We start from the raw sequence: 72,089 nt of genomic DNA, 5'->3' as shown, positions 1-72,089 counted from the left end.
CGTCCTCCGGGGCCGTAGTTTATACCTGTTTTTTTTTATTATTTTTTTTTATTTTGACTTGTATAGAACTTTTCCCAATTGACTCATTTATCAGACATATTTGTATATACATATTATTATTAGCTTATTTATTTAGCATTTATTTTTCATTTTTATGTGCTTATTTGTGTGTGCAAAGAGTTGTGATAATTAATAATTTTGCACAAAAATTATGTCATTTTTATTATTGATGTAGGGTATCTGACTTTCTCCCAAAAAAAAAAAGAAAAAAATTAAAAATAAAAATTGTACTTACAACAAACTTAAAATTAAGTCTGAATAAAATCCAAAAAAATAATTAATATATAAAATCTCCAACCCTTAAAAGTGGGAAGTTGAGGGAGATTAAGGGTTTGACAAAAATTAAGGGTTTTTGAAAAAATTAGTGAAAGTGAATAGTATATTCAAAAGGAATAGTGCATTGACCAAATTTTCTTCTTTTTTGTTGGTAATTTTGGAAATGCCATTAAGAATTGTTGACTTTTCTTGAATTCCTTCACTTTAATTCATATAATTACGGTTTATGTGATTATGAAAGAATTAGCTTTTAGCTTGTTTTAAGGCATGTGTTTTTTGGGTGGGTTAGGTATTTTTTTTTTAAAAAAAGAGAAAAAAAGGCTATAAAAGAACTTCATTTTCTAAATTTTAGTTGCATGCAAAATTTCAAGTGATTGAAGCATTTCCGATCCACAATTTCTTTTGGAAAATATTCAGGTAATTTTCAAGCATCCAATATTTTTTGAAGTTGATTAATGCAAGATTAATGGTTGTATTTTTTTCTAGTTATGTTTTTTTTTTCAAATTTAGTCTGTGGTCATACTTGGACATGTTATTTGTTTGTTTAAATTTGAAAATTTGGTATGGTTTTAATTCAATTCTTGATCTAGATATACTAGGTTTGAATTTCCATGCAAGCATATTTATCTAATTATTATTATGTTATTTTTTCGAATTTATTTAGTGGCTAACTCGGAAATGTTATTTGTTTGTTTGGAATTAAAATTTTGATATGGTTTTAATTCAATGCAAAATTAATGGGTGTATTTTTTTCTAATTATGTTATTTTTTTCAAATTTAGATTGTGGTCTTACTTGGACATGTTATTTGTTTTTTTATAATTTTGAAATTTTGTTATGGTTTTAATTTAATTCTTGATATACTAAGTTTGATTTTGCATGAAAGCATATTTATCTAATTATGTTATTTTTTCGAATTTAGTTTATGGGCTTACTTGGATATATTTTTTGTTTGTTTGATTTTGAAATTTTGTTATGGTTTTAATTTAGTTCTTGATATACTAAGTTTGATTTTGCATGCAAGCATATTTATGAATGAAACCTTTATATATTATGTTATTTGTTCATATTTAGTTTGTGTATAAAATTTATGGGTGTAATTTTTACTAATCTTAATTTTTGTTGCATGCAAAATTTCAAGTGATTGAAACATTTCTGATCCACAATTTCTTTTGGAAAATTTTCAGGTAATTTTCAAGCATTCAATATTTTATGAAGTTGGTTATTGCAAAATTTAAGGGTGTATTTTTAAAAAAATTGTGTTATTTTTTTTAATTTAGTTTGTGGGCTTACTTGGACATGTTATTTTTTTGTTTGATTTTAAATTTTTTTATGGTTTTCATTCAATTCTTGATATACTAAGTTTGATCTTGGATGCAAGCATATTTATGAGTGACATTTTTATATATTATGTTATTTGTTTGTATTTAGTGTGTGTGAAAACTTTATGGGTGTAATTTTTTCTAATTATGTTATTTATTCGATTTTAGTTTGTTGGTTTTCTTGGACATGTTATTTGTTTGTTTGATTTTGAAATTTAGATATGGTGTTATTTTCCGAAAATGTCATCAACAGTTGTTTACTTTTGTTGGCTTCCTTCATTTTCATTCATATAATTGTGGTTTATGTGATGAATAAAGTTGTTCTTAATAAAGTGGTGAAGTGGACATGTATTGCATTGTGTAATACATTATGAAAGAAATAGCTTTTAGCTTGTTTTAAGGCATGTATTTTTTGGGTAGGTTAGGTATTTTTTTTATAAAAAAAATTAAAAAGAAAAAGGCTATAAAAGAACTTCATTTTCTAATTTTTTTTGTTGCATGCAAAATTTTAAGTGATTGAAGCACTTCCAATCCACGATTTTTGTTGGAAAATTTTTAGGTAATTTTCAAGCATTTAGTAATTTATGAATTTGATTAATGCAAAATTAATGGGTGTAATTTCTTCTAATCATGATATTTTTTCGAATTAAGTTTGTGGGATTACTTGTACATGTTATTTGTTTGTTTGATTTTTAAATTTTGATATGGTTTTAGTTTAGTTCTTGATATACTAAATTTGATTTTTCATGTAAGCATATTTATGGGTGAAATTTTTATATATTATGTTATTTGTTTATGTTTATTGTGTGTGCAAAATTTGTGGGTGAAGTTTTTTGTAATTATGTTGTTTTTTCGAATTTAGTTTGTGGGTTTATTTGGACATGTTATTTTTTTGTTTGATTTTGAAATTTTTATATGGTTTTAATTTAGTTCTTGAGATAATATGTTTCCTTTTGCATGCAAGCATATTTATGGTTCTATTTTTTGTTAGTTATGTTGTTTGTTTAATTTTAGTGTGTGAGTCTACTTGCATATATTGTTTGTTTTTTTGAGTTTGACGTTTTTAGATTGTTTTTAGTTTATAATTATTTTTACAATTTTAGTTTTTGGGTTTACTTGGACATTTTATGGTTTTGTTTCATTTGAGATATCAAGTGTATAATTTACTAATTATGTTGTTTGATTTTAGTGTGTAAGTCAACTGTCTTTTCCATGCAAGCATATTTATGGGTTTAATTTTTTCTAATTATGTTATTTGTTTAGTTTTAGAGTGTGAGTCTACTTGCATGTATTGATTGTTTGTTTGATTTTGATGTTTTAAGATGGTTTTATTTTGTAGTTATTTTTACAATTTAAGTTTGCTTGTGTACTTGGACATGATGTGGTTTTATTTTATATATTTTCGAGTAAAAAGATTTTGGATACTAAGTGTTTAATTATTTTTTTTGCATGTAAGAAAATTTGTAGGTGTAGTCTTTATTGAGCTTTTATAGTTGGCATGCATATATGTTGTTGAGGTGTAATTTTTTTTTTTAGCTTTTAAAGTTGTCATGTGTATATGTGGTTGAAAGTTTTTGTTTTATTTTTTAAAAATTGTAGTGTGATAGTGTTTTGAGTATAAGATTCATGTTTTGAGGGTAGCACAAGTGAGAGTTATATGAGTTTTAGATTTGTTATTTTGATTTGTTTATATTGACAAGGGTTTGATATAGTTTACAAATTCTAAATTGTTGCTTGCAGTTTATGTGAAGTTTGTGGGTTGAATTGAGGTTAGCATTATGTATTATAAAGTTTTGGTTAAAAATGCTTATTGGTCAGTTGGTAGCTGGTTTATATGGTTTAGGTGTCAAGTGATTGATCTCTAGTGCCTATAGTTGCATTTAAACTAGGCTGAATTTAGTCTGAACTGATTGATTGTACGTGAATTACAGGTTATGGATGCTCTGCTCACACAAGTAGTGATATCATTTCGTCCTTTGTTGAAGAAAATTACCAAATGTTTGGATTTCCCTGATCCAGAATACCAATATCTTAATCTCTGAAAAAGCATTGCTTGTGTGGCTATAAGGAGCGAAAATAGTGTTGTCCCTACTGTTTATCTTGGTGGAGTTACGGATAATGTAGATGAATCGTGTGAAATTGCAGCTAAAAAGGTTGTGTATGATCTTATAAAAAGATATGACATAGTTTTTGAAGATGTAACTGCTTTACATAAACAAATGTATGAACGTTGTGGACGATTGTATGGTTACAAGAAAGATGAATTGGAGGCGATTGAAAAAGGAAAATAAAAGGTTTATTTCATGGAGATATTTCTACTAAAATTTTTCATAATCAAAGAAAAGTTGTTGTAGATTTCCTTGAGGTGTTAAGGTCTATTTTTAGATGTGTTGATGTAAAATGCACTCAAATTGAAATTATTGAACAATTCTCAAATCAACATGTTTCTTGGTTTACCATCATTCACCATCGGAACAGTTCATGATTTAGGTGTTTGTTCAGTGATTTTTGTTTGAATCAGGCTGCAGCTAAGCAAGACCTAGCTAGAAAAGCTTTCGATTATCTCATTGATGTATGTAATCTTGAAATAGTGGATGCTAATTACAGGGCAACAACATGTAGGTTTGATGCTTTGTTATGTGTTCTGAAGAGGGAAAGTTATTTAAGTGCAAAGGAAAGTGTGTTGGTCGTTAAAGAATAACTGGAACCTACTTCAAGTCTTGTAGAGCAGGATTGCGTGGTTCCTGTTGGAGAGGATTTCCAAGCTCCAATGGCTAATCAACCGGTTATAGCTTTCAATAAGATTGAACTTAAGTCTCAAGTTGCAGAATCATTTGCTATTTCTGTTTCTAGCATTGATGAAATCCCAAAGGGGGCAGAGTTAGAAGCTTTACTTGGACGTTTTAAGCGTGTGAGGCTTTTAAAAGATTAGATGTATTAGGTTTAGCTTGGAGTTGAAAGAGTGTTAACCGCTCACTGTTTGGTCTTTTGTTGTTGAATGCTTCAACTAAGATAGTTTTTTGTTGGAGCAAGAAATTGAAGTTGTTTAGCTTTTGTATGTTGCACATGATAGTTTATTGTGATGCTTGTGCATTGGACTCTCTAAAGTAAACAGTTAGATAGGAGTTTGTATTAAAGAACTTGGCTATGTGATGGTTGTAATAGATTATATATAATTAATGACAATGAATTTTTTGTGTTTTTTGCTCTAATCTCTTGTTTTCAATTACATGCCATTTGTTATCTTGATTTATGCAGTTTTAAAGCTTATGGTATGTCTTGTTATGAAAATACAAATTACTTAGATCACGAGCTTTGTGTAGTAAAAAAATAGTTAACTGATACAACAACACTTGCAAAGACAACGCATCGTGGAATTTGCAAAGAACAACAGGGTATGGGTGAGTTTTTTCATGTATTTAACAAAATTTAGATTTAGGAAAGTTTCATTTATAGTGCAATGATTTGAGGGTAATAGTTTACTAAATTGACGTTGAACACTAATTGTCTAGATCGATTATTAAAAGCATCAACGAATTCAAAAAAATACAGAAGTAAACGTCAAAGAGGGTTAGAAAGTGGATGTGATGAGTTAGAGGCTGGTAATGAGTCCAAGAAAAAATCAAGGAAAAAAAATCAAGTGACAAGTAATTTTAGAACTCTTATTTGTAGTAAACATATTTTATATTCAATTGAATTGATGTGGAGATAATTGCTTATAAATTTGATGTTCATTTTTAATAAGCACCTTCATCGACAAGAAGATACACTAATAGCCGCCTTATGGATTTGGAGAGAGGATGTAGTGATCGAATGTAAAGGTACTTAGAGGTTGAATACTTTGATGTTATAAAAAAGTTTATTATATTTTGCTATGTTTTTGTTATTGATTTATGTTCTTAAACTAAAACTCAATATGTGTTTTTGTAATTTTATTTTAAAGGTTATAGGAGCAATCTAATGAAAATTAAGTAAAAGAAAAAGGGAGCACAATTGAAGTGTCAAGTAAATAAAGTGTCTTTTTTGGAAATTTCTACATGTTTTTACGTAATAAATATATTAATGTTAAGAAAAAAGTATTTGAAATTTCATTGATCACATTTTTTATTGATGGTCTCGTTTCAAAAACTGGTGAAAGAGTTTTATTTCAGGTTTTTGCATTACCTGCAGTTCAACTGACAGGTAATTTTAGTGGCTCATTGTTGATGTTGCAAATTTTATATACATCTGGTTTGGAGATTCTGGCTTTTGAAATTGATATGATGTTTGTTATTATAAACAGCTTCCTTGGCAAAGGATTACAAGAATAAACATTGTACAAATTTGGAGGGTGAATGTAGTATTCAAAAACAAAGTTCTTTAAAGACTCTATGGTATATTATTGATATTTATTTTCATATTTAGAATTTGACTGAATATTTGTTTCAAATACTGTCTTAAAGGTCAAAGGAACAATCTGATGCAAGTTTTTAGAATAAAGAAATCAGTAAAGTCTAATCGATAAATAATGTTTTATTTTACTTTGTTGATATCCCAATTTTACAGTAAATATTTGTATTTTAAAAATCCTGAAATGAACATTGTTCATATTATTCACAGGAGGATGTGTTGCTCTAATTGGAAAAAAAATTCCTACTAAGTCTTATCTGCTTCCTGCACCTACTTACTGTCATAGGTGTATTGCTAAATTTTTTTTCTTTTGAATCACTTCACTTCTGTTGTGATGATGGAGATATAAGGATTGCTGTTAATGAGTACCCTCCACTGCTTGTGTGGTTATTAACTTCTACAGATAAAGAAGCGAAACATTTTAGGAAGTATGTGTGATTGTATAATAATTTGTTCGCTTTCACTTCATTGGGCGGTGATAACAAAGCTGAAACAAAGTATGGAATCTCTGTTTTTAAGTTACATGGACAGATTTTTCATAATATTCCCAGTTTAGTTCCTTGAGAAAAAGGGCCACAATATATGCAATTTTACTTTTATGATGGACAGTAGAAATTAGCTAATCGCTTAAAGTGTTTTTCTACATTAAGGGAAAATATTTTGGCCATGTTGATAGAGATTACAAATCTGAATCCGTATGCCAGGTTCTTTTTGAACTTTGAGGGGGTTTTCAATTAGTGATTCAACACATATTATGTTGAATAAGACTACAGTTCCAGATCAGCGTGTTTATAATGCTCCAACTTCGGATGAGGTTGCTATTATTTTGCCAGAGAATATTTCTTCCAGTGAGTCTAAAAGTCCACACATATTAGTCACTAGTGTACATGATTCTCCTCATATGATCAAACACTATTATGGTTGCTATGATCCTTTACAGTAACCATTTCTATTTCCATATGGTTAATGTGGGCGGACTTAAGTTCTAAAGAAGATGTCTATGGGTGGATTAAAGCAGTTACAGTCTCAGACAGATCCAGTTTCTTCTTGTAGTATACATACTACCGAAGAGTTCTTAGATGAAGAAGCTAGGCGTTTGAGTTCATATCTTTTATTCTTATTAAAGTATATTAGATTTTATATATGTCATATATATGATTTTATTACATTTTTATTTCCTTTTTTTCAAATATTGATTCGTAGGTGCAAATGGAGGTTCATCCAAGGTAGTTTAACATATTTCAGCTCGAGAATATTATGCATATAGACTTCAGTGTCGTCCGGGAAATTACTTGCTCAGAGCTGGAAGATGTTTTCAGCAATATATCCTTGATATGTATGTCAAGGTAGAGAATACACGCTTAGATTTTTTTCGAAGAAACCAACAGACAATAAGGGCTGATCTTTATCAGGGACTTCTTGATACCATGGACTATGGAGAAAAATGTGCAGAAATGTTGGAAAACGACTTATATTACCTGCGACATTTATAGGTGGTCCTCGAGATTTGAAGAAGAGATATCTGAATGCGATATCATTAGTTCAGAGATTTGGCAAGCTTGATTTATTTATAACTATGACACACAATCATAATTGGCCTGAAATTAAACAAGAACCTATTGTTGGAGAAGAAGTACAAAATAGCCAGATATTGTCTCAAGAGTTTTTAGAGCAAAGGTACTTGCTTTAAAACACTTAATCCGGAAGAAAAAAAATTTATTTAGAGAAGTAGCTGCAATGATATATGTTATTGAATTCCAAAAAAGAGGTTTACCTCATGCTCATTTTCTCATTATTTTGAAATAAGAATTCAAAATAAAGACTCCTGATGACTTTAATAAGTTTGTTTGTGCTGAAATTCCATCTTCTCAGAATGGATATTTAAGTGAAATTGTGATCAAGCATATGATGCATGGTCCATGTGGTCATCATAATCTAGAATGCCCTTGTATGAAACATAAAGAACGACATGGACATTCTAAGTATGGTTATCCAAAGCAAAATTGTGAAGAAACTAAAAGTAATAGTGATGGATACCCTATCTATCGAAGGAGAGCTACGTGTGATATTGTTAAAGTTCAGGGTGTTGAAATGGATAATTCATGGGTGATTCCATATAATCCATATCTTTTAGCACATTTTAATTGTCATTTAAATGTTGAAGTTTGTTCAACTATTGAAGTAGTGAAGTATCTGTATAAGTATGTTTATGAAGGACATGACAGGATATCATTCAATATTGTCCAGACCAAAGATGGAGTTCCTGTGCAGGATGAAATTGAACAGTATCAATCAGGTCGATGGGTTTCACCCTGTGAGGCTGCGTGGTGCCGTTTTGGTTTTGATTTATATGAAAAGTATCCTTTGATTTTACCTCTTCCTGTTCACTTTCCTAACTCTCAACTGATACAAATGAGACCTCATGAAAATCTTACGTCAATCGTTTCAGATGATAAGCGAACTAGGACCTGTTTAACAGAGTTCTTCAAAATGAATTGTAAATCAGCTTTGGGAATAGGATGGCTATACAATGAATTTTCAGAACATTATCGGTGGGATTCATTAAATAAGTTGTGTTATAAAAGAAAGAATAAGAAAATTCAGGTGGAAGGTTAGTATTTGTTGGACCTTCTGAAGGTGAAAGATACTATTTGTGGTTGCTGCTTCACAATTTCAGGAGTCCAAAGTCGTTTGAAGATCTATGAACAGTTAATGGTTACGTGTGTCACACTTTTCAGCAGGCATCACTTAAGTTGGGATTAATGGAAGAGGATGATGCAATTGAGTTGTGCTTAACTGAAGGATGTGTCGGATGTGTCATTTATATGCCTCATGTTATTCAAAAATTGTTTGCTACATTACTTATTTTCTGTCAGCCGCAATCCTTTGTCTTTGTGGTTGAAATATTATGATTCATTTTTAGAGAATTTCCGACATAGACATCCTACAGATGCTGCAAGAGTGAAACATCTAACCATAAGATCAATTGAACAGTTTGTTGAGTCAATGGGAAGTACGTTGAAAGCATTTGGTTACATGATTTAGTAGAAAATTATGGTGATTTTATACGTGTAACCAAAGACATAGAAGATGCATTGAATGCACCGATACCACTCGAATGTCTAGAATGTAAAGATAAGTTAAATCAGGCTCAACGAGTTGCATTTGATGTCATTATGGATCATGTTACAAAAGGAAAGCTCGGTGCCTTTTTCATAGATGGTCCTGGTGGAACAGGGAAAACTTTTTTATATAATGCTCTATATGCAGAAATCAGATCAATGAATATGATTGTTTTACTAACAGCCACTTCTGGTATTGCTGCAGCCAATATTCCTTCAGGTAGAACTGCACATTCACGGTTTAATATCCCTTTAGATGCTTTAGGCTCTCTTGCTTGTAATGTTCCTAAGCAGCGAAGTCTAGCTGCACTTCTAAGGGAAACAAAATTAATTATTTGGGATGAATCTTCTATAGCTAAAAAGGAGAATATCAAATCCCTCGACTCACTACTCAGAGATATTTGTAGTTCAAGTGAATTATTTGGAGGCAAAATAGTAGTTTTTGGTGGGGATTTTAGACAAGTTCTTCTTATTATTCCACGGAAAACACAGCGAGAGGCAGTTACTGCGAGTTTAGTCACTTCTACTCTGTGGCCACAGCTGCTGAAGTTCAGGCTTACTGAAAACTTAAGAGATAAAGATGATCCTACATATGCCGCTTTTTTGTTGGCACTGGGAAATGGTGAATTGCAAAACACCGAGGATGCGTTTGTTGAGCTGCCACTGGAAATTGTTAAGCCTTGTTATAAAGGAGAAGCTGATGATGTACATCTAACAGCTGTAGCATTTCTAGAAATGGATATGCTTCCATTCAGCTCAGATATTTTTACTACAAGAGCTATACTAACACCGATGAATGAGGATGTTGATGCTATTAATTCAAGCTTGATTTGCAAATTCCCAGGTGAATCAGTAGTATATAAAAGCTATGACACAATGATTGATGAATATTGTGCAGTGTATCCTACCGAATTTCTAAACAAGCTTTGTCTTGGTGGTATGAGTCCTCATGTGCTAGAGCTGAAAGTAAATAGTCCTGTTATTCTATTAAGAAACATTCAGCCATCATCTGGCTTGTGTAATGGAACAAGACTAATATGCAAATGATTTTTTCGTAATCTCATCGAGTGTGTTATTGCTGTTGGACATAACAAAGGTCAACATATGTTGATTCTGAGAATATCTTGTCGCCCATCAGACTCAGAAGGCTATCCTTTTAAATTTTAGAGGAAAAAATTTCCTTTGAAATGATAATCAATAAAGCTCAGGGACAAACACTTAGTCAAGTTGTGGTTTTTCTACCACGATCATGTTTTTCACATGGACAATTGTATGTTGCGCTCTCTAGAGCTCGAAAATCAGCTAATGTAAGTGTAATAATTGAAGCTAACACTAAGCAACAAGATGCAACAAAGATGAAAAATATAGTATCTTATGATATTCTTCGTTTGGCAGGAATCATCTAGCAGATTCAAAGGGTAAGTTGTCATCATTTTTTCATACATATTAGTTAGGAGATTATGTATATTTTTTTTATAACCATTTAATAGATTATTTTAATTTATATATAACTTCTACTTGTTTTTCTATTTTTTGCAGTAATGGAACAATTTGAATTCAGCCAAATGAGTAATGCCACATATTATAATGTACATGTAAATAGTGGAAAATTAGATATGTCCACATATTATTATAATGTAAAGGTAAATAGTGGAAAATTAGATATGTTAATCTTATCTTCATTATCAAGGAAAAAAAAAAGGAAAAAAAAGGGAATAAAAAGGAGGAGATAAGAACACTATTACATGTTGAGATAGCTATGCATGTTTGCAATTTTCTTTTAGATTAGAAAGGGGATGGAATTTTCTGTAAGAATAATTCCACATATTATAATGTAAATGTAAATAGTAGAAAATTAGATATGTTAATCTTATTTTCATTATCAAGGGGAAAAAAAAGGGTAAAAAAATTTTTTAAAAAAGGAAGAAAAAGGAGGAGATAAGAACACTATTACGTGCTGAGATAGCTATGCATGCATGAAATTTTCTTTTAGGTTAGAAAGTGGATGGAAGTTTCCCACGTCAACTTGTGCATGCATTCTTTTTCCACTTAATTTTCCACTATATAAGCAATGTATAACATCATTTACATTCTCTAAAAAAAAAATCTCTACATTTAAACTTATGCTATACATATCAAAAAATATCAAATATATAAACAATTGGTTAAGCTGTACCAGGTTCAACACACAACAATCAATCATTGGCTACTTCATAGGTATGATCAATCTAACTTTCATGTTTACACAAAAAAATCTGTTTTTACTTCATGAATTTAGATAGATCTGCATGTGTTGTTATTTTTCAGTATATGAACTCTGAATTTTTTTTGTTATAAACATTCTACATGTTGATAATTAGTAATTTAAGTTTGCAAAGCATCTGTTTTAAGCATGCAGTATGAAACTTTTATTTTTAAATCACAACATGCTTCAAAAATTTTACAGATTTTGCATAATAAGTAATATATTCTGAATACCTACAAGTTCATGCACAGTTATCTTACATTTATGCCTTATAAACAATAATTCACGACATGTAAACTGATTTATAAATCATATACATCAGATATTGTACAATAAGAGCAGTGGATTGATGATATTTTCATGTCTAACATTTGGCATGCACAATAATTGTTAATTTAATTTTGCAAAACATATACTTAAAACATACAATGTAATACTCATACATTTAAAATATAAAAAATCCAAAAAAAAAAAACTTAAAAAACCTACAGAATTATAAATGTATTTTGAACCTGTACATATTGCATGCATTATTATCTTTGATTTCTTTTTCTTAAACATCAAGTTAAGGCATGTAGAATGATTTAAAAATCATTTACATTAAATATTTTTCAATAAAAAATAGAAGACTGATTATATTTATATTTTAACGTTTTGCATACATAAAGATTGTTAATTTAAATTCAGATTTCATCCACTTAAGGCATGCAATATGAGACATGTTTGTAATATTTAAATATATTTACTATGATCATGTTATTTCAAAATTGTTACACAGAGAACAGTTTCATGGCGCCACATCGAAAATTCCTAGATGAAATTGATACTACTACAAAAAATTTAAAGGTCAAAGTAAGAGTTGTTGAAAAAGGTCGTCCACAGACATTAGAAAAAAAAAACACGGTATCAGTGTATATTTTTCACTGATGACAAGGTATATCAGTTTGATTCTATAAACATTTTCAAACTCAACACTCATTTTGCACAAGTTAATGAAAACACTGATATTTAGTTTTTTTATTTTTCTGTTTCAGATATTCTCGCGATAGTTCTCTATGCATCAGAAGAACCAAGAAGAATGGTGACAACAGCTAACAAAGAGACATCAATTCGAGATCTTATGGTGATAGCTCACAGGTAATTGTTGTTAAAGACACTAATATCATTGCATTCATTTCAATACATGTTATACTAACACAAAGTGAATATTTATATCTTCTAATTCCAACACTGATCAGCCAATGAAAGTATGCACTTAGAATGACCTTGCTGGAGAACAATCTGAATCTATTGTCTCAAACAGTTACTCTTTCAAAGTAATTGGTATCACAACTCTACGAACTGTTACTTGACAAGGTGATATAACAACTTAGATCATATTTAAATGTTCAAATGACAAACATATCTAAAATATCAGAATCATAACATGAGCTTTGGTATTCTTTAAATGTCAGGATTTTCACTTGAATCAACCATGTCAACTTTCATTCTGAAGGACCCTCAAGGTGAAAAGGCAGAAGCTTTAGCTGAATGGTAAGGTTTTGAATAAATGTCTAATCTGAATATTGAAAGTGTTAGCATAATAATTTCTTGAACATGAATTTAGAAATTTAAGAGAAATCCAAATTACAATTTCTGTGATTTGTATAAAACACACATTAAAATTTCACTTGTTAATTTGATTTACTAATAATAGCTTAAATGTTGAAGTTTCTCTCAATATTGAATATACAATAATTTACAAGACCATAAACTTCTTACAATTTTTTTATTATTCTTGTAAAAAAGGGCAAAAAGACATCGAAGTATGCTGATTAATGAACAACACAGAATTAAGGAAGTTTTCAATCCAACAGCAGATAAAGTTGTGACAACTATTGGCCGCCTGAAAGCCAAGAAGGTATATTTTTGCAGCATATCTTTGAAATGGTAAACAGTATCAGCAAACACAGCAAGCACTATTTCAGAACATGTAACATCTAACATCATAACAACCTTAATTTATATATGTACAATGCAGTCAGCAGGTACACTTCCACAAGAAGTGTTTTGGTTGAATGTTGTAACTACTGATATAGAATTTGAAAGATTAAGAGCATATATAGGATTCTCCCACTGTGGAAAGCGAACAGATCTCGCTCTTGGAACTGTCTACATGTGCAATGCATGCTCAAGGAAAGACATACATGCTTCTCACAGACATAATAATCATTAAAATAGTATATTCAATAAATGTTTTACAAGAATGTTGTTATACATCTAATCATGCTAACACTATTGCTTTCAATGAGCTGGACAACCATAACTTTCAATGTCTCTGATGGAATTGGATCATTGGAACTCACTGCATTCACTGAAGTTTGTGATAAACTTTTCCAAATGTCAATTCAAGACATCTATGAAATGAAAACAGTGGTATACAACATGTTTTTCAATAATTATCACTTCATTATACAACACTAGAGTCACTACATACTACGAATGTGAATCTTACTTTATTCTTGATTTCTATGTGATCAAGAGCTACTTGACAAATTCCAGGAGGTGGTTTACAAGTTAGCAACAGAGCATTTCCTAATTAAAGTTGGACCTACAACTGCACTGTCAAAGAACAAGGTTTTGCAATGGGGACATAAGGGTGTGCATAGGATAGTGGAACCAACAACATCCACTAATGAATAAGTGAGCGCATCAAATATTGTTTCTGGTTCCGAAAACAAGAAAGCAGCAACAGACAACAACACAAAGAATGTAGAGGGTGAAGTGATTCAGAAGACACTACTCTAGTCAGCAAAGCATGCAAGCACAACTGACACAAAAGAAACACCACATGAGGATGATCTTACAAGCTCCAGCCAAGAGGAAGAAGATGCTTGTGTTTTTGCTGAAAGTTTGATTACAGGAAATCTCCATGTCATCAACCCCATGAAAGGAATGGTGTCCTTCGAACAAGTGTATTATTCTGATAGCGGGTTCAGAATTATTAGAAAGCTAATATATTTTATTTTGACAAGTGATCGGAATGCCTGGGTGGAGGCCACTTCCGATCAGTAATATTAATATAATTAATATTACAGCTTAATCTTGACTGAACCCTTCGGGTCACACCAAAGCAAAATATACGAACCGACTCGACGAATTAATTCGAAAGAAATTAATTCGTCGCCCGAATGTTAAGTATTTAGACGTCGGTAATTCGTGCTTGGAGCATCGAAACCGATCGTCGGAAGTCGAGTCAAAAATAATAAAAAGACGAGACGCGCAAAATAATAATAAATCGACCATATTCCCAAAATACCCCTAGCATCGGAATGCCCCGAACATCCGAATGCTACGGACAAAAATGTCTAAGCATAGGAAGCTAGCAAGCGCAGCAAGCCGAGCCTAGCATGGCTGGCTAGGTGCGTGCTAGCAGCCACGCACAGCAGCAGCTAGCAGCTGCGTGCACGTGGTGCGTGCAGCAGCTAGCTGCCGCAAGCTAGGCGTGCTAGAAGCGCACGCACTAGTAGCCCGCATATTGGTGCGGGGCTGGGCTCGGGCTGGGCTCGTGGATTGGCTCATGGCTGAGCCATAGGGCCGGTCACTATGGGGAAGCTTGAGGAATATGGGAGCAAGTGGGTAAGGACATGTGGCACAAGGAGAGTATTGAGTGGGGAGCAAGTATGGTCCCCTAATCTCCATGTGGTCCTCACCTACCCATTTCACATGGTAATGCCACTTGTAGATTTATTATTAGTTTGCAATTTTAATTTAATTTAGTTTTAAATTAATTTGTGGAATTTTATGATCCCACATTGATGGGATAGAAATTCCCACTCATACTTTCCTCTATAAATACCAACCTTGGGAGTTAGAAAGAGCATTCCATATTTTGGAAAAACTCTTAAATTCCATTAACACTTGGGTTTTGGTTGGACCTTGCTAACTCAAAGGTAGCGGACCTAAAAAGTCGTGTTCGTCCTTTGTGGGTGGATACCGTTGGAGGCACGACATTTGCGATGCTCAAGGCTTTCAAGTAAGAGCCCGTTTTGAGAGGGAGAAGCTCGCTTCAAAGGTATGATTCGTTCTTCCTTTTGTTGTGTTTATTTATTTATGCTTTATGGTTTTATTAATTATGACTGGTTCCTTGGGCCAAGGTTGTTTCCGCGGTAAGTCGGACTCACCAAACCCCAACACCTGTATCGGAGCCCCGCTCGTTTATTTTTATAATCATGTTTTTTAAGGTTTATTTTGGCTTATTTTTCTGGTTTAAGTTGCTAATTAGATTAGTAGCTCGGTTTTATTTATTTTAATCCCGTTTTTAATGTCCAATTTGGCCCAGAACCCAAATTTTCGCCCAAAAATAGTGAATTTTGGGTGGAAAAGGTGTTCTGGAAAGGTTTTTACACCTTTAGGACTGTGATTTTAGCCAAATTCTGACCATAAATGCCTTTTTCGAGGGATTTTTTGTTTTTGACGAAATTTTTTAAGTCTTTTCTAACCTTTAAATTAATAGCATCACTTGTTGATTATGTGGTTGATTATTTGCATTATTTTCTGCATTTTTAAGACCCCTTAAAGCAAACTTACTTGGTAGTATTTGATGCTTAAAGGTTGATTTATTTTCACATAATTGCATACTAATTGCTTTTTAGTGTGAAATTTTTTGTTTTGAGGCTTTCTAAGTGTTAAAGATTCAATCTTTATTTGTGATAAGTGATTGAAACTTTAAAAACCACTAAATTCCATGTTATTTTGTGTTAAACTTTGTTGTTTTAATCATTTTGAGTTGATTGGAAACATAAAGTTTCAACTTTTGTGATAGAAATTTGGTTATCTTCATGTTGGAAGATATAATTTTCAAGGATTCACAAAATTTAGATGTTGGAATTTTCATTTGAACATTAAAGTTCATATTTTTCCAACTTTCCCTTACTTTGTCAAATTATCAAGTTTAATTTAAATTGATTAAATTAAAAGTGAGAAATTGCCTCAACTTTGTTATTGCACCAAGCTAAACCAATTTAATTAAGAATGGTTCTTGGAATTATTTTGGTTATTTGCACTTTGAAATTTTATTAAGTTAGACTTGTTTAAAATTTTTATTTTTTGCTCATTAAGTTAGTTCTAAAATTAATTTAGAATTAATTAATTATGTCTCGCGAAATGGGATAAAATCCCGAGGCCATGACACGCAAAACGAGGCAAAGAACCACCCTTGGCTAGCCAGGCTGCACAGCAGCCCGCATGTGGCTGCCAAGGTGGCTGCCCCTCCTTCCGTGCGCCACACGTGCGGCAGCAGCACACGGCCGCAACAGCCACGCACCAGCAGCCATGGCTGTGCGTGCGCGTGCGTGCGGCAGTGGCAGTAGCCCATGGCTGCTTGCCGCGGGCCGTGTGTGCGGGGTTTTTTGTGTGTGAATATGCTTGGTGCGGTGAGGTGAATAGCCGTAGTATGATTGGTTTGCATGAGTCGCGATTATTCGAGTTTCCTAGGCAAAACGCTTAAAGCGAAAGCCACTTGAAATGCGGTTGGCTTAATATTGCTTATTTTGCCGTTTTATTTATTTTAATTAATTTTGTTTTTTTTTTTAATTTTGGGAGGCTAGCAAAATTTTATTTTGACAAGTTTGGGTGCTACTGACTTAATTAATTGGATTAATTAAGGGAAATGCGGAATTTAGTGGGAGCTTCAATTATTAATGACGTCAAATACATAATCGGTTAAACAACTTTGACTAGTTTTAATTAGGCGTGTTAATCGGATTAACCACCTAGATTAGTTACTAGTGCGCGCGTTGTTTAAATGCATTTTACTTGTTTGATATTGTAAATTGCATGGGCCATTCACAAATAGTGAATGGATGAATGGAATATATATTCTCTCTCACAGATTTTATGAAATGACAACTAGTGAGACCCGATTAGGGTAGAAAATACGGACTACGTGCCGTTATGTATTTTTGTAAATCTAAATACGGTCTACGCACCGTTAAGTATTTTTGTACCTTAATATTTAGATTATTCCTAGTTGTAGACACTAGTATTTGCATAGTTTGGTTAAGTCTTGAAGGCAGCGTATCTTGGAAGACAAAGCCTTGAATTGCAAATGAAGACCTTTTGAAGATTTGAAGAATTCAAGGGGTCATGCTAGTTGCCAATATTCATCTATAATTTCGCTTTATATTTTATGCTTATATACATGTGAATTATTCGTTAGATGCATGTTTAGGTTTTCTTTATGTTGCGATGATTAGTTAAGTTCACGTAAATCAACCAACATAGAATTCCTAGGTCCCTAATAATATTGAGTCAAACTTGCCTTTCCAAAACAACACTTACCAACCAAACGAGGGTGATGGTAGGATACGCCAAAGCGAGGTGCCATCACTTCTCCAAGGCTCATAAGGCACACCGGGTGTGCACGTTGGTTTTGGTTTAACTCATCGGTATGAGTGAGGAGTCCCACATACCGTGGCAAAAGAGATACATCGTCAAAGATGCATTAGATGCGAAGATTGTCTAACCAAGAGTGGCTTAGAGCCATTAGCAAGGCAATGCTTACCCTAGAAGATTGAGTGTTAAGACAAGCCAAAGCATGCTTAACCACTCTTTGTTTATTCGGATCTTGGAATTGCCTTATTTTCACAAAATAGGGACAATTTTACGTGTAAATAAGACGTTAAATAAGTATTGAAAATTTGCATGAATAAAATTCAATCTTATTTGAGTAATTTTGAATGGTTTTTCATTAAAATTCTTTCAATTGTAGAATCATGTCTTCAACCTCAAACATCCAGTTTTCATTACGCTCAATTCTCGACAAGGAGAAGTTGAGTGGTACCAATTTCCTTGATTGGAAAAGGAATTTGCGCATCGTTCTTATGCAAGAACAGAAAGATTATGTCCTTGATGAGGAATTGCCCGAGGCTCACAATGAGGAGGTAACTCAAGCAGCCCTTAATCGATAGCAATTAGCCGATCGGGATGTCAAGTGCGTAATTCTAGCCACTATGTCTCCTGAACTTCATAAAACCTTCTTCGAGAAGGAATCGGCCTATGAGATTATTTCTGAGTTACAGAATATGTTTCAAGAACAGGCTCGAACTGAAAGGTTTGAAACCCACACGCAGATCCTTGAGACTAAGCTCAAGAAAGGAGAGCCAGTGAGCCCACATGTGCTCAAAATGATCGGATTATTTGAGAACATGGGAAGGCTTGATGCGGGGTATTCAACTGAAATGGCTATTGACATCATTCTCCATTCCCTTCACAAAGGCTATGACCAGTTCAAGATGAACTACAACATGCATAGCATGGAGAAAACCCTCACCGAGCTTCATGGGATGTTGAAGCAAGCTGAGCAGATGCTCAAGGATGAGGGAAGGCATGATATGCTAATGATTAAGAAGGGCAAGCCATTCAAAAGGGCGGGCAAAGAGAAGAAGGGCTTCAAGGGGAAAGGAAAGAAGAAATTTCCGCCTAAGTCGAAAGCTAGCAAAGACAACAAGGAGAAAAAGGTAGCATCTTCTAAGTCTGATTCCGAATGCTTCTATTGGAAGAAGAAAGGACATTGGAAGAGAGACTGCCTCAAATTCAAGGAAGATAAGAAGAACGGAACCGTTGCTTCTACATCAGGTATTTACGTTATAGATGTTAGTTTAGATGAACTACTACGAGAGGGGGGTAAATAGTAGTAGGTTCCAATCGTGGAACTTAAGCGGAAATAAGCAATTAAAATGTAAAGAAAACTTAAAGCACACAACAAGTTTTACGAGGAAACCATCCAGTGCCTAACTTGAAGTAAAACCTCGGCCCTATTGGGACTGATAAACAAATTCCACTATAATAGGAAACTCTCCTAGTACAACCTATTACACAGTCCTTTGCTTTGCAAGTTCCACCACGGACACTTGACTATATGATAGGACACTTCCTACTAGACCTAAGACACTTCTCAGGACCCTTTTTCTCCCTTTACCAAGGACACTTCCTAGGTGACCTAAGACACTTCTCAGGTTCCTTTCACTCACTGTGCACTCACAACTACCACTCGAATTTTAGAGAATTCAAACTCATACACTTGTGTAAATTTAAGAGAATCCACAATCTCACCCCAAAACCAATTACAACTCAAAGACACACTCTAACACATAAATGGAAAGCTACACATGAAACCCAAAATCAAAGTGATAAAGCTTAAACCTTTGGCAAACTTACTCTTAAGCACTAAGTGGTTTTCACGCTTTTAAACTCTCATTTTACTAAGTTGAAATACTTCTATATTTATAGGAGTTTCTCACCTTCTCAAACTAAGGTTTTCACAAACAAGATAGATCAAACATAAATCTAATCTTATCTTCCTTAAAACCGAAACCAAACGGATTTAATTTCGTTTTTATGAAAACCAAATTTTATCAAATTCGTTTTTGTTAAAAGATAGAATTTTATGAAAAGGATAAAACCAAGTTAAACCAAATTTTGTAAGATAAAATCAATTAAGTATTTTTTCATAAAACTTATAATTATCTTTTACGAATTAATTAGTTTGCCAAGCTTTATCTGATTTCTAATAAGTTCCATGCATATCTATCATTTATATGTTTACATCATCCTACTAAAACAAACTTATCTTTTACACAACTATAAGTTATGAAGTCCATCTTCTTCGGTTGATATATTGATCTTTGTGTTGATCCTTGATTGTTGAGGCTTGCCCCAGCATTACACCAGAACCAGGTCGTTATAACCCGTTTGAAGTTCCTGTTGAGAAACTTCGGAAAGTTCCATTGCTGGAACTCTTCTTTTGTTCTTTACTTGTCCTCATGGATCTTCTAAAGTTCCTTTGATCCAGTTCCTACTTCAGCCCTCTACGCTTACTGAACCTGCCAACATCACAACACTAGAAAATCCTTATTAAAAGGAAGTTTGCTCAATTCTTAACATCATCATCAAAACCTCATAAGGGTCAACAATAGACTTTAACTTCACTAGCTCGGCTTGATGGGTATTAGATACCGGATGTGGCTCACACCTTTGTTCCGATTCACAGGCACTAAGGAACACTAGGAGGCTAGCGAAGGGAGAGATCGAGCTTCGGGTAGGGAATGGAGCAAGGATTGGTGCTATATCTGTAGGATCTCTTAGTTTTTCTTTTCCCACGGGGCTAGTTTTGGAACTAGACAATGTTTATTGTGTTCCCAACATTACCAAAAACATCATTTCAATTTCGGTGTTGGACGCCAAAGGTTTTGAATTTTGATTTAAGGACCAATCATGTTCATTTTATCTCGATAATGTTTTATATGGTACGGCACATTTAGAAAATGGTCTTTATGTGTTATCTCTAGACAAAGAAATATATAACGGTAATAATCTTGAAAAGAAAGCTAAGACTACACCGTCTAGTCAAACTTACTTGTGGCACTGTCGTCTTGGCCACATTAACATCAAACGCATCAAGAAGCTTCTTCAAGAAGGTATTCTTGACTCATTTGATTTAGAATCCTTTGAGAATTGCGACGGATGTTTATTAGGAAAGATGATAAAGCAACCATTCTCCAAGTTAGGAGAAAGGGCTGGTGACTTGTTGGGACTAATACACACCGATGTATGTGGGCCAATGAGTACACCCGCAAGGAGTGGTTATCGGTATTTCATAACCTTCACGGATGACTATAGTAGATATAGTTATGTCTATCTAATGTCGCACAAATCTGAATCGTTTGATAAATTCAAGGAATTTCAGAACGAAGTTGAAAACCAACTCGGCAAGAAAATCAAAGCGCTTTGATCGGATCGAGGTGGCGAATATTTAGGCCAAAAATTCGATGACCATCTGAAAGAACATGGAATACTTTCAGAGTTGACACCTCCGGGAACTCCTCAATGGAATGAAGTATCTGAAAGGAGTAATCGAACCTTGTTAGACATGGTCTGATCGACTATGGGTCTTAGTGAACTTCCAATCTCTTTCTAGGGTCATGCACTTTTAACTGCGACACTTACACTGAATCGTGCTCCGTCAAAGGCACTAGAAAAGACTCCATATTAATTATGGACAAATAAACCTCCAAGGTTGTCTTTTCTCAAGATTTGGGGATGCGAAGCATATGTCAAGAAACTCATTTCTGACAAACTTCATCCAAAATCTGACAAGGTTTACTTTGTGGGTTATCCAAAAGAAACCAAAGGGTATTACTTCTACAAAAAATCCAAGAACAAAGTGTTTATTTCTCGTGATGGTGTCTTTTTGGAGAAGGAGCATCTCTTCAAAATGACAAGTGGGAGGAAAATCGAACTCGAAGAAGTTCGAGGGGACGAGCAATAAGGACAAGTTGACAATAAAAGTGTTCACGAAGCATCTGTTGACATTGGTCAAAGTCAAACTAACAATGCAAATGCTCAGTCCATTACCCTACGTAGGTTAACTCGGCAAGGATCTTAACCTGACAGATATCTCGGTGTTGTAGTAACCGAAGATCAGGACATCGTAGTAGTGGATGGAGATGAGCCGACAACCTACAAGCAAGCTATGACGAGCCCCGACTATGCAAAATGGCAAGAGGCCATGAAATCCGAAATGGACTCCATGTTTGAAAATCAAGTATAAGACTTGGTTGATTTACCCGTAGGTTCACACCTATCGGATGTAAATGGATTTTCAAGATGAAAACCGACAAATGTTGAAATGTATTCATTTACAAAGCAAGGCTGGTAGCAAAAGGTTACAGGCAAATTCACGGCGTTGATTATGATGAAACCTTTTCTCCAGTAGCTATGCTTAAGTCCGTTCGAATTCTTCTAGCGATTGATGCATATTACAATTATGAAATATGGCAGATGGACGTCAAAACTGCCTTCCTCAATGGAATTTGGGAAGAAACTGTGTACATGACACAGCCTGAGGATTTTGTCGACCAGAACAATCCTAAGAAGGTATGCAAGCTTAAGAAGTCCATTTATGGATTAAAGCAAGCAAGCAGAAGTTGGAATCTGCGATTTGATGAATCCATCAGTAAGTTTGGTTTTATCAATAATCCACTTGAGTCTTGTGTTTACAAGAAGGTCAGAGGGAGTGACATCACCTTCCTAGTCTTATATGTCGATGACATTTTGCTCATTGGAAATAGCACTCTGTTGTTAGAGTCTGTAAAGGCTTGGCTCGGGATATGTTTTTCAATGAAAGACTTGGGAGAGGCTCAGTACATACTAGGCATCAAGATCTATAGGGATAGATCAAAGAGGATGATAGGAATGAGTCAAAGTACTTACATCGATAAGGTACTAGCTCGATTCCAAATGGAAGGAGCCAAGAGAGGGCACCTGATGAGCAAGAAAGGATGATTCGTATTCCATATGCTTCGCTTATTGGATCGATCATGTATGCCATGATATGTACTAGGCCGGATGTATCGTATGCTTTGAGTGCTACGAGCCGATACCAATCAGACCTACGAGAGGCGCAAGAATATTCTGAAGTACCTGAAAAGGAATAAGGATAAATTCTTGGTCTATGGCGGTAAATATGAATTGGTTGTTGACGAATATACCAACGCAAGCTTTGAGACAGACATAGATGACTCCAAGTCACAATCCGGATACATATTCTGTCTCAATGGAGGAGCGTTTAGTTGGAAGAGTGTAAAGCAAAGACAACCGCTGATTCTACAACTAAAGCCGAGTACTTGGCAGCGTCTGAGGCAGCCAAGGAGGCAGTTTGGATTCGCAAGTTCATTGATGAACTTGGTGTTGTACCCTCCATCAAGGGTCCAATAGATCTCCATTGTGACAACAATAGAGCTATTTCTCAGGCTAGAGAGCCACGAGAACATCAGAAGGTCAAAAATGTCAAGAGGCGATTTCACATGATTCGAGAATGGAAGACAGAGGGTGAAATCAGAATTTGCAAAGTGGGAACGGATGACAATGTAGCTGATCCACTTACTAAACCCTTGTCTCAAGTGAAGCACAACAAACACATTGAGGCAATGGGAATCAAGCATGTCGCGAACTGGCTTTGATTTCCATATTATAATGTTTTAATTAAATTTTGGACAATGTTAATGTAAAGCACTATGATGAACAATTCAGTTTTTGGAGTAATTAAAATTTTTCATGAAATTTAATTCACTCCATCTCTATTTAATTTTGGTTTAGAATTAAATAATGAGTCCATTAGATTTTAATAAATATTCAAAATAGGGTATTAAGTCAATGGCTTGGATAAAGAAAAACCTATTAAGTGAACATTGAATATTTTAATCGAAAATTATCCCTAATCAAGGTCATATTTTTTGTGGACCATTAATGACCATTAGAGATTAGTGTGTAGTATGATTTATAGCACCGTTTCTTGTGCTATGAGGATATAAATCATTTGCATATGTATTGGTTTAGAACCATACTGGATCGACCTATGAGAATACTTTAAGAGATTTAAAATCGTCATAGGTATTTTTCTCATTATTACTATCGGAACTCTTTTCCTTGACCATGATTAGTGGGAGGTCTCTTGTTTGAGTACTAGTCCGCTTTGGTATCCGCCAAACGTCTACCGTAACTGGGGATTATAACGACAGATATCAGGCGGCTAGGTCCTCTTAGTAAGAGAAGCTACATTACAAGACTGGAAATGTCCCCCTACTAACAATAGGGAACATGTCTTGTTGTTTACAAGGCCTCTCGAAGAGCGAGACTGTGAAAATGCATGGCCATGCTCAGATGGATTTTAGAAATCATCTGCTTATTGACAGTCAAACTCGGATTTCGAGAAACACTTCTGGACGTAATAGAGATGACGAGTAATCTTACTTTTTAGTTCATGAAGAGACATGAAGAGACATAGGAAAGGGGCTATAAACTAAATACACACTTGTCCGGAAGGACAAGTGGGAGATTGACAAGAATGGTGTCCTTCGAACAAGTGTATTATTCTGATAGCGGGTTCAGAATTATTAGGAAGCTAATATATTCAGTAAGGTCAAGTGATCGGAATGCCTGGGTAGAGGCCACTTCCGATTGGTAATATTAATATAATTAATATTACTTCTTAATCTTGACTGATCCCTTCGGGTCACACTTAAGCAAAATATACGAACCGACTCGACGAATTAATTCGGAAAATATTAATTCGTCGCCTGAGTGTTAAATATTTAGACGTCGGTAATTCGAGCTTGGAGCGTCGAAACCGAACGTCGAAAGCCGAGTAAAAAATAATAAAAACACGAGACGCGCAAAATAATAATAAATCGACCATATTCCCAAAATACCCCTAGCATCGAAATGCCTCGAGCATCAGAATGCTAGGGGAAAAAATGTCCAAGCATAGGTGGCTAGCAAGCGCACCAAGCCGAGCCTAGCAAGGCTGGCTAGGTGCGTGCTAGCGCACCGCGCTAGCAGCCACGCACACCAGCATCTAGCAGCCGCGTGCACGTGGTGCGTGTAGCAGCTAGCTGCCGTAAGCTAGGCGTGCTAGCAGCACACGCACTAGCAGCCATGCACAGCAGCAAGCCCGCACCAAGTGCGTGGCTTGCGCGCACAGCAGCAGCCCGCATCTTGGTGCGGGGTTGGGCTCGGGCTAGGCTCGTGGCTGGACCATAGGGCCGGTCACTATGGGGAAGCTTGAGGAATATGGGAGCAAGTGGGTAAGGGCATGTGGCACAAGGAGAGTATTGAGTGCGGAGCAAGTATGATCCCCTACACTCCATGTGGTCCTCACCAACCCATTTCACATGGTAATGCCACTTGTAGATTTATTATTAGTTTGCAATTTTAATTTAATTTAGCTTTAAATTAATTTGTGGAATTTTATGATCCCACATTGATGGGATAGAAATTCCCACTCATACTTTCCTCTATAAATACCAACCTTGGGATTTGGAGTAAAGTTCTTGAGTGGGAGTTAGAAAGAGCATTCCATATTTTAGAAAAACTCTTAAACTCCATTAACACTTGGGTTTTGGTCGGACCTTGCTAACTCAAAGGTAGCGGACCTAAAAATTCGTGTTCATCCTTTGTGGGTGGATACCGTTGGAGGCACGACATTTGCGGTGCTCAAGGCTTTCAAGTAAGAGCCTGTGTTGAGAGGGCGAAGCTCGCTTCAAGGGTATGATTCGTTCTTCCTTTTCTTGTGTTTATTTATTTATGCTTTATGGTTTTATTAATTACGAGTGGTTCCTTGGGTCGGGGTTGTTTCCGCGGTGAGTTGGACTCACCAAACCCCAAAACCCCACCCTCGACATTAACAACCACAGCAGACGTCTCTCCTGCAACACCCACGGACCTAGACGCCTTTGACTTAGAACCAACTTCCGCCTCACGATCACTACCACTAACATCTTCTATAACACCAGCATAATCACTATCAACCCTAACCCTCTTATGCCTTGATCTTTTTTTTAAAAAATCCTTAAACTGAGACATCTTAGCCTCCAACTCAGCCAACTCCCGCCGTAAAACATCACATCTCCGATCAGCCTCTGTACGCCTCAGTACGGACATGCAAATTCACGGCTAAGGAATCTTTGAGTTTAGCTTTCCTCCTATAAAATGACTTGAAATACAAATTCCCATGTTCGCTTGAAATATCAGGAAACTTTGACGAGGAACCACCATTAAAATCAGCCATTTTAAGTAGTAGATGAAAATTCAGAGGAACTCAAAGGCTGTTTCTTTGAGATCGTTTTTAGGAAGAAGAACTTAACAAAGAAAACCGCTTAAAAAAAGAAATAAATAGCAAAATCAAACCATTATTTCAATTTCGTGTCTCTTCATATGCAATTTGCAACAGTGAATTACTGCCATTGAAAATCGTAATGCATGTTTCTTGTTATTTAGTTTGTAATAACACTGCAAACATACTACACAAGAATAATAATGAGAACATTCTAAAAATAGCAAAAAATCTGAAAATATAATATGTATAATCTAATTAGTACAAAATTAGCGTACCACAAAAAAATTAGGCCAAAAAATCACTCATTAACATAGACTTCTAAGTTTGAATGGTTCACTAAAAAGTTTTAAACTTTTTTCGTCTTTAAAAAAAAGGCACGAAAGTTTCCTCTTACAACTAGCAAAACATTTACACACACTTTAAAATCACACGATTTTTTTTGTTTTTTTTTTATTTTATTAAAGTGACCAAAACTGATACGCACAACCTACTTACACAATACGAAGTATATATTTAACCAATACATCAAAATATCATTATTGTGAGATTGTAATACCACTTATTTTTATAAAAAAAAATACTTTATTTCATTATACAATACAAATTATTCCTACATTTAAAGGAAAACACTAAATTCTCAAAGTATATACATAAATTAAAACTAAGAAAAACGATCAACAATATCAACACCCGATATCAACTAGTTAATTAAAAGGGTATAAAAAAGGGTAAAAAAATCGTAAAGCAATTGTTCAGATCCGAATCAGCAAAAAAACACGGTTTTTGAGAAGCTCGCTGATAAGACACGTCAGCGTCACGTGGCGCCACGCGTTTTGCGTTGGCGCTAGGCGCTAATGCTAGCGCTGGGCGCCAGACTCTGGCGGTTGGCGCTGGTGAGCGCTGACTCCGAATCCTTTCCAAATTGAAACTGTGCCGATGTTGTGTATAAATAGCCCCATGGTCTGCCGATTTTCTTCATAATTTCAGCAGATTAAACATAGTCTTAGCTTTTGAAAAAATAATCATGTCTTTAATTACTAAGAGTTTTACCAACTTCACTCATGAATGGTGTCGGTCTCTAACTGTCAAAGAGAGAAAATAATTAGAATTTTTTCATACGGGGGGTATTTATGGTGTCAAAGGGGTAAATTTTGATATAGACTTCATTCATACCGCCTTAGAATATTGGGATGTGGATACTCATTATTTTAGACTAGGGTGTGATGAAATTAGCCCTTTACCGGATGAATTCGGTACTATATTAGGCTTCCCTGCATTAAATCTTGCAGTAAACCCTAGAATAAATGAATATTATTATAAAGATTTTGAGCGCTTCTTTAATTTAAGAGACAAAGGTCTAACAAATATTGTAGATGGTATCATAGTTAATTTGAAAGAATTTGCACGCCATTACTTTGATAGACTTTATTCTAAATCTTTTCATGTTTATAGAAGAAGGGCTTTTCTCTTTTGCATGTTTAACTAATATCTTCTCACTAGTGGAAGAACTAATGAGGGCCAAGCAATTATATCAACTGTTTTGGAGCAGATTTAATCTGAAGAGAAATCCAAAAGCACCTTTTCGGGACTCTTCAATTTTGTTACAGGTAGAAAAATAATATTTTTGATTATAGAAATCAAAAACATATTTTTGTATAGTAATATTAATTTATTTGCATTGGATTTTTTTTTTGCAGACGTGGCTAATGGAGAGACTAGAATTAATTAGTCCTCCCGACAATGTTAAAAAATACACTCCAAATTGTTATGTGAGGAGAAAGAAACGCTTCACTAAGATAGGGCGCCATGAATGGAAGAAAGTCTTTGCCTCTTGTAACTTTGTCATCAAGTGGGTCATCCCTTGGTGGAAAATAAAGAAGATGTTTGGTATCAACAAGCAACCTTTCTGTCGTCTTCCAAACTTAACCAAGATGACTTTTTATTATCCCTGTAGAGTAAAAAGAAAGTACGACCTACTTCAAACAATTCCTTCTAGGGATCTTTGTCGTCCCTATGAATTCCCTATTTCTTAAGAAGTAGAAAAATTTGATGCATATTGGAGCGCTAGACATTTATGGGAAGTGATTACCCAAAAGTTTCCTCCTTCCTTGCTCAATGATGTGAAGAGGTTCCTTCTCAAGAAACCTTCAAAGGACATGAAGAAAAATTAGAGTAAAACTGATGTGAAGAGTCATCTAGGTAACAAGGTAATTCCTGTTAAGGAACGCTTCGGTGAAAAGGTTGAATTCAAAACACCTACGATGCCTAAGAAAAAGAGCTCTACAAATGATAAAGGGAAAAGAAAAGCTGACACTTACGAGAAGAAGGATTGGGTAGAGAAGAAACATGGAGTCCTAGCTAAGGGAGAAACTATTTACTCCAAAATTTAATGTAGGTCCTCTAAAGGATGCCTACTAGCTAAAGCCATGGACGATGAAGAGGATGCAAACAAAAATTGGAAGAGAGCAAAGAAAGAGAAGAAAGATTGAAGCATTGCTTAACTTTCAAAATTTGTTTTATTAAACTTTATTTAAATTCCATCAATAATGTAATTTCTTAGTTTATTTTATTAATGAAATTTCAGCTTTTAAATTAAATCATCTCCTTTAAATTTTATTTATAAAAGCAATGAAAACAGAAAATTTAATTTTCCAGAAAATTTTTTGAGTACGGAAGTTGAAATTTTTTTCGAAAAACACCGAAATATGCCCAAATGCTCCCACAAGAAGCGGCTTGTTCCTTTACGACTAGTGCCGACTGCGGCAGTCTGGCGTTTGACGACAGACGATGTCGTCTGACGCTAATGTTCATCGGCCGGCGACAGAGTTTTTTTTGTGACGCCAATTCTTCGTCGAATTTATTTTTATATCTGGGATGCGAGGTTTGTAGAAAGTAAAGTGACCGCACCCGTAAATGGTTGCCTACGTATCCTTTCCTTAGGAATCAGGCCAAACGTAGCTCTCTTGAGTATCCTACTCAAGTAATTATGGGTAGTACTTTTTAAATTGGTCAAGATTTGTCATGTTTGAGAATTCATTGCCATCCATATCAGTTAATTTTGCTTCACCTCTTGATAGGATTGTTTTGACAATATAGGGTCCACACCAATTAGGCCTAAATTTGCCCCTTGGATATAAAACATTTTTCCTTAATGCTTTTAACACCAGGTCTCCTACTTTGATGTTTCTTGTCTTGACCTTCTTATTAAAATGGCTAGCCTTACGAGTTTGATAACATTGAATATGATGTAGAGCTTCTAGTCGTTTTTCATCAAGTAGAATTAGCTCCTCATATCTCGCCCTAGTCCATTCAACTTCACCGAGTTTACTTTCTAATGCAATGCGTAGAGATGGTATCTCTATCTCTACATGTTGTAAAAAAATCCATTCCATAAACCAAGGAGAATTACGTATTTCCTGTTGACGCGCGAATTGATGTGCGATAACCCAATGTGCGAAATGGAGCTTGTTAGGCCAATCCTTGTAATTTTCTGTCATTTTGTCGATGATAGTCTTTAGATTTTTATTAGCTTCTTCAAATGCTCCATTTGCTTGAGGTCTGTAAGGAGAAGAATGATGGTGTTGAATGCCATATTTTAGTAACAATTCTTCACACTCAGCTTGGAAGTGAGTTCCATTGTCACTTATTATTTCATGTAGGATTCCATATCAACAAATAATATTCCATTAGATAAAGAGTACTACATATTTTGCAGTGAGTTTAGCATATGATTGTGTTTCAACCCACTTTATGAAGTAATCAATTGTTACTAGGATGTATTCATGACCTCCTGTTCCTGGAGTAGTAATTTTACCAATAATATCAATTCCCCATGTAGAGAATGGCCATGGTGAAGTGTAGGTGTAGAAAAGAGATGGAGGAACATGTTGTAAATTGGCGCAGATTTGGCATTTAGGGCATCTTTTCACATATTGATGACAATCCCTATTCATGGTAGTCCAATAGTATCCTTCTCGCGTTATCTTTTGGACTATCATTTTTCCATTAACGTGAGTTCCACAAATGCCTTTGTGGACTATCTTCATAACTCTTTGAGCATCCTTTTTCCCTACACATAAGAGAGCTCGACCCTTAGGTACCCTTTTATGCAACTCGTTTCTATGAGTACGTATTGGGAAGCCAAGAGTCTTAATGCTCGTTTTGCTCTTCTGTCAGCATAAGGAGGGTATTCTCCTTTGGTGACATAGTTAAGTATGTCTGTATACCACGGTTCAACTTCATCTTCCTCTTCATCTTGGATCACTTCATCATCTTCTATAGCTTGAATATAAGACGGTTTATGCTTTTTTTCTATAGTTAGAGGCATTTGCTCGATTTCCGTAAGAATCATAACCATTGAGGCTAGTCTCTCCAAGGCATTCAAAAATCCTAGACTTTCGCTCCTTACTTTCCACCTTTTAGAAATCTGGTTGATGATCAATGAAGAGTCCCCGAATATTCATAATTTCTTCACTCCCAATGCCAAAGCTGTTTCAAGGCCTACCACGCATGCTTCGTATGCAGAAGCATTGTTCGTAACGTCAAAATCTAGATTTATGGAAATGGGAACATGACCTACCTTAGGTGATACTTATAATACTCCAACGCCACATCCCTTTTGGTTTGAGGTTCCATCGAAGTATAAGGTCCAAGTATCATCTTCTGTGACCATCAAGTCTTCGTCTGGAAATTCATTGTCGTGTATTGGCGTTGAATCTTCTATTGGAAAATCCGCTAGGAAATCTAAGACCTCAGATCCTTCGATAGCCTTTTCAGGCATGAATCTTACATTGAACTAGGCTAAGTTGACTATCCATCTTGATATGCGCCCATTGAGTGTAGACTTCTCGAATAAATACTCAAGTGGATCCATTCTGGAAACTACAAAGACTATATGCACAAGCATGTAATGTCTTAACTTAGTTGTGGCCCACACCAATGCGAAGCACAATATCTCAAGTGGTGTATAGCGTACTTCATACTCGAGCATCTTTTTATTTAGATAGTAGATTGCATTTTGTTTACCTTCTACTTCTTGTGCAAGCATGGCTCCTATTGTCTCCTTGGTGACTATTAGGTACAACATAAGAGGTATTCCTTTTAGTGCTGGTGGTAATACGAGAGGATTTGCGAGATAGGCTTTGATCTTTTCAAAGGCTTTTTGACACTCATCGTCCCATTTTATTGGTACATTCTTTTAAAGCTTTTTGAATATTGGTTCATATATTGTTGTTAATTTGGATATGAACCTACTTATGTATTGCAACCGGCCAATAAATCCTCGAATTTGTTTCCCGGTTTTGGGCGGTGGCATTGACATGATTTCCTTGATCTTGGTTGGGTCTATCACTATTCCAACAGAGCTTATGACATAACCCAAAAGCTTGCCTGAGGTGACTTCAAAAACACACTTGGATAGTTTTAACCTCATGTTGTATTTCCTTAGCCTTTCAAAGAATTTTCTTGAGACTACTTGATGGCCTGGGCGATCTAATGATTTTACAATCATATCGTCCACATATACTTCAACTTCATTGTGCATCATGTCATGGAGTAAGGCAGTCGCTGCTCGTTGGTAAGTAGCACCCGCGTTGTTTCCTTGGGTCGGGGTTATTTTTGTATTTGAGATGCTTGAAGTACTTTTGTTGAAGGTTCTTGATGAACAACCTCATAGGTTCTTGTACTTCAATCATTTTAGCAGAGGTTTCTCTCCATTTGTTGAAGAAAGAAGTGAAACCTTCATTCTCTTTCTGCTTGAGTATTTCAAGTTCCCTATAATCACTTTCAACTTGAATGTTGCACTTGCACCTATCAATGAAAGCGTTCACTATTGACTCCCAAGTAGAGGTTCTTTCTTTGTCAAGGGAGAAGAACCATTGTTGGCAAACGGTTTCAAGAGATAGAGAAAATATAGAAGGAAACACTTTCTTATCAATACCCTTAATACTCATTATTATTTCAAAAGCTCTTAGATAAAAACAAGGGTTATCAATTGCTTTGAATTTCGGGTTGTCGTTGGCATTGATCTTCTGCGAAAGAAGCTCCTTGTCCACGGAGACCCCTTGTGAACTAATGCCTTGAAACTTGTAGTCACTAGACAACTTTTTCAAGCTTTCTTGCATGAGGTCCATCCGTTGTTGCTTCACAGGTTCATCAATTTTGAGGGTTAAAACTTTCAACACCTCAGTCACAGTAATCAATTGGTTCCTGAGTTCATTAACTTCCTCTTGAGTTGCCATTATCTTCATAGATTTCCTTTTTTGAGCGATTGGCTTGTCGAAAAGTTGAACTTGAATGAAAAGGTTTTTTTTTATCAAACACCCTTCCTTTATTGACCACGCAACGTAAATTAAACCATTTTTGATTTAATGACTTGATTCAAATTGACTTTGACTTTACGGGTTTATAAACAAAAGAAAAAAGCAGAAAAAGGTGTATATTTTTGGAATTAAAGTATAGGGTTCATGAAAGGAATGGTGTCCTTCAAACAAGTGTATTATTCTGATAGCGGGTTAAGAATTATTAGAAAGCTAATATATCCAGCAAGGTAAAGTGATCGGAATGGCTGGGTGGAGGTCGCTTCCGATCAGTAATATTAATGTATAATTAATATTACAGCTTAATCATGACTGAACCCTTCGGGTCACACCCTAGCAAATATACGAAACGACTCGACGAATTAATTCGTCGCCCAAGTATTAAATATTTAGACATCGGAAATTCGAGCTTAGAGCGTCGAAACCGAGCGTCGGAAGTCAAGTTAACACAATAAAAGATGAGACACAAAAATAGTAAATCAACAAGACCAAAATACCCCTAGCATCAGAATGGCCCGAGCAAACGAGTGCTAGGGGCATTTGGTATATCATGGTGCCTAGCATGCACACCAAGTCGAGCCTAGGCTGGCTAGTGTGTGCTAGCGCACCAATTCTGGAGATGCTAGCAGCGCTGGCTGACAAGGGTTAAATCGGTCGCTACAATCTAACTCTCAATCAAACAATACTTATATGAACACCCTATAACCAAGTATAATGGCAAATAAAGGTTCGGTCCACGAGGAACGAGAGTAATTGCAAATCAATCTTAAACCTAAGCTAGTTCGAAATCAATGAAAATGGTGTTCTAAAATACTACTAATAAGATGGAATAAACCAATAAACTAAGACACTAGGAAGAACGGGAATCCGCCTAACCATTGGTAACTAAGCAACAAGGAATCACAGAGACAAAAGGGATATGCAAAGACTATAAGTCTGATCAATATCATGTGATAGGAAGACAACGGGCAATACTAAGCTTGGATTTCTCATGCACTTAACATTACTCGATACATAATCAAACCACATTCAATAATGAAATACTCAATTCACAATCTCTTGTTCAAATCAAGGATATCATGCAATCAAATTCAAGATTCTAGGTTAGCTACTCTTATTATAATGAATTAACATGCAATCGCATATAATCAATTTAATCACAATCCGTTTATCAAAATCAATCCTCAATTACATAGGTTACCTAGGCCGGGTTTCATCCCGAAACCCTAGCTAGGAGACTACTCACACATATTCATAATCAAAGCAATAATGAATTCCAAAAGCATAATAGATATAAACATGAATTCTGATTAAGGAATAATAAAGCTTGATTAATAAACAAGAATGAATAATACCAATTGTATTTATGCGAATCAATGGAAAAGTTCAGAACTTTGATATCCGTCGTCAATGAATAAAACAAAGAATCTTCACAAATCTTGCTTCAAATCAATCCAAGAAAACTAAAATCACTAGAAAAATCTCTAAGAAAACTAATGAATCTCTAATACTAAGAACGTTCTCCAATAACTCTCTACAAAGGCTCTCAAAAACTATCTCTAAAACTGTCTGTCAAATCCTCTTAAAGTCGGGCCTTATATACGTCTTCTAATTCGGAGAAGTCAAGCGCAGTTAACCCTGGATCAGCACGGCTGTGCTGTATTTGGCACGGCCGTGCTAACTTGTCAGTAGGTATACCGGATTTCTTCTTCAATTTGGCACGACCGTGCTATATATGGCACGGCCGTGCACCTTCCTGACACGGCCGTGCTGAATATGCTCTAGCACGGGGCTCATACTGAAGCTGACACGGGCACGGGCAACATCTGGCACGGCCGTGCTAATGGCCTGCACGGCCGTGCTGGTGCGTGGATACTGACACGGCCGTGCTATTGGCTTGCACAGCCGTGCTGCCTTGCCTAGGGTTGCTTGCTTATAGGCCAGCACGGGTGTGCCTATGGTAACACGGCCGTGCTGCCTGTGCTATGTAATCAATGCACGACACTTGAACTTCCTTAACTCCTCGGACTTCGGTCAAGGCTAGCTCGGTTACGCATCAAGGGCTCCGGATCCGATTAAACTCGGTTAATATTACCTGAAAACACATCAAAAACAAACCGAAAACCCGTGAAGCACGTAATATGGGGAACGTAAGCATAACAAGGTAATAATCGGCCAAAACGGCCCCAAATACATCCAAAATCATCCTAAAATATGCTCTAAAGCGCGCCCTAAAGTGCGCTTGTCAAAACCCCCCAAGCTACACTTTTGCTAGTCCTCGAGCAAAAACCAAGGGAAACACACAGAAGATCAAATAAACTATGCCATTGCGAACAAATTAAATTAAGCACAGAATGAAATCAATGGATCCTACTTAGAACAACCATGCACGGAATGTAAACTCACTCAAACAAGCAACGAGACACACAATCCAAGATATCGTTGATCAAATGCGAACAAGACCTAAACCAAGCATAGAGAACAAAGAAATCATGCTTCCTCTTAAAACCAACCAAACCGGCCACGTCCTCCCCTTTTGCTTCAAATCACCACCCTAATTGGCCCCTCGTGATTCCTCGAAGGAACCGGAAAAAGTGATGTTTTGAGGAAATAACAAAGGTATCCCAACATCTTGATTACGCATAATCTTTCTATAGGGTTGAAAGGTATCTCCCTCCACCGTTTGAGAACCGAAAACCTATAAAGTCTAAAGGTCTTAAAGGGTTGTAATGTATTGGCAATGGGTAAGGTAGGTGAAAACAATTTAAAAAGTGGGGTTGATTCCTAAATGAAGCGCAAGAATCACAATTCTCAAAAACAATAGTTCAAAAGATGTAATTCACTTTCCACAATCTCATTGATTCACATTCTTACTCATCCCAAATTATCCATATAATACACACTCAAATGACCTCATTCAAACTTCAAAACTTCATTTATGTGTCCTTGCCTTTTTCACAATTCGGACGACTTTTCTCTTCTTTTTTTTTCTTTTAAATTATTTTTTTCTCTTTTTTTTTCTCTTTTTTATTGATGGCAAAATGACTTTCGCATTACATATTTACAATTAGGCTCACTTTCACACCTGCTCAAACCAACATAAAACTTTATTTCTTGATTAGTAAACAATAAGCTTAACAAACCTATCTAAGTAAACGCTTCACAACTGAGGGTTGGTAAAACATTGGCCATCAGGTTTGTAACACGGTTAACCAAGAATGGAATTAAAGCTCAACATGGTTAGCAAGTAAGATGATGTAAAAAGAAAATCAATTTGTAACAAAACAAAAGGAACAAAATATGAAAAATGAAAAAGGTGCCCTCTTCCTCCCTTAAAAGTGTCAAGTCGGTCTCGGGAGCTACTAGTCAACATAAAGATCGAAAAATGCGTAATCAAGGATCCAAATATGCCACTCAACAAGAATGATGAAGGCTAGAACAAATAAACCTCACGGGATCTAACAAATAAAGCAACTACCAATCAAGGGGGTCAAATCCACAACCGGGAAGCGACTCCATCTCACCACAGCCCAAAGGCATAGAGTTTCACATGACAAAAGTGTTCTATTTCTACCCTTTGCCTAGACTCGTCTACATTGATCAACAATAGGCTCGAACTTTGTATTCATCACAGGCTTAAGTGGAAATAGACATTCCATACACATTCATTCACATTTCGAATCCAACATGAACAATATTCCAAAATTTTGCAATTAGACAAGTTTATTATGATCCAATAAACATAGGAAAAGACTACGAGGAATATCATATAAGCTAAACCACACATCCTCATAGCAGAAGCTTTTCCTATCTAACACAAACATATGTACAACTAAGCTAACTGAAAAAGTTGAAAGGCGCATAACGAGGCATAAAAATCACATAAAATCCCAATCGACAAACAAGTGATCGAATGATATCAATATCAACGATCCCAGGTTCCTTAGAACCGATCAAACATCCTCGAACCATTCAACTTCTTCCTAAACTAAACTATCCTAAGCACACAAAAAAAAAGGAAAAGATCTCACCAAATTTGCTTCCCGGGAGCTCCAATTAACGACCATAGCATCGTGCTTCAAACTCATGCCGCGTCTCGAATGTTCCCAATCTGCAAAAAGGAAAGACATACTAGCAAACAAGTTAAGGTTAGTCTAGGAAAGCAGTAAATCTTTTTATTTATTTATTTATTTATTTTTTAATATAATACCAAAAGAAAAAAAAAATCCAAATCCCTAAATACAAGTAAGACCCCCCCCCCAAGCTAGAATCAAACATTGTCCTCAATGTTTATACATCAAGGACTTACAATAGTAAGGAGAGGGAGGTAACTAAAGGGAAAGGGATCACGAGCTAGGACCGCCCGAGCCATAAGGGAAACAGGAGGCCATATCATCAACACTCCTCTTCAGGTCTCTGAAGGCGGAGGTCATATCCTCGTTCGACCGGCGCAAATCCGCTACCTCGAGCCTCAAATCTTCCATTCCTTGGCGGAGCCAAGTGAAGTCTTGTGCCGGGGTCTGCTGGGCCGCATCCGGGCCACCCTTCTCGTCATCATCATCATCAGCAGCATCATCACCTCCTTGGCCCCCGTGGGCCTGCTCATCCCCCTAGTGAGGCTGGGGACTGCAGTCTACATACTCCGTGCCTCCGTCCTCGTGCCAGGCGAAGTCGGGGTCGAAGATCCAGTTGTCCTTGTTTTAAACCACCGTCCTCTCCAGATCGGGCAAGTAGGCGTATGGCTTGCCTACTACGAGCCACAAATAGCAATCCGGCTGGGATGTCCCCTCAAGCCACTGCATGGCTCTCAAGGTGCGCATATCAAGCCTCGTAGTGCCTGGGATAGCCAGCAAGTCAGAAAAATCAATCCCATTATATTGCGCAAGAATGGTGATCATGCCACCGATAGTAATATCACGCCTACCCCGGGCTACACCGTCGAGGTGGTCTAGTAACCACGCTCCCATGTCTAGACGCCCGTCCCCACGGGTGAGGTGCCAAATAAACTGTAACTCCCTAATGGAGACTACACCCGAACTATCTCCTCTACCAAAGATAGTAGAGGAGAAGGTCCAGTGGGACAACCGAAAGGCGGGATTGACGATGGAAGTCGCCTTATCCCTACGGGGATCTCTATCCATCTTCCCCGTGATTTGCCGCCAAAACAACCCGGAGTTGTAGTGCTTTGAGTGGCCATCCTTAGGACCATATTTCAGGTCGGATGTCCACCCAAAGGCGGCATTAACTTGGGCCACCGACATTTGAATGGTGCCCGAGTTCATTAGTTGAAAGGACAAGTACCGGGGTGAGTTATTCTCATCCCGATGCACGTACAAAGAAGACAAAAATTCGAGGGTAAGCCTCTTGTAAGTGAGAGCATGCATGGTAAGGAAAGAATCAAAGTTGGTAAATGAAAATAGTTGAACCATGTCGCTTTCGATCCCTAGAGCCCTAGCGGCTAAAGGGTCGTAGAACTTGGTAGGCCGGATCGGTCGGTGGGATGATCCTACAAATTTGTCCAAAAAGGATGGGTTATTAAAAACAATACCCATGGTGTCCACCGTGGGTGGAACCATGGATGAGGATGCATCGTCCCGACCCGGCCTCCTAGTCGATGTCTTTGTTCTAGGCATGTAATGTAACTAATTAAATTAAAAAGCAAGAAACTATCCTAGCATGCAATGTACTACCCTAACACTACTAGTTCACCCAAACTTGCAACTATAAAGCACAATTCAACAACAAATATTCAATATAACTAATTAAATTGGACAAAAATTGCGAAAATCAATGAGTTTAAGAACGAATTCACCGAGGACTCCACGAAGTGGAGTTGTGGCGAGCTCAAAGAGGGCCGAATTTTGCGTCCAATCACTTGAAAAATGCTCCAATGCAAGGAGGGTGCCGAGATCTTGAAGGAAGAATATGTGGAATTAGGGTTTGATTTGAGGAATTGGGGGAGGAAGTTGGGGGTTTGGGTTAGTTTAGAGAGAGAAAGGGTAGGAAAGAGTGTTAGAGAGTTGGGGAATAATGAGAGAGTTTGAGTGAAATTGTGTTTAAAAACACGAAAAACTATCCGGAACCCGCGCTGCACGGCCGTGCTATAACTGGCACGGCCGTGCTGAGGTTTGGCACGGCCGTGCCGAATTTGGCACGGCCGTGTTGGCTTGGCAGGCTTTTTGCGAAATTGGATTTCAAATGGCACGGCCGTGCTAGAAATAGCACGGCCGTGCTATTACTTGACACTGCCGTGCTGAAAATGGCACGGCCGTGCTAGAATGTCAGTGGCCTTTTGAGGTTTGGCACGGCCGTGCAGATTTTGGCACGGCCGTGCTAGATTCTGGCACGGCCGTGCTGTCTGACGACACACCCGTGCTGTCTGCTGCAGTCTGCAGGTTTTCTTTTCCTTCATAGCACGCATCACTCTCTTCATTCCGACTTCTAACCAATCTTATACCTGCACAAAAACACACACGAGCACACAAAACTCACACGAATTAGGAGCTAAACCAACTACAAAACAAAAGAAACTACTCTAGTAAAAATAAGAAAATCGGGTTGCCTCCCGGAAGCGCTAAGTTTAACGTCGATAGCTTGACGTGGTCACATTCAACTCTTGTGACCGCATTTGAACACATCTATCACGCCAACATGGGCTCCCTCATAGTATGTCTTCAACCTTTGACCATTAACCACGAAGGATTGCAACCCACTAGAATCATAAAGCTGAACCGCACCGGAAGGGAAAACATCTTTGACAGTGAATGGACCCCTCCATCTTGACATCAACTTATCGGGGAAGAGCTTCATCCTAGATTTATATAAGAGGACTTTGTCACCAACATTGAACACCTTCCGCTCTATCTTCCGGTCATGGAACTCCTTAGATCGGGACTTGTATAGGTTCGCACTGTCATATGCGTCCATCCGAAGCTCCTCCAATTCATGAAGGTCCAACATCCGTTGCTCTCCCGCGCTTGCTAGATCACAATTTATTTTCTTGATAGCCCATTGAGCGCGGTGCTCTAGTTCGACCGGGAGGTGACATGCTTTCCCGTAGACCAAGCGGTATGGGGTGGTGCCTATTGGGGTCTTGAAAGCAGTCCGGTATGCCCAAAGTGCATCATCAAGCTTATCGGACCAATCTTTCCTATTCTTCGCCACTGTCTTCTCAAGGATGGACTTTATTTGTCGATTGGAGACTTCCGCTTGCCCACTAGATTGAGGGTGATAGGTTGTCCCGAACCTTTGATGTACTCCATTCTTTTGAAGTATCCTTTGAAAGGCCCCATGCACAATGTGTGACCCGTTGTCACTTATAACCGCCCTAGGAACCCCGAACCTTGGAAATATAATCTTCTTGAAGAGTTTCACCACCACCTTGTGATCATTTGTAGGGGAGGCAATTGCTTCCACCCACTTAGACACGTAATCCACAGCCACAAGTATGTATTGGTTCCCACGGGAGGAACGGAAAGGTCCCATGAAGTCAATGCCCCACACATCAAAGATCTCAAGTTCAAGTATGGGTTTTTGAGGCATTTCATTCTTCTTGGAAATTTTTCCACTCCGTTGGCAAGCATCGCAAGTCTTCACAAATGCCCACGCGTCCCTAAAGATATGGGGCCACCATAGCCCACATTTCAAAACCTTTTGGGCTGTTTTATTAGCCCCCATGTGACCTCCGCAAGGGTCGGAGTGGCACATTTTCAGCACACTATGAACTTCTTCCTCCGGAACGCACCTTCTTAGGAGACCATCTACACCTCTCTTGAACAAAATTGGATCATCCCATATGTAATGCCTTGCATCTCTCCTAATCTTCTTCCGTTGGTTCTTGGAGTAATCGGGGGGAAACTCCTCATAAGCCAAGTAGTTTACCATATCCGAAAACCATGGTAGAATCTTCTCCTTGAGGAGGTATAAAACATCATCCTTCAACTCATCACAAATGGGCAGCCCATCATCTTCTTGTTGCTCCCTCTCCATGCGCGAAAGGTGATCCGCAACCACATTCTCGGCTCCCTTCTTGTCCCGGATCTCCACATGAAATTGTTGTAAAGAGAGGACCCGTCGGAGGAGGTGTGGTTTGGATTCCTTCTTCGAAATTAGGTACTTGATGGCTGCATGGTCGGTATAAATAATCGTTTTGGAACCAATGAGGTAGTCCCAAAATTTCTCAAATGCATGAACAATGGCTAGGAACTCTTTCTCCGTAGTGGTGTAGTTCCTTTGTGCTTCATTTAAGGTCTTGGACATGTAGTAGATCACGTGAAGCCTCTTCTCAACTCGTTGCCCAAGAACACCTCCAATAGCCGTATCACTAGCATCGCACATCAACTCAAAAGGTAGATCGCACCGTGGTCCTTGCACAATCGGTGCCGAAATCAAAGCTTTCTTAAGTGTGTTAACAACTTGTAGGCACTCTTTGTCGAACTTGAAGTCGACTTCCTTTTGCAATAAGGCATTCAAAGGCTTGGCTATAAGAGAGAAATCTTTTATGAATCGCCGGTAGAACCCCGCATGCCCTAGGAATTGTCTTACCCCTTTTGCATTGACCGGTGGTGGTAGCTTTGCTATAACATCAACCTTTGCTTTGTCCACCACTATGCCTGCATTTGAGATCTTGTGACCGAGGACAATACCTTCTTCAACCATGAAGTGACACTTCTCCCAGTTCAGGACTAAATTTACTCTCTCACACCGTTGTAGGCACTTCCCCAAGTTCACTAGGAAATCATCAAAGGAGGCTCCTCCAATAGAAAAATCGTCCATGAAAACCTCCATCTCGGCCTCCAACATGTCCCCAAAAATGCTCATCATACACCGTTGAAAGGTGCCCGGTGCATTGCAAAGTCCAAAAGGCATTCTCCTGTAGGCAAAAGTACCATATGGACAAGTAAAAGTCGTCTTCTCTTGGTCATCCGGGTTTATAGGTATTTGGAAAAACCCCGAATAACCGTCAAGAAAGCAATAATACTTGTTCCTAGTTAGTCTTTCGAGCATTTGATCAATAAAAGGGAGGGGAAAATGGTCCTTTTTGGTAGATGCGTTTAGACGTCTATAGTCTATGCACATCCGCCAACCGGTCACCGTTCTAGTTGAGATGAGCTCACCATTCTCATTCTCAACTACAGTCATTCCCCCCTTCTTGGGGACAACATGCACAGGGGAAACCCATCTAGAGCTCAAAATGGGGAAGATTATACCTGCATCAAGGAGTTTGGTGATCTCTTTCTTCACCACCTCCCCCATTTGAGGATTGAGTTTCCTCTGCCTCTCAATAAAAGGCCTCGCACCATTCTCGAGAGTTATGTGATGCATACATATAGCGGGGCTAATACCCTTGAGGTTATCAATGGTATAGCCTATGACACTTTGATGCTCTCTCAATACATCACACAACTTCCGAGTTTGATCCGCATCTAAAGAAGAATTCACAATGACAGGAAAATTTGAATCAGGGCCAAGAAATTCGTACCTTAGATGTGATGGTAGAGGTTTCAATTCTACCTTAGGGGCCTCGTTTACCTCTTTTGTGGTGGCCATAGCAAGTGCATACATGGGTGTAATTTCCTTGAAACCGTTATCACCATCATCTTCCTCTAGCATTTCCTCCTCTATGTACCTGCTCTCATCAGTATCACTTCGCTCAAGATCATGGTTAGTAGAAAGCAATAGTGTATGCATACTAGAGACAATCGAATCAATAGTGTCAATCATCATGCAGTTTTCGGAAGTAGACAAAGGATATTGCATGGTTTTGTTCAGATCAAATTCAAGGACCTCCTCTCCTACTCACGAGGGTTAAATCGGTCGCTACAATCTAACTCTCAATCAAACAATACTTATACGAACACCCTATAACCAAATACAATGGCAAATAAAGGTTCGGTCCACCAGGAACGAGAGTAATTGCAAATCAATCTTAAACCTAAGCTAGTTCGAAATCAATGGAAAATGGTGTTCTAAAATACTACTAATAAGATGGAATAAATCAATAAACTAAGACACTAGGGAGAACGGGAATTCACCAAACCATCGGTAACTACGCAACAAGGAATCACAGAGACAAACGGGATATGCGAAGACTATATGTCTGATCAATATCATGTGATAGGAAGACAACGGGCAATACTAAGCTTGGATTTCTCATGCACTTAACATTACTCGATACATAATCAAACCACATTCAATAATGAAATACTCAGTTCACAATCTCTTGTTCAAATTAAGGATATCATGCAATCAAATTCAAGATTCTAGGTTAGCTACTCCTATTATAATGAATTAACATGCAATCGCATATAATCAATTTAATCACAATCCGTTTATCAAAATCAATCCTCAATTACATAGATTACCTAGGCCGGGTTTCATCCCGAAACCCTAGCTAGGAGACTACTCATACATATTTATAATCAAAGCAATAATGAATTCCAAAAGCATAATAGATATAAACATGAATTCTGATTAAGGAATAATAAAGCTTGATTAATAAACAAGAATGAATAATACCAATTGTATTGATGCGAATCAATGGAAAAGTTCAGAACTTTGATATCCGTCGTCAATGAATAATACAAAGAATCTTCACAAATCTTGCTTCAAATCAATCCAAGAAAACTAAAATCGCTAGAATAATCTCTAAGAACACTAATGAATATCTAAAACTAAGAACGTTCTCCAATAACTCTCTACAAAGGCTCTCAAAAACTATCTCTAAAAAACTATCTGTTAACCCTTACAATCGGGCTATATATATATGTTTTAAATCGGAAAGTAAATCGCAGGCTGCCCTTCGTGAATCGGCACGGCCGTGCTGGAAGTCGCACGGCCGTGCAAGCATGGCAGTAGTTGATCCGCAATATCTTCAATTATGGCACGGTCGTGCTAAATTTGGCACGGCCGTGCTAATGCATGGCACGGCCGTGCTAATGCATGGCACGGCCGTGCTAATGCCTGGCACGGTCGTGCTGAATCTGGCACGGCCGTGCTGAATCTGGCACTGGCACGGGCATGGAAATTGGCTTGGCACGGCCGTGCTAAAAGTGGCACGGCCGTGCAGCATAGGCAGTAAGGTTGAAGCACTTTGGTCTTCTGAAAAGAGTCACAACTTCTTATCCAGAGCTTTGTTTGAGGCGTGCAATATATCGTTGGAAAGCTCTTCAAGTCTACTTTCTAATGCAATTTGAATCACTCCATTATCATTTGTATACTGAAAGTTGTGAGCAAAATAGTGAACAGGTGTCATATTTGTGAACTGTTCTGCCTTGCCTGCTACTTAACTTGCCTTTCAAGGCCTTGAGAACCGCAGCAAAGCCTTAGCTTGGTGGACTAGGATCGATAATAGCCTGATTACGCACCAATGGTTCGAGACTCGACATAACTTGGTCAACTATACCTGTTAACACACCAAAAACAGACCGAAACCCGTGAAGCACGTAATATGAAGGAAACGAGTGTAACAAGGCAATAAACGACCAAAACGGGCCTAAATACATCCAAAATCACCCATTTATATGCCTTAAAGCGCGCCCTAATGTGCGCTTGTGAAAATCCCCCAAGATACACTTTTGCTAGTCCTCGAGCAAAACAAAGGGATACACACACACACAGGATCAAATAAACTATTGCCATTACATATAAATCCAATTTAGCACGGAATGAAGTCAATGGATCCTACTTAGAACAACCATGCACGGAATGAAAAATCACTCAAACAAGCAACGAGACACACAATCCAAGGTATCGTTGATCAAAATGCAAACAAAACCTAAACCAAGCATAGAGAACAAAGAAGTCATGCTTCCCTCTAAACCCAACCAAACCGGCCACGTCCTCCCCTTTTGCTTCAAATCACCACCCTAATTGGCCCCTCGTGATTCCTCGAAGGAACCGGAAAAAATGATTTTTTGAGGAAATAACAAAGGTATCCCGACATCTCGATTACGCATAATCTTTCCATAGGGTTGAAAGGTATCTCCCTCCACCGTTTGAGAACCGAACACCCTTAAAGTCTAAGGGTCTTAAAGGGTTGTAATGTATTGGCAATGGGTAAGGTAGGTGAAAACAATTTAAAAAATGGGGTTAATTCCTAAATGAAGCGCAAGAATCACAATTCTCAAAAACAATAGTTCAAAAGATGTAATTCACATTCCACAATAAACATTGATCACACTTTTACACATCCCAAACTCTCTATGTTATACACACTCAAATCACCTTTTTCAAATTTCAAAGCTTTTATTCATATGTCCTCGCCTTTTTCACAATTCGGACAGCTTTTCTCCTTTTTTTTTATTTTGATTTTCTTTTCTTTTTTTTTTCTTCTTTTTTTTCAAAAACAAATTTTCATATTACATCTTTAAAATTAAGCTCACTTTCAAACTTGCTCAAACCAACTATCGATCATTACTCTTGATTTATACACAATAAGCTCAAACAAACCTTGCGAGGTAAACGCTTCACAACTAAGGGTTGGTAAAACATTGGCCATCGGGTTTGTAACATGGGTAACCAAGAATGGAATTAAAGGCTCAACATGGTTAGCAAGTAAGATGATGTAAAAAGAAAATTAATTTGTAACAAAACAAAAGGAACAAGAATAAGAAAAATGAAAAAGGTGCCCTCTTCCTCCCTTAAAAGTGTCAAGTCGGTCTTGGGAGCTACAAGTCAACACAAAGATCAAAACATGCGTAATCAAGGATCCAAATATGTCACTCAAGAAGAATGATGAAGGCTAGAACAATAAAACCTCACGGGATTCAAAAACAAAGCAACTACCAATTAAGGGGATCAAATCCACAAATGGGAAGCGACTCCATCTTACCACAGCCCAAAGGCATAGAGTTTCACATGACATAAGTGTTCTAACCAACTACCTTCGTCTAGACTCGTCTACATTGATCAACAATAGACTCAAACTGTGTATTCATCACTGGCTTAAGTAGAAATAGATATTCCACACACATTCATTCACGTTTCGAATCCAAATATGAGCATTATTCCAAAAGTTTATGCAATTAGACAAGTTTATCACGATCCAAAAATATAGGAAACGACTATGAGGCAAATCATATAAACTAGACTACACATTCTTATAACAGAAGCTTTTCCTATATTGCACACATATATAAACAACTAAGTAATCTAAACAAGCTAAATGGCTCATAAAGAGGCATGAAAATCACATAATAATCCCAATCGACAAACAAGTGATCAATTGATATCAACATCAATGATCCCAGGTTCTTTAGAACCAATCAAACATCCTCGAACCATTCAACTTCTTCCTAAACTAAACTATCCTAAGCACACAAAAACAAAAAAAAACTAAAGGAAAAAGGGAAAGATTTCACCAGATGCTTCTTGAAAACACACTAAGACAACATGAGATGCGGCGAAGCTCCTAATGCTACCTCCATGAGTCTTCATATCTGCACAGGTTAGATAGGAACAAACCAAAACGAAACAAAAAGAAACTCCTTTTTTTTTTTTATAGGAATATGAAGAAAAACAAGGGAAAATCAACAAGGAAACCATTCACCCCCCCCCCCCCCCAAGCTAGTATAGACGTTGTCCTCAATGTCAGGCATCGAGAGACTACCTAGAAGGCAAAAAGGGGAAGAGAAAAGTACCACATTGACTGGGTCTCGGGTTGCCTCCCGGAAGCGCTTCTTTAACGTCATTAGCTTGACGCAACACATGGATTACAGGTTACCCATAATCAATACTTGCCATTGCAGTGGAGATAAGCTCACCATTCTTATTCTTGACAATAGTCACCGCCCCTTTCTTAGGCACTACAAACACAAGGGAAACCCTTCCTTGATGTGTTGGAAGGGGTTTAAGCTTTACCTTTGGTGCTTCATTATCCTCCTTTGCAATGGCCACATCTAATGCATCTAGAAATTGCTCCTCCATGTCCCTGTTTTCCTTGTTCTCATTCAACTCAAAATCATGATTAGTATAGAATAATTCTTTACGCATATCAGAGACAATGGAATTAACAGTGTCAACCATCATGCCATTATCAGAATTAGAACAAGGATATTTCATAGTTTTATTTAAATCAAAATCTAAAACCTCCTTTCCTACTTTCAATGAAATCTTGGCACCCTTTACATCAATAAGGGCACCTGAAGTAGCTAGGAAAGGACGTCCTAGAATTATAGGTATACAAACATCCTCATCCATATCTAGGACCACAAAGTCAACAGGTATGACAAACTTCCCCACCCTTAGGGGAACATCTTCCACCTTACCCTTTGGAAATTTGATCGATCGATCGGCTAATTGAAGGGATGTGTTAGTGGGAAGAAGTTCTCCTATATTTAATCGTTGATAAACAGAATATGGCATGAGACTAACACTGGCTCCATGATCACACAAAGCATTATCAATATTCATTTTGTTTATAGCACAAGGGATTGAAAAGCTACCCGGATCTCCTAACTTAGGAGGCATTTTGTTCATTATTATAGCACTACAGTGTTCAGTGAGGTTAACAGTTTCTACCCCTTCACAGTTTCTTCTACCACTCAATATATTTTTTAAAAACCTAGCATAGTTAGGCATTTGCTTAATAGCATCAGTGAATGGTATAGAAAGGTGAACTTCTCTCAAAGTCTCCAAAAACTTCCCGAATTGGGCATCTAGCTTATGTCTCACATGTTTTTGGGGGTAGGGGAGTCTATGTAATAGGTCGGGTTCATTGGTGTGTGCTCCCACCTGTTCCTTTGGGACCTCAATAATTTTATCTTTTTCTCTGGTCCTCTCATCCTCACTTTCTACAACATTATCAGTGATAGGTGGAGTCACAGGTTGACTCTTTGGTGGTATTACATTATCGCTCCCTATCAAAGTCTTTCCACTCCTAGTGGTGATAGCATTCACAGAATTTTTAGGGTCAATACCTTGAGGCGGTAGTTTTGAAACTCCAACCTCATCTTTTATATCACTAGCCAACTGAGAAATCTGGGTTTCAAGCATCTTATTATGTGTCATCACTTCACTAAACTTTTTATTAGTGGTGGACATAAAAGTGTTAAACATTTTGGCCTGGGACTCCATCATTTCCTCCAAGCTAGATCTCTGTGGTGGTCCTTGAGCATAATAATTATCATTTGTAGCTCGGGAACCACGCACATTAGATTGTTGGGGATTTTGATTAGAGTACCCCTTATTATTATTCCAGTTTCCCCTGTTATTAATGCCGTTTCCCCCTTGATTGAATTGCCCTTGGGAATTATGATTCATTTGATTACCCTGTTGGTATTGGTTTTGATTTCCAAAACCACCATGTTGATTATAGGGTCCTTGGGAATTTTGGTCCCTTTGGCCCCTATTTCCCCACTGGTTTTGATAATCAAAATCATTACCTCCCTGATTATAATTGTTCCCTCTTTGATTAGGTGGCAGATATCTATTATTGTCATTCCTAGGTCCGTTATCATAAGACATAGCATTGACCTGTTCATTATTATATCTATTACCATAATTATTATTAGGATCATATGAGGGATCAAAATTACAAGCATTAGTATAATGATCATAAGACCCACAGTTTTCATAGAAAATACATCCTACAAGCATATTAGAAACGAAAGGATTAGGATTCATACCTCTCCCCTTAGATTGGGAGGGAAGATCTTGCAATGGCACGGAATCGAGCTTGGCTTTAATCACTGACATCTCCTTCCCGAGGTTCGTAATTTGTGATGTCAGGTTGCTAATGGCATTGAGGTAGTCCACTGAATAGACCGCTCCTCCACTCTTGTTCACAGCATCTCGCTCGCCGTCTTGCCAATCCATGTGGTGTCGTACCACATCTTTGATAATATCTATGACTTGCTCTTCAGTTTTGTTCATTATTGGGCCACCTGCTCCCGCATCCAAACTGGTCTTCCCTTGAGGACTCAATCCTCCATAGAAAATCTGTAAAACATGATATGTTGGGATTCCGTGGTGTGGGCACTCTCTTTGGTACTCCTTGTACCTTTCCCATGCTTCATAGATCGACTCCCCACTCCTTTGCCGAAACCCTTGAATCAAGGCTCTAGCATCGACCGTCTTCTTTTGAGAATAGAATCTTCCCAAAAATGCTGTCGTGACATCATCCCAAGTGTGTAGAGAGTTCGGCTTCACCTCCTTCTCTAACCATTCGAGAGCTCTCCCAATAAGTGAAAAGGGGAAAAGCTTCAATCTCACGAACTCTTGATTCACCCCATTAACCTTGATGGTATTGCAGTACTTCTCAAATTCGTTCAAATGAGCCAAAGGGCTCTCATGCTTGGCACCACTAAACTGCCTTCTCTCGATGAGGGTGATCATAGCTAGTCGGATCTCGAAATCATTGGCCTCAGTAGTGGGTGGAGCAATCCCACTTGAGGCTCTATACGCCCCAGGAGTTCCCAACTCGTTAAGGGGTCGTGGTGCTGGCCGATTAGGTTGGCGCGGTATGTCTTCCATTGGAACCTGTTGTGTGTTGTGTTCCTTTCCTTGAGAGTTTGATGACGTCAATCGAGATTTACGATTGCTCTTCAAAGTTCTTTCGATTTCTGGATCGAAGGGTATTAGTTCTCTCTGTTTAGACCTGCGCATACACACTAACCAAACCAATTAAATAGCAGGGCTACAAGTGTAGCCAAAAGGGAAAAATCTTTTTGTGCTTTTTTTTTATGATGAACTAGACTCAAGAAATCATAAAGCAATTAACAAACACCGCTCCCCGGCAACGGCGCCATTTTGACGAGGGTTATATCGGTCGCTACAATCTAACTCTCAATCAAACAATACTTATACGAACACCCTATAACCAAGTACAATGGCAAATAAAGGTTCGGTCCACGAGGAACGAGAGTAATTGCAAATCAATCATAAACCTAAGCTAGTTCGAAATCAATGGAAAATGGTGTTCTAAAATACTACTAATAAGATGGAATAAACCAATAAACTAAGACACTAGGGAGAACGGGAATTCACCAAACCATCGGTAACTACGCAACAAGGAATCACATAGACAAGCGGGATATGCAAAGACTATATGTCTGATCAATATCATGTGATAGGAAGACAACGGGCAATACTAAGCTTGGATTTCTCATGCACTTAACATTACTCGATACATAATCAAACCACATTCAATAATGAAATACTCAATTCACAATCTCTTGTTCAAATCAAGGATATCATGCAATCAAATTCAAGATTCTAGGTTAGCTACTCCTATTATAATGAATTAACATGCAATCGCATATAATCAATTTAATCACAATCCGTTTATCAAAATCAATCCTCAATTACATAGATTACCTAGGCCGGGTTTCATCCCGAAACCCTAGCTAGGAGACTACTCACACATATTCATAATCAAAGCAATAATGAATTCCAAAAGCATAATAGATATAAACATGAATTCTGATTAAGGAATAATAAAGCTTGATTAATAAACAAGAATGAATAATACCAATTGTATTGATGCGAATCAATGGAAAAGTTCAGAACTTTGATATCCGTCGTCAATGAATAATACAAAGAATCTTCACAAATCTTGCTTCAAATCAATCCAAGAAAACTAATGAATCTTCACATTGATGGGAGAGGCTTTTCACTCTCTTGTTTTCCCTATAAATACCCATGTTGGGGTATTGGGAAAATCACTTGAGTGAGAGTTGAAAAAGGCATCACCATTGTGAAAACCTTTGAACTCATTTATTCACTCGGGTTTTGGTCGGACCTGCTAACTCCAAGGTAGCGGACCTAAAATGTCGGTGTTCGTCCTTTGTAGGTGGATACCGTTGGAGGCTCGGTATTTTCGGAGCTAAATCTTTCAAGTAAGGGCCCATTAGGTCGAGCGAAGAACGTGCCGAAGGTAAATTCCGATTTTATCCTTTTATGTTTATTTGTTATGCTTTATGGTTTTATTAATTGGGAGTGGTTCTTTAGGTCGAGGTCGTTTTCGCGGTAAGTTGGACTTACCAAACCCCAACAATGGTATCGGAGCCACGTTTGTTTCTTTTAAAATCATAATATTTTTCAAGGTGATTTTTATGGCTTAATTTTTCTGGTTTAAGTTGCTAATTAGATTAGTAGCTCGTATTATCTATTTTAACCCCGTATTTAAGCTACCTTCAGCCCCGAACCCAGATTTTGACCCAAAAATAGTGAATTTTGGGTGGAAAATGTGTTCTGGAAATGGTTTTATCCTTCCATGTGGCGGTTTTTAGCCAAAAAACGAACAGAAATTCTATTTTTGAGGGTTTTTTTCGTTTTTACGAAAAATTTTAAGCCTTTCTATCCTTGAAAATTAATTGCATATTTATGGTGGTTATGTAATTGGTTCAATACATATTTTATATGCAATTTTAAACCTCTTTAGGCATGGTTACTTTATAGAAATTTGTGCTTAAATGCTTGGTTTTATTCTTCACATAATTGCAAACTAATTGCATTAAGTGTTTTGTTGTTCTTTGAGGCTTCCAAGTATTTAAGATTCAATCTTTAATTATGTTAAGTGATTGAAACTTTATATTACTATATTCCATGAATTTTTGTTAAACTTTATTGATTTAATCATTTTTTAGTTGATTGGAATCATAAAGTTTGAAACTTTGTGATAGAAAAATTGTTTATCTTCATATTGGAATATATAATTTTTCAAGGATTCACAAGTATTAAAGTTGAAGACTTTATTGAATTTATGTTCATTTTTCCAAGTTTCTCTTATTTTGTCAAAAACTCAAAGTTAATTTAAATTAATTAAATTAATAGTGAGTATTTGCCCTATTATTATTTTTGTTGCACCAAGTTAAACCAATTGAATTATAGAATGGTTCATGGGAATTATTTTGGTTGCATGCACTTCAAAAATTTTATTATAGACTTGTTTAAATTTTAATTTTGCTCATTAAATTAGTTCTAAAATTAATGTAGAATTAATTTCGAAAGTCATGCAAAATTTTGGGGATCAAACCTCGAGGCTAATGGTACGCAAAACAAGGCATGAACTCCCTTGGCTAGCCGGGCTGCATAGCAGCCCGCATGTGGCTGCCAAGGGGCTGCCATGCCCTGTGCGTGCAGCCATTGCGTGGCTGGTGCGCATGACCGCAAGCTGCAGCAGCACAAGCGACGCAACACAACAGTAGCACGCTACCATGTGCGTGCGTGCGTGTGTGCTGTGTTGCGTGCACTTGGGGCTGCTGTGGCGCGGTGATGTGGGGCACGAGCACATGGTGCATCGTTTGGACTTGGTGCATGCATTGTGTAATTAGGGGTATGCGTAGACGTTGCTTGCGAAGCAATGTAGTGCAATGAATTTGTTCAACATGCCGCGTTTTTGATATGTGAAAGTTCGCTGATGTGGGCGGTGTAACGTTTAGCGACATCGGGCCCACTTTCACGTTCATTGAGCATCTAACGGTTGTGCGAAATGTGAGCACTCCATGTCTTAGTGCTAGGCACTTAGATATTTTGGAGTACGTATTTTTTCTTAATAATTGTCGTTTTAATTATTTTATTAATCTAATTTGTTTTTAATTATTTTAATAAATTTTGGAGGCTAGGTCTCGGTTTTGAGCGGCGTTGGCAAAATATATTTTGACAAATTTTTGGAATTACCGGCTTTATTAATTGGATTAATTAAGTTGGATGCGGATTTAGTGGGAGCTTCAAATGTTAAATTTCGCTGATTTACATAAACGGTTAAAACAACTTTGACTAGTTTTAATTAGGCGTGTTAATTGGATTAACCACCTAGATTAGTTACTAGTTCACGCGTGTGTTTGCATTGTTACTTGTTTATCGTTGTAAAATGCATGGGCCATTCACAAATAGTGAATGGATGAATGGAATGTATATTCTCTCACAGGTTTTATGAAATGGAAACTAGTGGGGCTCGATTAGGATAGAAAATACGGACTGCGATCCGTGATGTATTTTTGTAAATCTAAATACGATCTGCGTACCGTTGAGTATTTTTGTACCTTAATATTTAGATTAGTCCTAATCGTAGATACTAGTATTTTCATTTAATTATGGTCAAGTCTTGAATATGGAGTTTCTTGGAAGACGTAGCCATGAAGTTGCAAATGAAGACCTTTTGAAGATTTGAAGATCTCAAGGGGTCATGCTAGTTGCCAAATGCTTCTATATTTATGTTTTTCAATATATATATCCTTTTGAGGATTTGAATATCTCAAGGGGTCATGCTAGTTGCCAAATGCTACTATATTTATGTATATATATATATGTTTATGTATATGAATTATATGTTAGATGCATGTTTAGGATTTCTAATGTTGTGATGATTAATTAAGTTCACTTAAATCAACCAACATAGAACCCTAGGTCCCTAAATATTAAGTAAAAACTTGCCATTCCAAAACAACACTTACCGGATAAACGAGGGTAGTGGTGGGCTACGCCAAAGCGAGGCATCACTACCTCTCCTAGGATGTAAGGCATACCGGGTATGCAAGTTGGTTTTTGTTGTACTCAACGATATGAGTGATGGAGTCCTAACATGTCGTGGCAAAGTGAATAAATTGTTGAGAGAGCATTAGATGCGACGATTTATTCAACCAAGAGTGGCTTGGAGCCATTAGCAAAGCATTGCTTACCTTAGGAGATTGAGTGTTAAGACAAGCCAAAGCATGCTTAACCACTCTTTGTTTTCTTCGGATCTTGGAATCGACTCATTCTCACCAAATTGCGGACAACTTTAAATGTGTGAATAATACATTTTAAATAAGTTTGATTAAAATGCATGAATTCAATCTTATTTAAATTTCATGAATGGTTTTTCATTTCAAAATTCTTTCAAATGTAGAATCATGTCTTCAACTGTCGACAACAATCTTATGTTCCCAGAACTTCCCGAGAAGTTATCATTTAGCTTGAACTTGGTAAAATTCAAGGAATGGGAAGAGGAACTCCGTTTGACCCTCCGCAATTGCTACCTAGAGCATGTCTTTGATACTCCAATCCAGAGTTTCTACTCAAAAGGGATTATGAACGATATGGATCATGAGGAGTGGAGTTATGATTGCAAGAGAGTCTCTCGACTCATGGAAAAATCCTTTCCGAAACAGTAGAAGAAGAAATTCTCCAGCTACCTTCCGGATGTACTTCTCAAGGCTCTTGAAGATGTGGTCAATTTGAGGGTAACAAAGAGCGACAAGGAAAACTATGATGGACTCGTGGAAGAAGTGACTAGGTCATTGCCTAACATGAGGATCAAGCCACCGCAAGATGGATGTCTTAGCAAAGAAAGGCAAGATGTATGGGCTAGGGACTATAGTGCAAGACTTAGACCTAGAATGCCACTTCAAGCCCATGTGCAAAAGATGACAAGGTTATTTAACCATCTAGAACTTATTGACAAACCGGTAGAGGATGAGCAAGCGGCTCATATGCTTCTAAGCTCACTCCACTCGGGTATGTTGCAATTAAGATGCGACTTACCAACAATCGGAACAAACTATCCTGCAAGGAAGTTGTCCAAGAGCTCCAGAAAACCTATTTTTGCAAGGCAACTACGTTTTCTCTTAGGCTCAAGAAAAAGGAGTTCAAAAACAAGGCAAAGATGTGATGCTTCTATTATAGTAAGTAAGGCCACTACAAAAGAGAATGTAGCGAGTATCTGGAAGATGAGGTAAGAGGAAAGATAGCCTCAATCTCAGGTATCTTCCACACACTTGAAAATTAGCAATTTATAAGGTATTAGATACCGAAAAAATTAAGTCATTTTATGCTCTTATTTCAGGAACGAAATGAGCGATGTTTTTCAAGTGGACATGAGCACACAATTGGAAGATGAAGAATATCTATCCAAAGAAAGATTGTAATCTCATGGAATTTATCTAAAACTTGTTTAGTTTTATCTACCATACTTTGATCTTGCGACGTTGGACGTCATTTTAAACCTTGATCACAAGACCTTTTGTTTAAATGTCTTGTTTATATTTATGGAAATCACACCTTTTGTGTGTTCGGACAAAATTGTTTATGATAATACCAAAAGAGCTAAGACCATAGAGTCAAACCAAACTTGTGGCATTGTCGTCTTTGCCACATTAACATCAAACGCATCAAGAGACTTCTACAAGAAGGTGTTCTTGACTCTTTCGATTTAGAATCATTTGAGAATTGCGAGGGAAGCTTATTAGGCAAGATGATTAAGCAGCCATTCTCCAAGCTAGGAGAAAGGGCAGGAGACTTATTACGTATAATAAACACTGATGTATGTGGACCAATGAGCTCAACCACAAGAAATGGACACCGATATTTTATCACCTTCACAGATGACTATAATAGATATGGTTATGTCTACCTAATGTCACATAAATCTGAATCGTTTGAAAAGTTCAAAGAATTTCAGAGTGAAGTTGAAAAGCTTGGAAAGAAAATTAAAGCCCTTCGATCGGATCGAGGTGGTGAATACTTGAGCCAAGAATTCGATGACCATCTAAAAGAAAAAGGTATACTTTCAGAATTGACACCTCCAGGAACTCCACAATGGAACGGAGTATCCGAAAGGAGAAATCGAACCTTGTTGGACTTGGTACGATCAACAATGGGTCTTAGTGATCTTCCTATCTCTTTTTGGGGACTCGCACTTCTAACTGCGGCACTAACACTTAACCGTGCACCATCAAAAGCTGTAGAAAAGACTCCATATGAATTATGGACAAAGAAACCTCCTAGGTTGTCTTTTCTAAAGATATGGGGATGCAAAACATATGTCAAGAAATTGATTTCTGACAAACTTCATCCTAAATCTGACAAGGTTTACTTTGTGGGCTACCCAAAAGAAACCAAAGGGTATTACTTCTACAACAAATCGGAGAACAAAGTGTTTGTTGCTCGTGATGGAGTCTTTTTGGAGAAGGAACACCTTTCCAAAATGACAAGTGGGAGGAAAATCGAACTCGACGAAGTTCGTGAGGATGAGAAACAAAATCAGAATGACAGTCAAGGTGCTCAAACAACATCTATTGACGCAGGTCAAAATGATCAAAATGTACAAAGTCAAACCGACAATGCAAATGCTCAATCCATTACCCTACGTAGGTCTTAGAGGCCGAGATCTCAACCTGATAGATATCTTGGTTTAGTATTAACCGAGATATCAGAGGACGTCCTGATTATGGATGGAGATAAACCGGTAACCTACAAGCAAGCGATGGCAAGCACTGACTCTGCTAAATGGCATGAGGCCATGAGATCTGAAATGGATTCCATGTTTGAAAATCAAGTCTGGGACTTGGTTGACTTACCCGAAGGTTACACACCTATCGGATGTAAGTGGATTTTCAAGATGAAAACTTACAAAGATGGAAATGTATTCATCTACAAATCTAGATTGGTGGCAAAAGGTTATAGATAAGTTCACGGTATCGATTACGATGAAACCTTTTCACCAGTCGCAATGCTTAAATCCGTTTGGATTTTCCTAGCGATTGTTGCATATTATAACTATGAAATATGGAAGATGGACGTTAAAACCGACTTTTTAATTGGTATTTTGGAAGAAACTGTGTACATGACACAACCAGAAGGTTTTGTCGACCAAAACAATGCTGGGAAGGTTTGTAAGCTTAACAAGTCCATTTATGTACTAAAGCAAGCTAGCAGAAGTTGGAATTTGCGATTCGATGAAGCCATCGATAAGTTTTGTTTTATCAAGAATCCAGATGAATCTTGTGTTTACAAGAAGGTCAGTAGGAGTAACATCGCCTTCTTAGTCTTATATGTCGATGACATATTGTTGATTGGAAACACCATTTCGTTGTTAGAGTCAGTAAAGGCCTGGCTTGGAAAATGTTTCTCAATGAAAGACTTAGGAGAGGCTCGGTACATACTAGGCATCAAGTTCTATAGGGATAGATCAAAAAGGATGATTGGAATGAGTTAAAGTACTTATAGTGATAAGGTACTTGCTCGATTTGGCATGGAAGGGGCCAAGAGAGGTCACCTGCCAATGTCACATGGCATAACCCTGAGCAAGAAGCAGTGTCCACAAACACCTGATGAGCGAGAAAGAATGAATCTGATTCCATATGCTTTGCTTATTGGATCAATCATGTATGCCATGATATGTACTAGGCCAGATGTATCGTATGCCTTGAATGCTACGAGCCGTTACCAATCATATCCAGGAGAGGCCCATTGGACTGGGGCCAAGAATATCCTAAAGTACCTGAAAAGGAACAAGGATAAATTCCTGGTATATGGTGGTTTAGAAGAATTATTTGTTGAAGGTTATACGGACGCAAGCTTCAAGACAGATAGAAGACGATTTCAAATCGCAATTTGGATATGTGTTATGTCTAAATGGAGGAGCGTTCAGTTGGAAGAGTGCCAAGCAGAGTACAACTGTAGATTCTACATCTGAAGCCGAGTACTTAGCAGCTGCTAAAGCGGCTAAGGAGGTTGTTTGGATTCGTAAGTTCATTGGTGAACTTTATGTTGTACCCTCCATAAAGGGTCCAATAGCCCTCTATTGTGACAACAATGGAGCTATTGCTCAGGCCAGAGAGCCAAGGGAACATCAGAAAGTCAAACATGTCAAACGGTGGTTTCACATGATTCGAGAATTGAAATCAGAAGGTGAAGTCAGAATTTGCAAAAATGGAACGGATGACAACGTATCCACTTACTAAACCTTTGCCTCAAGTGAAGCAGAACAAGCACATTGAGGCAATGGGAATCTGGCATGTAGGAGACTGGCTTTGATTTCCCTGTTTAGTGTTTTAGTTAAATTTTGAACATTTAATGTAAGACTCTAAGAAAAATCATTCAAGTTATTGAGTAATATAAATTTCATGCAATATTTTATTACTCCGTTTGCTATTTAATTGTAGTTTAGGATTAAATAATGAGTCCATTAAATTATTGAAATATTCAAAATAGGGTATCAAGACCAGTCTTGATAAGGAAACACCTATTAAGTTAACATCGAATATTATAATAAAAAATTGTCCCTAATCGAGGTCATTTAAACAATGGACGATTAATGACCAATTGAGATTAGTGTGAAGTTTGATTTATAGCACTATTTCTTGTGCTACAAGGACATGATTGTCATAAATCATTTGCACAGGTATTGGTTTAGAACCATACTGGATCGACCTATGAGAATACTTTATAGAGATTAAAGATCGTCATGAAGTATACTTCTCATTATGGCTACCGGAACCTATTTCCTTGACCATGAGTATTGTGAGTTCTCTTGTTTGAGTATTAGTGCGTTTTGATGTTGTCAAATGCCTGCCGTAATAGGGGATTATAAAGGCAACACTCGGGTGGATAGGTCGTCTCAGTAAGAGGAGCTACATTACAAGACTGGGAATGTCCCCCTACTAAAATAGGGAAGATGTATTTGTTGTATATAAGGCCTCTCGTAGAGCGAGACTGTAAAAATGCATGGCCGTGCTCTGATGGATTTTAGAAATCATCTGTTTATTGACAGTCGGACTTGGAATCGAGAAACACTCCTAGAGGTAATAAGGATGACAAAATAATCTTACCTTATAGTTTATGAAGAGACATGAAGAGACATAGGAAAAAGGCTATACACTAAATGCTCACTTTTCCGGAAGGACAAGTGGGAGATTGAAAGGAATGGTGTCCTTCGAACAAGTGTATTATTCTGATAGCGGGTTCAGAATTATTAGAAAGCTAATATATTTAGAAAGGTCAAGTGATTGGAATGCCTTAGCGGAGGCCGCTTTCGATCAGTAATATTAATGTATAATTAATATTACATCTTAATCTTGACTGAACCCTTCGGGTCACACCCTAGCAAATATACGAACCGACTCGACGAATGAATTTGGAAGAAATTAATTCGTCGCCCGAGTATTAAATATTTAGACATCGGAAATTCAAGCTTAGAGCGTCGAAACCGAGCGTTGGAGGTTGAGTCAAAATAATGAAAAGACGAGACATGAAAATAATAAATCAACAAGACCAAAATACCCCTAGCATCGGAATGCCCCGAGCAAACCGAGTGCTAGGGGCATTTGGTATAACATGGTGGCTAGCATGCTCACCAAACCGAGCCTATGATGGCTGGTGCGTGCTAGCGCACCAATGCTAGCATCGCATGCTAGCAGCGCTGGTCAACGCATGCAAGGAGCATCGGCACTCAATAGTAGCCCGCATCCTTGATGCGCGACTTTCTATCCGAGTGCACGAGAAGCCCACACAAGCCGTGCTGGGCTTTCTGGCCTGCAGCGCTAAGCAGCCCGCACGCTTGTGCTGGGCCTGCTGGCAACTGCACATGGCAGCCCACCTTGGGTGCCTTTGTGCCCAAGTGTGGTGCCATGTGGGTTATTGTAAGGGGAGGCTTGAGGAATGAGGTGGAAGGTTTTTGGAGAGGGAGTGGGGAGCATGTTTGGTCCCCCCCTCCTCCAAATGGTCCTCACCTAACCTCTCTCATGAGCTTGCCACTTGTTGATGTATTACTAGTTTGATTATTTATTTTATTTTAGCTTTAAAATAAAATGGAAAAATCAAATTCTCCCACATTGATGGGAAAGCCTTTTCACTCTCTTATTGTCCCTATAAATACCCAAGTTAGGGTATTGGGAAAATCACTTGAGTGAGAGTTGAAAAAGGCATCACCATTGTGAAAACCTTTGAACACATTTAATCACTCGGGTTTTGATTGGACCTTGCTAACTCCAAGGTAGCGGACCGAAAAAGTCGTTGTTCGTCCTCTGTGGGTGGATACCGTTGGAGGCTCGATATTTTCGGAGCAAAATCTTTCAAGTAAGAGCCTATTAGGTCAGGCGAAGCACGCGTTAAAGGGTAATTCCGATTTTATCCTTTTATGTTTATTTATTATGATTTATGATTTTATTAATTGCGAGTGGTTCTTTGGGTCGGGGTCGTTTGCGCGGTAAGTTGGACTTACCAAACCCCAACAGTTCAAACAAGTGGTTTAATAAGAGGGTTAATATCTGACTTAACCCCCTAAAAAAATGACGGAAAACACGCGCATACAAGACTCTCTTAGACATGGTAAAAGTGTGCATACATATTAGTGTGTTCATTATATGGTGAGTGCAAGTGACATGCATTGACTTTTATGTAAGATCATGGGACTTAGTGCCTAGACTTGATTAAGGACTTAACAAGTTATAAAAATAATAAAAATAATCGAATTGATTAGCAAACTGTTTAATTAGACCTAAAGTGATGACTCAAGCAATATACCGAACGGTCGTCAAAACGACAGGACTGGCGCCGCATTTTGCATTGTAGCGCCAGACGGCAGAATTGTCGTCACGCGCAGCACTCCATAATGTGGCGCTGCTGTCCAAATCTCGGCGCCATTGCTGGAACATTGATCTGGGACTGCATTCGGTATTATTACTTTATAGGGTATGCCTAAAGTCGTACACTACTACAAAAATGGTCAAAGGAACCTATAATAAAAGACCCGTTGGTTATTTCAACGACTCTCTTTAATATAATAGATCTGATATTAGAGATAACGGGTCTCTTGTGTATCAAAGGGCCCACCAAAATATAGAGGAAAAAAAAGAGACCCGTAATTTACTTAACAGGTCTCTTATATGTGCAGGGACCCACCACTTAAAGGAATGATAACAAAAACCCTATTTCTTCTCTTCATATTCCCCATTTCAATTACCCTCCTTCACGCCGCGTTCATTCTCCATCACTCCATCACTATTCATCCTCCTTCTCTTTGAAGAAATATCTTCTAATAAATTAAGTCTCAATTCTCAAGAGAGGGAAAATGATAAAATCTCTCTATCTACAACAATGGGTTCTCCTATACAATCCTAGATCCGCTTTCTCTCTCTTCTAAAACTGCTCATTCGGTCCTTCCCTTTCTCGGTTTCTCATTCCTCCTTTTAATTCGGCGTTCTGCGGCTTCTCGCTGGTGGTGTGGTGGTGTGAGGTGTCCTCCTCTAAAAACAATTTCAGATCTTATTTGGTATTAATTGTAATTGTTCTTCGGTATTCTCTTCTCTGTAGATTTTGATATTAAGGTCTTTTATTTTAATTTTTATTCTGATATATTTTTCTTAATTCAGCGAATTGGGCTTCAAATTGTGTAAATTTCCTTGCATTTCTTGTCAATTTATAGTAATCTCCTTATTAAGTTTGTTAATTTTTTTTTCTAATATATCAATCGTAATCCTCAAACGAATCAATTGTTTCTCTAATTTCCTTGCTGTGATATTTTTTCTTTGCTTTCGGCCTCGATACCATCTCTTTTCCATGAACTTCTAGATCTAAACAAATTGAGGATACAAAATTCATGATTAAATAAATTTAATTTGGGGCTTTTCTATTCTATTTTTTTTTTTGGAATTATAGTTCCATTACTCATGAGTATTTATTAATTTTCTACTTGAATAGGCTATTTAATAGGTCTGCTCATTTTTAAGGGAATTCCATTCAAATAATTTAATTTGCTCACCGAAGATATCTTTCGACGTAAGCCTAGTTTTGTCTTTTATTTTTATTTTTAATTTGTTTATATGGAATTCTCAATTATAACATTCGTTATTTTAATTTTGTTTTTCAGATCTCCTTGATGTGGTTACAATCAAACAAAGAAGGTAGCAAATGGAGCACTCAAGTCTAATTATGTAATTGTAATTGTAAATTTCAATAAATTCAAACAATCTTTTTGTTGGGATTTTATGTTTATTGATTTTTATTTTTTTCATCTCATCAATTTGAAGTGTAATTTGCATGTTACACACAAATTAAGTGTACAAATTAAGTATACAAATTAATTCTTCTGATTTGTATACAGCATAAAAACAAAATTAATTAAAATGTAAACCACAAAAAAAAAAATTATTTATTTATTTTTTCGAAATATAAAGAAGAAAGAGACCCGTTATTTGACCTTACAGGTCTATTTCATGCCAGTTAAACAGGCCCCTTATGTCAAACAACGGGTCTCTTTCACTTCAAAACTATCAATCTCATTGCGTAAATAACAGACCCGTTGTCACTGACAGCGGGTCTCTTTGTCCGCACAAACAGACCCCTCATGAGAAAGGGTTTCTTAATCAAAAAGACCCCTGAGATAGAGACCCGTCCAAAGGTGGTCTTTCAAGCATATTTCAACGGGTCTCTTTGCCCATTTTTGTAGTAGTGGTACTAAGTCAACTCTGATTAAATTATTAGATTTTAATTACTCAAATTAATTAATTAATTAGGCAAAGTTCTTTTAGTAATTAATCATTTTATTTAGTCTTAACACAAGTCAAACAAACGGTTAGGAAAAACATAGAGAGTATGCACAACAAATAATGCACAATTAGTAAAGTAGGCACAATTTGATGCAATGAGTTTGCAACCTAACCATGGCTCAAGTTCTCTAAAGTTCAGGGTATGGGTTAGTCAAAGAAAGTCCATGGTTAATTTTCCATATGCACCGCGTGAAAGCCTTACCTTTGAAGGGTTGGCGCGAGTGGATAGGACATCGCGAGTTAAAAAAAACTCGCTTCCATGGTTTGGTGCATTCAACATTCTCGGATGTACCCTTTGTTGCACAGAGCGTTCAATTGGGTAGATGGAGCATGAGTTCCCAGAGGGTTATGTCCATATTTAGAACACATATGGGTTTCAGAAAAGTGAGAATACTCAATCAGGAAGTAGGATCAAGCAAACAGTGCTAAAAACTGGTCAAAATTAGAACGCATATTTCTGGCTCGGTATTGGAAGAACTTAGGGCCAGCGAACAGAGGCCAGCGTCGCGATTTGGATTTGGCGCCTGGCGATAGAAGCCGTCGCCTGGCGCCAAAGTCAAATCCTTGTGATAGACTCTGTTTTCAGACGCTAGTTCTTACATGCCTCAACAACTTTCTGTGCTCAATAAAATATTCCAGTTTCGCGCAGAGTTATTTCGATCCAAGTTGTGAAAGATATTCCTTAAATTTCCTACGTGTAAAAATCCTTTGTTTTTGACTCATTACGAATGGTCTTTCCAATGAGATATTTTTTTATGCATATGACAATAATGTTAATCAAAATTACACACATGAAATAATTAGAACTTTTCGAGTCTCATCCACTCATTCTAAATCATTGCTAAAATAAATTTCAGGAATTAAAATAGAAATCCTCCCAAGTGGAATCGCCAAAAACTATAGGGAATATTTCAAGAATTACCCCTAGCTTGAACCCCACTGTGATCATACACTAAAGTACGGTGGCGTCCAAGGGGAAGGAAGCTAGATCAAAAGAGTCGCCAATAACAAGTTTTAGGAACTTGTAAACCGTTCACGAGGTGAAGGTTACTCCCCTTAACGATCAAGGAGATCGTTGACTCCAATAGGTCTGACTCCAATAGGTCTGGAACCATGACTGGTAGTTCGGGGATGAAGGTACAAATCAAACCTAAAAGAGATTGAACTTGCCCTAACAATAGGCCTCTACTTTATTCAGATTGTATTCATGTGCGCTTTCTCACTAACATCTAATCAATAGGTTTAACCCTAAATCTATTTAACTATGTTGGTTGAATATTAATGCACAAACAAACTATTATTGGCGATCACTTGAACTATTATCATATTAACCCTAAACAAGATTATTAATTATCTTATATAAACGTGATTACAAGTACCAATTCTTTTAAACATGCAAAAAAGGTGTGATCAAGCAATAACAATAACTATCAATCAACATAATAATAATCAGAACAATTATAAAAATAATCATAATCATAATTATAATCAATAATCATATTAAAGCACAATAGCAAGATCATAGGCAAGATACTAACAAGATTAATAACAAACCCTAGCATGTCAGTAAACATCAAAGATCAAATATATAGCCCTAACATGGTACTAACATGAATATTAGGAAAAGAAATAGGAAGCATCATAATAATCATAATTGTCATGTTTGATATTAGAAATTATGGTTACTACCCTAAACATAATACTAGGAATCATTGTTGTCATTCAAAACATCAAGCATCCTAACATGATACTAGGAATCATAATAACAACCTAGACATGATTTATATATCATAATTTCAATAAAATCAATTAAAGCACTTACTTGGATGCCTCGTATCTCTTTCTAATAACAAAATACACACGTTAGTAACTTCAAGGAAAATATAAAATCAAAGAATTAAATTAAATAATTGAAATAAAGAATAAATAAAGTTTAGACTATATTTACGTCCAAATCCTCATAAATCAAACCTTTCACGTCTAGGGCGAAGGCAACTTCGAATTTTGGCTAGTTGTGTATAGTTCATGTTAATGCGGAATGTTGTATGCAAAAACTAGTTTAGAAAAGAGAGAGAGAGAGAGAGAGAGTAATCAAGAGATTCTTGAAAACTAGAGAGAATAAGAAAATTAATTGTTTTTTATGATTGAGAATGGAGGTTTAGGAGGCTATTTATAGAGAAAATCAGCCAGATGGATAGAAAAACGAATCAGAGTTCCGAAGAGAATAAAACGACTTAGCGCTAGACGCCAGACATTAGCGCAAGGCGCTAAGGCTAGAGCCAGACGCCAAGCATTAGTGCCAGGCCTTAATCCTGTCGTCAGGGGCTAAAAAATAATTTCTATGCGTTTTCTTAATTTGATAAAATTTATCCGTACAGAAGGACAAAATCATATTTTCCTTAAAAACACTTCTTTTATTCTGATTAAAACTATAAAAAGTCAACTAAACTCAATTTATCAATGCTAATTAAATTAGGAATGAAAAGAACCTTCTAGAAGAATCTAGAATACTATAACCAATTCTAATTGCAGTAGGAATGATAAATCAATATTAGGCCCTCCTCTAGATCATTGGGCCGCACATAAAGATAAAACCAGGCCCAGTTTAATAATTTGGTCATAACTTCCTCATTATTCATCAGAAATGGGTTTAGGATATATCGTTGGAAAGCCCTTTTTAAACTTGACCCAACTGTACCATTATTGTACCCTTGTCATGGACAAAACCAAACAGGATTGGCCGTTTTCTTAATAGGTTTTCAAAAACAGAGAGAAAAAATGAATTAAAACCTAACCGCAACACTAGACTTTCCACACTTTCACTTCATTCGATTATGATTCGACGTGAAAGGTACTCATCACCGGGTTTGGTTTTGGGGAGACACGAATGGGTGTCTACACTACTACAGCTTAACAAGTGTAAAGTCCTACACTTTTTAATGGCCATGGGCATCTTTGGAAGGACTCCCTTATGATGGGATCTCCCTCCTTACAGCATACTACTATATCAATTAAAGTATGCTAAGTACGCGAACGTACCTTGTATATGATCTTAAAATCGCTACGACTAATAGAAATCACTGACTTTAAAGTCTCCTAAAATTTAAAAACATATATAGAAGAGTATTAAAATCATCTCTAAACGAATTCCAGCAACATATTCTATTATAAAACCCCTCATAATTTAATTAAAATAAGCTGAAATTATATTTAAAACATCATAATTTAATCCCAATTAATGGGTAATTGAAATTCCTTAAGGAAACTTGATTTTAATGCACTACCAAAAATTCCACATTATATTTGAATGAAAACTTGTTGTAATTAGGCCTTAAAACACTTGAATCAAAGGTTTAAACCATTGTATATCATGATCCTTAAATAATTCATTATTCAAGAATCTAGGGTTATAAAAAAATTGGGGCTTTTCAATTAAAAATAAAATCTAAAATTATTTTACATGATACTTATAATCAAACATCGCAATAAAATCACAAAACTCATAATTAATAATTAGATCTATGATTAAACTAGTTTTAAAACTAAAATATTTAATATTTTTTTGTTTTTATTCGAAAAGGGGGCGGCCGACAGCCAACACGGCTCTTACCGGCGCCGGTGGCTGCCTGCCGCCGACAGCTAGTGCAGCTGGTGGCCGGCGGTGAGGGCGGGGTCGAGAACGAGAAGGGGGAAAAAGAGAAAGAGAAATTAAAGAACAAGAAAAAAGGAATATAAGGAGAAGGGGAGAGAAGTTACATTGGGTTTTCTCCACTCTAGGCAAAGTTTGATTTGCCACAAGTGTTGAATATTTATACCCGTTCTCTATAAACCCTTCTCCCTAAACTATCCTTTTTTAATCTTTCCTAATCCCTTCCCTAATAAAACTTTACTAAAATACAACAATCTTAAATTAAACCCCAACTTAAATAAAATAATTAACTAAATAAACTTTCCTTTATAAAATATTTCTAAACTTATTAAAATGAATAATTAAAATACTTTAAATAAAACATTTCAATTAATTTAAATACTTCTTAAATACTTATTTTAAATAAAATATGTATAAAAATACAGGGTATTATAGTCTACCCTCCTTAAAAGAAGTTTTGTCTCGAAACTTGGGAAACGAAATTCTAACTTTTTCCTCACTTAGTATAATATTATTCTACTTTTTGTCATACCTTTACCTTTTTGTATCTCATTTAGGATACAATAACTTCAAATAATGAATAAAATTGTGCAAAAATCACAAAAATATCTGAAAATATAGGAAAAAGCTCGAAATTCTACCGTATTCTACCCCCTAAAAGGAAACGAGTTACGTCCCCGTAACTCAACATACCTGAAACAACTCTGGGTATTTCTTTTTCATTTCTTCATTTGCCTCCCAAGTGGCTTCCTCACATTCTTGGTTAGACCATAATACTTTCACAGTCTTAACATTCTTGTTGCGTGTACTACGCATATTACTATCAAGAATTTTGACAGATCTCTCTTCATAGGTTAAACTTTGGTCTAGCTCAATTGTTTTGGATAATTTTACCCATGCCAGGTAGCCCAAGAAGGCCTTGACACGTGTCATATCCTGGTTAGTCCTTATTGGACCAATCTCCTTCTGACACGTGACTCCCCTAGAACTTTGGAGCAAAAGGAGTCCTTCAACGACCCAAATCCCGAGAAAGCTGCTTTGCGGCGCAACCCATAATGATTAGGTTAGAATGACCTAATTAAGGGCACATGTCCTAATAGCCCTATAAATAGAATGATTTCCCCCCATTTTTGGGACATCTACATTAATTACATCATAACCTACATTCTCTTACATCAGAGAATCACCTGATCTCGGAATCCGAGAAGATATCACCTCTTTTTCCGCACTTTCTCTTGTTATTCTTCAAGTACTAACTTGATCGTCGGAGGCAGAGCTTTAACCACCCGGAGTCTTCGTTGTTTTGCAGGTACAGGCCGCGCGCAACCAGTATTTGAGCTGTAACTCTCCCGAGGGACAAAAACACCCAAAACATTTGGCGCTGTCTGTGGGGAAAGTACCTCAAAGACGGTTCAAGAGTCTGTACCACCTCTTGGAAAGTCCGGTTGACTAGCCGGAGGTCTTTACTTACCAAGAGGATGATAATCCTCAAGTAGAAACCCACATTGCCAAAGATGGCTCCCTGATCACCAAACGCATCAATCCTAGAGACACTTTAGAGCGGGGTGAAATCCAGGCGGGTACAAGCCGACCCCCTAGTTAGCCGGAAGGGGAAACTCGTATGACAGGCGGTTCTGCCCCTGTCACCCGGGATGAACTCATGAGATTTATGACTACTTTCAAGGGTGAAATTAAGGATTTGATCACCAAGAGTAAGGCTGGCTCGATCAAGGGTCAGTCGGCAAGAAAACTCCTGTTGGGAGGAAAAAGCCAATCAGGGACAGGCAGCCGACTTTGCATCTAAAGGAAAATGCAGTTGGGACCCTCAACTGGTCCAAGATTCTTTTGGACCATAAAAACACAAGAAATCCCATCCGATTTGAACAATTGGAGGGAAAAAAAAAAGTCAACTCATGACGCTCGGAAATCATTACCCGTAGAAGGAGTCAACAGCTGTCTAAGTCAGCCTCTACATTGAGATTTCCAGACAACTTCAAGGATACATCTGCAGGGAATATTCAATCCCTGCATGAGAGCCATACAAGCTGTAATAACGTTCACTCTGGCCCTCAGATGATTGGGAATGCACCGTGTGTACCTCCTATGGTCTACGTTTCGTACTCCCCTCACTTCATGCAGTCGGCCCTCTTTAAGGGTCAGGAGGCATATAACGTTCAACCCTTGGATTGGCAGCTTAGACTACTCAAACTTGGTGAACAAACTTCTACGTTCACCAAGGAGATAACCGAAGCCGCACAGCCGGCGAAGGTTAAGAATGTGTTGATAGGTGCTAATGATGGTACTAGGGGCTGGAGGATGCTATGTGGTGCCGATGTTTCCCGGCAACATTGAAGGGAATTGCTAACAATGGTTTGGCAACCTGCCAGCTTGTTGCATCGACAGCTTCAGGAAGCTTGCCTTCATGTTTGCCTCCAACTTCTCGATGAACATCCCTGCAAAAAAGACAAGTCTCGACTTGAGCACCATCCGGCAGGGATATAGAGAGGGGCTCCACTCCTATGTCAGGCGGTTCAACCTGGTGAGAATTCAGATCCAGGGGCTGTCTTACGAGGTAGCCTATACAAACTTCGTTAAGGGTCTGAAGGACGGGTTGACCTTTAAGTTTGACCTTGTCCGTAATAGGGTTTTCACCCTCCAAGAGGCGTTGACTGAGGCCGAGAGCTTTATTCAAGCTACCGACCTCTGCTCGTCCAGCCACCAGTCAGACTCAAAGAAGTCCGACAAGTAAAAAGAGAGTTGGTCTGCTCAGCCGATCAGAAAGCTGAAGAGAGCAAAAAGAGAAAAGAAGTTTGGGCGGTTGAGGAACCTGATCGACCGTCCAAAAAGAAAAAGAAAGAATTCAAACCGTATGTTTCGGGGTATGAATTCAATAAAGACTGTTACACCATATTTACAGAGGTGAAGGACATACTTACTATTGAGAAGTTGAATCCTATGAAGAGTTCCGTTCAGACGCGGAACAAGATTAAATTCTGCCATTTCCATCAGGAAGTGGGCCATGACACCAACGACTGCTATAGTCTCTAGCGAACGTTGGACCGTCTGGCTGACAAGGGCTTACTGAAGTCCTATGTCTTGAAGTCCAAAGCGACATCTAAGACGAATCTGGGGCAGTCTTAAAAAACTGTCCAGCCTACTAGTAGTTCGGATACCGATAAGGATCTAGTCTACACCATATCAGGCGGATTCGCAAGCGATGGCCCGACCATTCGGGGCACCAAGGATCATCTAAAAAGGATGATCCATTCAGTCGATGATGGACAGTCGTCCTCAAGCGGGACATTCCTAGATGCCCTCATCACTGAGAAGAATCGGGGTAAAGTTTGCCGAACGCATGATGACCTAGTCATCATTGAATGCAACGTCGCCAACCAGCTGGTTGGCCGGATCCTCATAGACACGGGTAGCTCTTTTGATCTCATCAACTACAAGTGTTTGTCCCGGCTTAATGACAAGAGGGACGACTTGCGGGACGTCTCCCACCCATTAGTTGGCTTTAGGGGAGGAGTCGTGCACCCAATCGGACATATTGATATTCTAATCCGACTAGGGGAGAAGGGACAAGGGCGACACATGGTCGTCCGATTCTTGGTGGTTAAGGAGTTAACCGCCTACAACATCATCCTTGGCCGACCCCCTCTAAACCAGTGTAAGGCAGTCATCATCCCAACCCTCATGCTCCAAAAATATGAAAGGGATGATGGATGTGTTGGTTCCCTCAACGGGGATAAGAAGACGGCAACAGAGTGTTATCTCTCATACGTCAACCCGACTGCTGTTGTAGTTGGTTAGCTGAAGGAGCCGATTCACCCCCTCCATCAGCCGTCAAGAAAAGAAAAACTAAAAAGCTGGTAGAGGTGAAGAAGGAAAATAAATAGCAATAATTAATCGGGGAACGGTCAGATGATCTCCGTCCCCAACCGGCTGGTGAGCGCATTGCTATCCTTCTGGAAAAAAACCGTCCAAAACGGATGCTTAAGGTGGGGACGATCGCCTTCAAAATGCTTGGTGCAGATCTGCACCTTCTGCTGAAAGAATTCAATGACATCTTTGCCTTTGAAGTGGAAGAGATGCCACGCATCAACCTGAATCTTCCTGTCAACAAACTCGCCGTGGATCCTAAAAATAAGCCTATCCGACAAAAGAAAAAAAAAAAAAAAGGAAAGAAATCAGGCGGCAGCTACCGAAGTTAAAAAGCTGTTAGATGCTAGGTTCATTTAGCCATGTAATTTCCCCGACTGGGTGGCGAATGTTGTGCTTATGAAGAAGCCGAATGGTACCTGGCGTATGTGTGTTGACTACACAGACCTCAACAAGGCATGTCCAAAGGATAGTTATTGTAAGGAGGGAGATCCCATCGTAAGTGGTACTCTCCTTAAATGCCCTTAGCCACTTAAAAGCCTAGGACTTTACACTTGTTAATGTGTAGTAGGATTTGAATTCCTGACTGTTTGGGGGACCTTGAATTAGAATTGATTTTATCGTCACGCTTTTTTTTTAAGAAACTTGTAGGAGTCGCCAATGAGTTTTAGGAAAAACACATAAACCTCATTCATGCCTTTCTTCCATGTGGAGTTCATGGAATAATTAGGACAAATCATAAGTTTACCTATGCCCAAATTGGTCTATAAACAAGAAATGAGTTCGGGAACGAGGGTACTAAGATAACGTTCCTTTTAGAAGGGAATTGTCATCCTTGCCCTAGTACAGCCTCTAGTAGTTCTTCCTTTTTCACAATTTCATCACCAAACAATATATGCAACGCGATACCTAAAACTATGTTAGTTGATTTTATTTACAAGCATTAATTCACGTAGGAATTACATTACAAAAGTCATTATTCTTATTTAATAATATTTGTGAAAGAACAATAAATAAATAAGATTCGCCTTGGAATTGATCAACCAACAATTAATTAATTCAATTCTAGTCTTTATTTAATGCAAGATCCTATGTAGAATTGATTTATTAATTATTTTAAATGTGATCAAATTACAATAATTAATTGAGTAAAGTCCTTTTAAAAAAGAAAATAAAGGTGATTTAACTAAGTGCTTGGGAATTTACCACTTCTCTTTGCTAGATCTCCGTTTAGAACACTTATGGACACCTTCTTGTTGGGGAACCTCCACCGTAGTAACAAAGTATCGAAAGGGTGGGTGTTTAGGACAAGAGGGCTAGGTTGCACAAGTTCACAAGTTATTTCGCCAGAGTTTTAGGTTAAATTCTGTCTGTTGAAGCCTCGATTTAAGCTCGTATTTATAGAGAAGGATTAGGTTAGGGTTTCGAGAAATCTTCTGCAGCAGATGTCGCGCGCAACAAACGAAGTTGCGCGCGGCAACCCAGCGCAAGTTATAGAGTTGCGCTGCTATGTGTAGCACAACTATAAGTCTTGCGCGCGCCTTTATGGTAAGATTCAATTTTATATTTTCTGTATAATTTCTGAATAATTTCAAATCTTTCGCAGCGCGACTCTGGAATTTGCGCTGGGTGTCACGCGCAACTGAAATAGTTGCGCACGGCAGCCCTGCGCGACTATGTGAGATGCGTGCGACTATTTCTGCGACAACACTAAGTTTTAACCTAGGCGCTCCTAAATCCTTCATTATTAGGGTTTAAGCACGGGCTTAAGTATAATTATGATCGGGTTTAGTTAATTAGACCTTTATTTTGACTTTTCTTTAACTTGGGCTAGTCTTTTGTGTTTTGTGGCATAACCAGTTATCCATAAGTATTCTTCACTTTGATCCAACACGAAGATGGCTTTATTTATCAGCATTGCACTTCTTGTCGGGACATGAGGCCAAAAGTAGTTGTCTATGGTTAGTCCCCACTTTGATCGAGTCTAGAATAGACGATGATCAAAGTAGTCAAGGAGATAAATCCGAGACTTATTCTGCGAAGTTCTCTAAGTATAGAGAATCTTTAAGTAATGTTTAAGGATGTCAAAATAATCCTTGATTCACTAAGTGTTTGAAAAATGGAGCTATTAAGGCTAGAAAAAGTCCTTCCTAGTCTTACGAGTAAAAGTATTCTGGGTGATTTCAGGTCATGAGAAGAAATCGGTTTTAAAAGAATAAAAGGGGAGGATTTCCTCTCAATCGTGTCATCGTTGGTCTAAAGTCCCTCGATATGTCATTGAAACTTTAGCCTTACTTTAACAAAGTAAAAGATGAAAAAGGGGGTTTTCAGTATTCGAGCCGAAATGGTCCAATATTCGAGCCGGGTCTGGTATTCGAGCCAGACGTCCATATGATAGAAATACATGTCTCAGGACTGGAGGCATATATCCAAATTTAGTAAGAGGGAAGTAAGTCGGCAACTCTCTCATCAGTTTTGTCCACAAGATGAGTACACGTGTCTCAGAACTAGGGGCACGTGACTACATGGGCGCGACATTGTCTCGTCGTTTCTTTATACGGGGGGTTGATTCGACACCCTAACTGTCCGATAAGTTTGTAAGCGCACTAACTACCGTATTTGCTCCCATTCAAGAAGTGACTATTCCTAAAGGTCGGCGCGCATGTCGACTCGTTAAGCTAATGCCTACAATAATTCTCTACCTATTAGTTCCGAGAGGTAGATCTCGCAAAGCTTGGGTTGAGTTAAATTTTACACATCACCTACGCCGTACAATTTTACGCTGTACGATACGCCATTTGCATTTTTTACGCTGCATGAAAACGCCTTCCTTTTTGCTTCGGACGTGAAAAAAGAAGAGATCTCGGAAATTTGTAACGTCAGTACAGTAAAATGACAAACCTGTCTATGGGTGCTTTTACGT

Source organism: Chenopodium quinoa, unplaced genomic scaffold (genome assembly GCF_001683475.1).
Source record: "Chenopodium quinoa cultivar QQ74 unplaced genomic scaffold, ASM168347v1, whole genome shotgun sequence".
In the NCBI taxonomy this organism is placed as follows: domain Eukaryota; kingdom Viridiplantae; phylum Streptophyta; class Magnoliopsida; order Caryophyllales; family Amaranthaceae; genus Chenopodium; species Chenopodium quinoa.
The sequence above is the reverse complement of the archived record's forward strand: the minus strand, read 5'-3'. Positions refer to the sequence as shown.